This window comes from Daucus carota, chromosome 2 (assembly GCF_001625215.2).
Source record: "Daucus carota subsp. sativus chromosome 2, DH1 v3.0, whole genome shotgun sequence".
Lineage (NCBI taxonomy): Eukaryota > Viridiplantae > Streptophyta > Magnoliopsida > Apiales > Apiaceae > Daucus > Daucus carota.
In genome coordinates, this window is record NC_030382.2 from 36,769,773 (window position 1) to 36,835,703 (window position 65,931).

Below are 65,931 nucleotides of genomic sequence, written 5' to 3' on the forward strand. Positions count from 1 at the left end.
GAGATCATTGATCTTAGTACACAAATATCAAATTTTATTAGGCACCACAATGATTTTTACAATCAGTTACTGACTCAAAACACTTGTCATCATGATAACAACACCAACAAGCATAAAATCTTATTTTATTACCAATACAATCAGATCTAAAACAAAAGTTATACCAAGCGTCTGGACGAGGAAACATCGCCTTATCAATAATGTTTGAACTTGATATACCTTTATACTCCTCGGGTTTCACAATTTTTTCATTGACCACACCTATAAAATTAAAAAAACAATTATGCAAAATTCAACGATAAAACAATAAACATGTGTGTAAGTAATCACCTTCATTGACATCAAAATAAAGAAGCATCAAACATAGAGTGATAAAAAGGATTGATCTTTTGAAGAAGACCATGGACATTTATATTTTCTAACTATGATTTTTTCAATAAACATCATATGTTCTAAGAGATATTTATATCCATACAAAAAAGAAAATATTTGAAACTATCCAATAAGAAAAAACTACTTGAATTTAATATTCCTAAATGTTGTAAAAATACTTATAGTCTATAATAAATGAAAATAGAAGTTGGCAGATAAAAAGTTAGGTGCAATATCTGTACATTTAATTCTATATCCCCTCAAATTAAGATAAAGTTGTTAACAGTACAAAAAATAAAAATATGCACGACACTTGATTGTTTGGGTTTGGATACGAGTGAATACTATTATAAAACTTTTTTTTCGATAACAGATTTAAAAATAATTGAGTTTATAAATATCAAATCTCATCTGAAATTTTAAAATCAGATGTTATCAAATCTTGTATAAAAACTAAAATAGAATCTTATATCATGGTGTTAACGGAGAAAACTAGTAGGTCAACAAAGATGAAGTTCGTGGCGTGGATCAAGATTTCTGTTGGCGAGAATATAGGAGATGGTTGGTTGTTTGTTATGGGGTGGCTGCAATTGTAAGCAAAGGGTTCGAGATTGCTAACTGGAATAGCTCTCAAGAATGATCGATGCCTACAATCTGCCTACGTACCCCTATTTATAGGGGATCAAGCCGTTACGTAGTTCTTTCTCCTAAGAGACCCATGTGGGCTGGGCCTCCCCTTCTAGAATCTTCCTCCTGGAAGGGGTCCAATACGATGAGGCCTAGCCCTTTAGGCTTACCCCAAATGTAAGGACACTCCCCTACTCCCCGACAGGGACAACCCGCCAGACTACAGAGATAGGACCTTCCAAGGTGTCTTCTTCTCTATCCTCTACCTCCCAAGGAGGACAACTCCTTAGACTACAAGGCAGGGTCTTCTTAATACAACAATGAGACCTACTCATGCTCAAGGGCGTCCCCCTAAACATAAAGTACCCCTCACTGCCCTTCGGAATTATGACAAATGAACTTTCCTTAACAAGTGGGCGCGCCTAAAGATAGGGCGCGCCCTATCTTTTGACAGGGTTACTCTAAGACTGGAGTGATCTTGACTTTCTTGGGCTGAACAAACCTTCTTTGATGGGCCTGGCCCGTTTAGCTAATCTTGATAAATTCGCATATAACAACTACCCCCCAGATCTTGGTAATATTGAAAATGTTGGCGAGATCTTCCTGTCTTTTGTGAACATCTTCCCTCTTTCTGTCTTCAGTTTACTTTTGTACGTCTTTTAACAAATTTGGGCGTGACAAGATTGGGCGCGCCTACCGTTGCCGACCGTTGAAGCCCTAATCGTGAACAGCTGTACTCCATTTTCCTTGTATTTTACATTTATTTAAATCCTTCCTTTTTTTTACCCGAGTATAAATACGGGTTTTTTCTCCTTTCACTCTTTCTCCATTTACTTTTATCTTCAGTAAAAAACCCTCTTCGCCGCCGTTTTACTTTGTCGAGCTTTTCCCGGGGACTCAGTGCTTCGTTCGTAATTCCAAGACCACCACCGCCTTCCTCTCTTCATAAGGTACATTTCCTTACCTTTCTTTTCTCTTTTCGCTGGTTATTCTGTTCGAATCGAGCATATGACTTTTGGTGTTCTTCGTTGTTCTTCAGCTTTTCCTTTATGTATATCTGTATGTATATTTGTTAGATCTTTTATATGAATTCTTTTGACTTGAAATATGTGTTTGCGGGTGTGAATTGTTTATCCTTAGGATTGGGCGTAACTTCTTAGTGATGGTATATGTTCTTTTATCTGTATTCTGAAAGACGTTTGTTGCGGTCATTTTATCGAACTCCTTCACGACGCGCCTTATCTTAAGGCGCGCCCTTTCTTCTTCACCGTCCTTCTTAGTTAGTTCATACTTATACGCATCCTTTTATGAATACCTCCATGGTTGTAATTTAGGACTTGTCCAAAACGAGTCCTTCCTTTTTTCAAGGTCTCTTATTTCCGTCTTCTTCTCTTCATCTATGTCATTTATATCTCGGCGCGCCCTGTCCCTCAATTTACTCTTTTCTCTTTTGCAGCTGGACAATCGGGGCGCGCCAATTCCTCCTTTACTCACTCCTCTGCGTTCTTTTCCATCTCGACTTGTTTCAATTATGGCTGAAAGCGGAATTTCCTCTTCTGAATTACCAAAGAACAATCCAGTTGACATAACTGAACTTTTAGACCAAGACGAGATGGATCTTCGAAATTCTTATAAGAGGAAACCCTTAGTCGAGAATGATGATGATCCATTAGAGAATTCTGATAAAGAAGAACTAGGAGACGACGTAGATATTGATGAGGAAGATTCTGAGGAAGAGGCGGCCGAGGAGGAAGCCAGAAACTTTTATCATGCTATGGATGTAGAACTATCAGATGAGGCGCGCCCTCCCTCTCCAGCTCCATCTCCGAACCCTTATGCTCATCCTCCGATAACCAATAGTGAGTTAGATTTCGACTGGGATGAGGAGGGAGAAGTTCGTGAGGCAGTAAAGGCGAAAAGACGTAAGAGAGCTGGGAAGTTAGCTTGTGTCGGACTGTCCTCCACTGCATCCAAGGCTGAAATTGAGTGGTGCCTTAGATATTACGACAAAGGCTGTATCTGGGCGCGCCCTCACCCGTGGATGAGGCCACACATATTTGATTACAATCCTAGGCTACGCATTCCTCGTATGGTTCTAACACCTAAGTTAGTGAGATTAGGCATTGGTCCCCCCCTTCACCCTTACTTCAGAGCGATCATCGAATGGTTTGATATCGCTCCCATCCAACTGTCTCCTAATGGATGGAAGTTGGCAATTGCTCTGTACATGCTCTATCAGGACCACAATAATCGAGCACCTACTATGGAAGACCTAAGCTATTTTTTCCGATTAGGCGCGTCCAGTCTGGGGTATTATTATTTGGTCGTCTGGAAGACTCACAATTCTACTGGTTGGTCTGAAGGGAAGACCAGTAATGAGAAAAAATGGAAAGAGCCTTTCTTCTATACTTGGCCAGAAGAAAGAATTAGAACCCAATTCAACGTATCCCCTAGTAAGTCATTTCTTTCTTGGCGCGCCCTGTATGTTAATACTTATTTCGTCTTCAGCATTCTTATTCGTACTTTTCTTGTTTTTCCTTAGTCGAGAGAAAACAATCATCTTTATCTGGGCGCGCCAAAAGGCGTGCTGAGAACATTATAAATTTACCCTATGAAGCGAAGATTATTAATCACCTCGTTACCACCGATCGTCTGAAGGAGTATGGATTCCTAAGTGATGCAGTGGGGTCGATCTGTGATTACCAGGATTTTTACGGTGGTCGCCCCATAAAGAGGAAAGCTAAGGAGGTTGAAGAAATTGAAGTCGAGGAGGAGGAAGGAGAGTCTGATGAGGCTATGGATCAAGGCGCGCCTGATTACGGTTATCTTCTCCCTTATTCATTTTGTACTGTATTTTCTCAGTATTTTTACTGCCAGTTTTTACTGTCTTTATCGTTTTTGTTAACTGTATCGAGATTTGAACCTCCGTATGCATGATCTTGTACTGCATTGCCTAATTATTTATTTTCTCTGATACCGCAGATATGTCGCTCCCAGCCGGGTTTGGTGTGAAGAGTGGGCGCGCCGTAAATGTGGGCGCGTCCAGTTCCAAACAGACACCCAAGGTGTCTGTTAGCCAGCAGGTTTCCACATTTTCTCCTTCCAAGAAGAAAGGTCATGAGAAAAGAAAAAATCAAGAGATAGGGGCTCATATTCCAAAAAGATCCAAAACACTGGAAGTACCCTCTGGATATCCTTATGAGGCGCCAGTGACTGCCGCAGGAGATTGGTTTGCCAAGGTGGCGGATGGTTATATAGAACCCTCCAAGTTTTCTGTTTGGCAACAGAGAAATGGTGAGCAGGCAGCTGACGCTTGTAGGCGCGCCGCGGCTGAACTCTTTTTTCACTTGACTTGCAACCCCTCTGATACTGAAAAGCTAAGGGCGAGCCTGGACGCAGTTAGTGAAGACAAAAAGAAATTGAAACAACAACTGGATGCTTCTGAGAAAGATAAGGCGAAGCTAGAGGAGTTCAAATCAAATGCTGATAGAGACATTTCCAGGTTAAGAACCGAGGCTGATAACCTGAGAATTGACTTAAACAAGACGGCCCAAGATCTGTCATCGTCTAATGAGAGAGTTGTTGAGTTGGAGAAACAGGTGGAGGATCTTAAAGCTCAGTTGGGCGCGCCCAACCAATCCTCTTTTGCCGAAGGGTTTAGGAGTTTTGTTACCGGATTCTTAGCTGTGGATCCCGAGTACGATTGGAGCAAGTTTATTCCAGCAACCAAGACTTGGGTTGAAGAGTTCAGAATCGAAGAAGCCAAGGCGATCGAGGAAAAGAGGATGGAAATTGAGCTAGAGGTCGCAGCCATATCTGCCAATGCATTCCTGGAACGGTCGTCCCCTGAACGGGTTACTCATGTTGAGGCGCGCCAGGTTGCTGAGGGCTCGCCTAAAGCTACTGATGCAAATCCCATTCCTCAACTTACCCAGGGCGAGATTCCTCAAGAAATTCCAACCATTCCCTCCTCCCAGCCTGGGAATTTAGACTCTTCTCAGGACCAAGACCAAGTTTAAGGTGTTTTCCTCTTTGCGGATAATTATTTGGGCGCGGGTCCCTACAACCCTGCAAGTTGTATGACTTATTTCTGGATTTTGATATTTGGGCGCGCCCCCTTTCTATTTATTGTCTGCTTTTTACTTCTAAGTTTAATTTGTATAACTTATTTGTCGTGACCGTTTGATATTGGGAAGCGCCCCTTCTCCTACTGATGCTTTTAATTATTCTTCTGGTTGGTTAAGTATTTTCTTCTATGATTTGCTCGTTTCCTTTTCTTTCATGCACTATATGGAGTATACACTTACTATGCTGTGTTCTATAAGAGACATGGCGCGCCTTTTACCGAGTTGTTTTGATAGATGTTGATCATTTTGCTGGGTTACCCTTTCTGCGAGTTGATTCCTAATTAGAATCATTAGGAGGAGTTACTATCTTTATGGCCCTTCATAATTTGCCAAGATTTTAACGAGTAGGCGCGCCCCATGTTTGGGCGCGCCCTATGTTTGCAGGCGGCAGAATGAACTAAAGATCTTTGTTATTGTCTACTCGAAAATGATTACAAAGGATGTTTTGTCATATCTGCTAATTACAGGCTGCGCCTATTGGCAGATTTGATGTTGCCTTTATTGATAGTACTTCTTCAAATGCTCTGCATTCCATGCTTTGGAAATGGGCTCACCCTGCATGTTCTCTAGGTAGTATGCTCCTCCAAAGATCTCAGCTCGGATGCGGTAGGGCCCTTCCCAATTTGCCCCAAACACTCCGTGACCTGGCACTTTCATTCCTGGCATCATCTTGCGCAGCACCAAATCTCCTACTTTGAATGGTCTGGGCTTGACTCGACTGTTGTAGAACCGGACTGTCCTTTGTTGATATGCTGCCAACCTAACTTGCGCCTCCCTTCTGACTTCCTCCAACATATCTAGATGTAACCTCTGGTTGACAGCATTGTCCTCTTCCTGGAAGTGGTCTCTCCTGAAAGAACCTGCTCCGACCTCTACTGGCACCATTGCTTCACAGCCATAGGTTAACATGAATGGCGACTCCCCAGTGGTTGTTCTTGGCGTAGTGTTGTATGACCATAGCACCATTGGAAGCTCCTCCGGCCAATCACCTTTCATCTCTTCCAACTTGGCCTTCAGCGTGTGTTTGATGATCTTGTTGATTGCTTCAGTCTGTCCATTGCTCTGTGGATGATACACAGCTGCAAAGTTCCTCCTTATATTCAAGTCATCACATAACTTCTTCAATTCTCTGCTATCAAATTGTTTCCCATTATCAGATATCAATTTGTATGGGATACCAAATCTACACACGATTGAATTGAATATAAAACTTGTTATCTTCTTAGCAGTAATGGTTGCTAGAGGCGCGGCCTCGGCCCATTTTGTAAAGTAATCTACTGCCACTACAGCATACCTGACTCCTCCTTTGGCTTTTGGAAGCTCTCCAATGAGATCTATCCCCCACAAAGCGAATGGCCATGGACTGAGTAACGGAGTCAGACTTGCTGCAGGACGAGATGAATATGTGGCAAATCGCTGGCACTTGTCACATGCTTGCACGAACTTGCTTGCTTCACTCCTCATAGTTGGCCAGTAGTATCCTTGCCTAAGGATCTTCAGTGCAAGTGAACTACCCCCCGAGTGATTGCCGCATATTCCTTCATGCACTTCCCTTAAGATGTAATTGCACTCTTCCCCTGCAATGCACTTCAGCAGCGGCTGGTTGAACCCTCTCTTATACAAGACACCATTATATATTACAAATCTCGCTGCTTTGTATCTGAGACTTCTAGCTTCCTTCACACTTTCCGGGAGCTGACCCTTCTGGATGAACTTAAGTATAGGGGTCATCCAAGTATCCACAACTTCATCCTCCACCTCCATCAGATCTTCTCTGAACCGGGTGACCTTTTGTACTTCTGACACACTTGGCTTCTCCTGAACACAGAATTGGATAGTCCCTAATAACTTGGTGTCCCTTCTGGAACTGGCCTTGGCTAATGCATCAGCACCTTCATTTTTCTCGCGAGGAACCTTTTCTAAATGTACCTCTCTGAACTTCTTCATCAGTTCTTGCGTATGGGTCATGTATAAGTTCGTCCTCCATCCTCGAGCTAAGAACCCCCCATTTACCTGGTGGACCACCAACATGGAATCACTATACACAATAAGGTTCCTAGCCCTCATTTCCACAGCTAGGGCCAGACCATTGATCAAAGCTTCATATTCTGCATCGTTATTGGTTGCGGGGAACCCTAGGTGGATGGCACTCAACAACCGACACCCCCCGGGACTAACCAAAACTATACCAACTCCAGCTCCGTCAGAGTTGACGGCTCCATCGACATGCAAGTTCCACCATGTGTCATCTTCCACCAAAAGACCGTCAATGGGCTCAACGTTGGGACTATATGGCACTATTGCCCATTCTTGGCTATCATCTTCAAATTCTAACAAGAAATCAGCCAGAGCTTGACCCTTGACAGTAGCCCTAGGCTTATACTCTAAATCAAATTGTCCTAGCTCTACTGCCCACTTCATCATTCTTCCCGTTGCTTCTGGCTTATGCATAATCTGACGGAGAGGATATGAAGTTCTCACCTCAATCTTATGAGCCTGAAAGTATGGACGAAGTTTTCTTGCTGCTAAGACCAAAGAGTATACCAACTTTTCCATGTTAGTGTATCTTGTCTCAGCATCCAATAGCCTTTTGCTAACATAATACACCGGGAATTGGACATCCTTCTCCTCCTTTACAAGAACGGCGCTAACCGAGTATCTTGAAACGGCTAGGTATAAGATCAATGTCTCCCCTTCTACAGGCTTGGCCAGGAGAGGTGGCTTTCCCAATTGTTCCTTTATCTTTTGGAAAGCCTCCTCACACTCTTCTGTCCATACGAACGTCTTTCCGGCTTCTTTGATTGCTTTAAAGAACTCCTTGCACCTGTCAGAGGACTTGGACACAAACCTATTCAATGCTGCTATCCTCCCTGTAAGGCTCTGAACCTGTCTTACATTCTGAGGCGACTTCATATCAAGTAATGCCTTTATTTTCGCAGGGTTAGCCTCGATCCCTCGATGGTTTACCATGAACCCCAAGAATTTACCAGACTCTACTCCAAATACACACTTCTGAGGATTCAGCTTCATCCGATATTTCCTGAGTATGTCAAACATTTCAGCTAAATGTTGAATATGATCTTGCGCCTCCTTGGACTTGACCAGCATGTCATCTACATAAACCTCCATAGTTTTGCCGATCTGCTCCTTAAACATCATGTTCACAAGGCGTTGGTAAGTTGCGCCTGCATTGATTAGTCCAAATGGCATCCCTATATAGCAATATAGGCCTCTGTCAGTTATAAATGAAGTGTGCTCTTGATCTGGTTCATGCATTGGTATTTGATTGTACCCTGAATAGGCATCCATGAAACTTAACAGAGCGTGTCCTGCTGTGGCATCCACCAACTGGTCTATCCTCGGTAGTGGGAAACTATCCTTTGGGCATGCTTTGTTCAGATCCGTGAAATCAACACAGGTTCTCCACTTCCCATTAGGCTTCTTGACAAGGACCGGGTTAGCCAGCCATGTAGGGTAGAATGACTCCTTGATTAACTTAGCACCCAACAACCGGTCAACCTCTTCCTTTAATGCTTGGGCCCTTTCTCCACTAACAGGCCTTCTCTTCTGTCTCATCCCTTTCTTGGTAGGGTCAATGTTTAAATGGTGACTCATTACCTCTGGGTCAATCCCTACCATATCAGCATGACACCAAGCAAAAACATCCAAGTTACTTCTTAAGAAACGGATAAGGCTTGCCTTTAACTCTCCTTTCAGCTTAGACCCTATCTTCAATGTTTTGACCTCTCCGGCCTCCCCAACCTGGATTTCAACGGTATCTTCAGCTGGTCCGGTCTTGGTTGACTCTAGGGGCAGCCTTGGGTCTAGATCAGACTCCTCTTTGGTTCCAGATGTCTCTCCTTTTTCCCATATAGAGCAAGGCTTAAGCTCGGCATCTGAATCTACCTCCATTGGTTCTTTCCCTTTTGATTGTCCGAGATTATCTCCTTCATCAGGAAATTGGACAAAGTAAGTCATATTGACCTCCCCACCAGTGTTGGCAACGAGGGGCTCTTTTAGTGGTCTATTTTTCTTGAAACCTTTAAGAGATTGCAGGTAACACTCTCTGGAGTCATATTGGCATCCCCTTACAACTCCAATCCCTCCAGGTGTTGGGAATTTCATAGACAAATGATATATCGATGTGACCACCCTCATCTCTTTTAGTAATGGTCGCCCAACAATGGCGTTGTGTGATGAGTCGTGATCCACAATCATAAAATCCATCACCTGAGTAGCTGAACATGTTCCTTCTCCTAGAGTTACCGGGAGCCGGATGGTCCCCTTTACCTTTACAGCCTCTCCACCGAATCCATAGATGTAGACATCCTCAACTTTCATGTCCTTATCAGGGAGGCCAAGCTTCTGGTAGGTGCCATAATAGAGAATGTTGACAGAGCTTCCGTTATCCACGAGCACCCGATGAACGTTCATTGGACCAATACGAAGGGCGATCACTAGGGCATCATTGTGAGGGTGGTGAACCCATCTGGCATCTTCTTCTGAAAAGGTAATGTCAATGGCTTCACCTCTAAAGACTTTAGGTGGTCTAGATGACAAATTATGTATATTGGTAAGGGGCCTACCTTTTGCTTCCTTTGCATATCTCTCCATAGCCCTGGTCCCCTCACCAGCCAAATGTGGCCCTCCGAAGATGACATGAATGCTTCCTTCCTTAACGAACTGGATGTCCTCTTGCTTTCCCCTCTCTTGATCGCCAGTATAGCCAAGCCCCCTTCTGTCCTTGGCTCGAATATCTCGTCGGGACCGGGCTTCTCGCACTATCCACTCATTAAGCTGGCCTTCTTTGATTAGCAATTCAATCTCTTCTTTCAGTTGTCTACATTCATGGGTATCATGCCCGGTTGATTCATGGTATTCACAGTACTTGTCCTTATTCTTGGCTTGCCAAGAATTTAGTGGAGCTGGCCTGCGGAAGAGTCCCTTGTCGCGATTGACTTCAAAGATGTGATCGATTGGTGCGGCAAGTGGTGTCCAGCGATCTTCCCTTTCTTCATGCTCTCGAGGAGGTGTATAGTTCCTCCTATACATGGTGTTGACCCGGTTGGGGCTTCGTCGCCTTCCCCTTTGTTCTGGACTTGGGGACCGGTCCCTTCTCTTTTGTCGGGCCTTACCAGGGCTTCTCTCATTCTTTCGGCTCTCAGCCAGTGATTGTTCGACATTTTTGTATGCCTCAGCCCTTGCATATAAATCTGCCAGAGACTTGGGATCATTGCCTTGCAAGTGCTTCCAAAAATCAGTTCCCACTCGAAGCCCAGCCACCAAGAAGCTTTTTAGTGTCTCATCAGTTGCCCCCCGAACGTTGGATGACTCTGCATTGAACCGTTTGAAGTAGGCATGAAGAGTCTCTCCTTCCTTCTGTTTGATATTTGCCAGAGTGGTGACTGGTGGAGCATACTTGACGGTTGCCTGGAACTGAGTCAAGAACATAGTCTGCATACTTGTCCAAGAAGTGATGGATGCTGGTTCCAATTTCCGGAACCATTGGTAGGCACTATCTCTGAATGTGGCCGCAAGAAGTCTACACCTGACAGGATCCGGTATCTGGTAGACACCCATCTCAACATTGAACCTTCCAAGAAACTCTACAGCATCTGAGTTGCCATGAAACTTTAAATCGGAAGTGGTGTTTCTGTAATTGGCTGGGAGCGGAGCCTCTATCACCTCAGCAGAGAATGGTGATAGGGCTTGGCTTGAAAGAGACGTTTGACTTCCGTCGAAATGTGCCAGAAGTTTCCTTAGGCTGTTGACATCAATAGCTCCGATGCCTGGAATGGTCTGAACGTTCGGCTGTGACAGAGTCATTGATGGTAGTGTTCCGGTAGCCATGAGATCACTTGCCGTGACAAGAGGATTGGATTGATTAGCGTGAGTCTGAGCAGATGGGGGCGCATTGGCCTGAGATGAGGCTTGAATATGCGGATTGGCATGAGCATTGGCCTGAGACGAGGCTTGAATGTGTGGATCGGCAATGGTCTGATCAAGATTTGCCTAACCATTCATTATCACATATTCTACTACTACCAGAACGAAATATAATATAACTTTTACGATAATTTACAAAGAGGGGACAAGAAAAGAACCTGATGATAAGTCTTTCCGTTGCCCGGAGACGCCGCATGCTCGCGTGTTCCTCCCTGATTCTGCCGTCCTTCAAGCACGATCGGGTCTCGCTCCGATCTTCCTCCCAAACCCCGGGGTTCTTGTTCTTGCGATCTGTCATAGCTTCTTGGGTCTGATCCATGCGGAATCTCCTTCCTATGTCCTTCTCGACCCGTGCCTGCCGTTCTTGACCCGGTATTCGCATATTCAGGTCTGCTTTCAAGATCTTTGATCAGGGCCAAAAGATCCGCCCTACTGACTCTTCCTCGGTATCGTTCCGCCAGAGCGTTAACATCTCGACTGGCCTCCTCCAGATGTGCGGTCGCTCGTCTATCTTGCGGGGGTCTTCCTCCGTCCCTGGTGCCCTCTCCTCCGGCGGTAATCTGGCCGCCTGACGCGAATAGGTTTCGTGGAACAATCACAGGCCTTCTATCATCGCGATGGCCTGACTGACTTTCCTCTTCAAAGGGCTGCTTCCCGGAACGATGTGTTCCGGGAACGAGGGACTCCAGTTGCGCGACTCGCTCTCTGAGCGCTTGCTGTTCTCTCGCTTCGTTTCTCAAGTAGTGCAACTCCTTGAGTAACTCCTCGTTGCTTATGAATATCGGCGGCGAGCCGGAGATGGGGCGTCTCATAACGCCAGACTCCCCGTCTGTTATGATGATTGCTCTGTCCTGAGAGGCGTTCCCGACCGGCGTGTTGTCGACGGGAGGGTTATCGCCTATCCCTGATCTAGGATCAGGGGGTTGATTCCCGCCGGGCGTTGTCTCGCCGTGATTCGACATCTTTCTCCTTGATGGAAAATCTTGAACTACCCCCTCCTTCTAGCGCCAATTTGTTAACGGAGAAAACTAGTAGGTCAACAAAGATGAAGTTCGTGGCGTGGATCAAGATTTCTGTTGGCGAGAATATAGGAGATGGTTGGTTGTTTGTTATGGGGTGGTTGCAATTGTAAGCAAAGGGTTCGAGATTGCTAACTGGAATAGCTCTCAAGAATGATCGATGCCTACAATCTGCCTACGTACCCCTATTTATAGGGGATCAAGCCGTTACGTAGTTCTTTCTCCTAAGAGACCCATGTGGGCTGGGCCTCCCCTTCTAGAATCTTCCTCCTGGAAGGGGTCCAATACGATGAGGCCTAGCCCTTTAGGCTTACCCCAAATGTAAGGACACTCCCCTACTCCCCGACAGGGACAACCCGCCAGACTACAGAGATAGGACCTTCCAAGGTGTCTTCTTCTCTATCCTCTACCTCCCAAGGAGGACAACTCCTTAGACTACAAGGCAGGGTCTTCTTAATACAACAATGAGACCTACTCATGCTCAAGGGCGTCCCCCTAAACATAAAGTACCCCTCACTGCCCTTCGGAATTATGACAAATGAACTTTCCTTAACAAGTGGGCGCGCCTAAAGATAGGGCGCGCCCTATCTTTTGACAGGGTTACTCTAAGACTGGAGTGATCTTGACTTTCTTGGGCTGAACAAACCTTCTTTGATGGGCCTGGCCCGTTTAGCTAATCTTGATAAATTCGCATATAACACATGGCAAAGAAAAATAAAAAAAATAGAATCTTATATGCATTTTTTGAATGATGGACATTTAATTCAAGTTTATAATTCAACCCGTTTTACGTTTAATCCAAATTGTAGGCATAACATTTTTGAGCATAATATTGACCTCAACACAAGTTTCAACTAATATTAAAGTGATTTATATATTTAATATTAAGCTTAAAATAATTTTGAAATTATTATTATATGTATGTCGAATTTAAAAAATTAACTTTGATACATTCTTTAAATTCAAAATTATAATAAAAACTAATTCATCTTTATGTTATAAGTCATATAATTTAGTCATATAATAGCCTCGGTATTCTTAAATTTGATTGCGTTTCGTGATATTGACCCCATATTTTTAAGAATCCCGTATCTTCCTGTGAAATGTACATTGAAAATAATAAAATTTTATAACATATATATATTTTACTAATAATTTTTATAAGCTTTATGGAAACTCTTTCCACTTGTGAACTTGCAAATAGTAGTTACAGATGTGTATTCAACATTGAACACAATTAAACTTCCAAATGAGTCGTAACTACACTTTAAAGTTTGCAGAAGTAAATGCACGCTTGTTTGTTCGTTGAACAACTATTAAAATCATGAATGCAACACCAACATGGTCCAGAGGGAAAACCGACACATATAAGAGGGATACAGAAAGTAAGTCTGTCAACTCCATATGATGTTTCGATTGCTTTCTGTAATGTAGGGGACTTTTTCTCGATCACATTTTCGCCTAATTGACAGAACAGTCAATGAAGTTGAAATTTCAGTAAATAATTGCAAATGACAAAGACCTGTACAAATATATATAACATAGGAAGAAAGTGTTTATGGAATGGACATGCTTACATTGGATGCCTCCAAATAGCCAAAGAAGAACTATGCAAACTAGACTGAGAAGTTGCAACCTAGAAATCGCCATATAAAATTAAACCGTCCAGATGAAGAAATTATTAGAATGCAAAAATAGTTCAAAGGTGACAATATTAATATTATATATTCATGAACAATCGAATGTGTCAGTTGGGGCACCATATACACATCCATATTGATTAATGGATTCAATAAAATTATAGATGTTGTTATCTACAATTTACTTTAGAAAGTAATGAGTAACTATCGCTATATATCTCGTATTAAATGACATGTTTACTTATAGATGCAAGTTTGACTGGGGGCTTAAAGCTATCCCTTCTATAGATATCACTTTGTACTTGTATCCTGTTAGTGTACTAAATTTAAATGAAAATATCTGTAGGGCAGCTGCAACTCCAAAAAAAACTGTGAAGTTGGCATATTCGTCAACATGTGCTTCTGTTGGTGGGCTAGATAGCCTTCCTCGAGAGGATATTAGTGGGAAGATCACACCAACTCTGCTTAAAGGTCTAGAGAGTTCAGATTGGAAGGTAAAAATTGTTTTCTAATGTTAGCAACAAAAGTTCAGATTAGAAAATGTCTTTTGTCAACTATCTCTGTTAGAAATGATGTCAACAACGGTCTTTGGGACACCTTCTTTATTATTTGATTTTAAAATCTAAACCGCACCATTTCAAGAAGAAATCGAATTAAGAAAACTGAACCGCACCAATATTATTTGATTTGGTTTTCGATTTTAAAAACCAAACCGAACCACACTCATCCTTATCTGAGGGTCACTCTTTCCTTTTAAAACTAGACCTAGCATACCGTTCGTGTCGTGTATTTTTGTGTTTTCGTGTCAAGTATCCCAAACCTGACACGAAGCGTTTCAGTTTCGCGTACCAGTTCCATAACACGTACACGAACCGATTTATTTCGTGTCACGAAATGTACATGTTAAGTACACGAAAAAAAAATAATTATTTAAAACAGACCAACAAAGAAGATGATACAGTAACATAGATTATAGTATTAAGTGTTGCATAGTGGTGTGCAGATAGGCCAGAGCATTCATTGTCTTTGCATATTTACAACATGGATTAAGAATATAAACAGACTTAAACCATAGGAGTATTGAATAGCAGAGAAGAACAAATGTTTAAAGCATTGACAGATAGCAACTTAAATATCTTCTTCATCTTTACTGAGGGAATACTGAATAATATAACTAGAAACAAGATAATTGAGAAGAGGTGGAATATATGGAGGAAGCAGAGAGAGTTGGATGAAGCGGGGGAGGCGGCTAACAAATAACAGAGTATAAGATAAAAACTCTAGTTCCCAATTCCCTAAACTATAGCTGGCCCCAGTAAAATTTTAAATTTAAATAATATTTACTTTTTTATTTTTTTGAATAATATTTAAATAATATTTTACTTTTTTAGTTGTATAATTGAAATTTTGTATTTTTTTTGTCTAGTTGTATTGAAAATTACGTATCTATATATTAATATTTTGTTTATATTCAAACTTCAAATATAATATATAAATTTAAAATTTGACAAAAAAATATAATGTATTTTTATATTTTATTTATTTATTTAGTTCATGTACTTTTGTGTTCAAGTACAGAATATTAAAAACCATACCCGGTACTAAATTTATCGTGTAATTTTGTGTTCATGTACTGAATGTTAAAAAAATATCCGAACTTTTTGTCTCTGTCTATTTAAAACTGAAAACTCGCTGTTGACTAGTAGTATACAAAAAATGGATTACCACCTATGCCAAAAAATTAGTTAAAATGAGACAATGAAGTAACTAGCATATAATGGGTATCAGTAACAAGAAGTCAGATTATGTAAACTTTAACAATAATAATACTCTCTCTTGTCTTTATTATAAGGCACCAAGACTTTTTCACACAATTCTAGGAATTTCTTTTTCTGAATTAAAATATATACCACATATTTTAATTCAGAAAAAGAAAAATTTTAAAAAAATAATTTAAGCAGATGGTCATGCAAAAAGTCTTGGTACCTTATAATAAAGACCAGAGGGAGTAATATTAATCTTTTCCATTTTTCTATTTGGGAAGATGCTGTTCGCTGACATTAATTTTTCTTTTTTCGTGAAGCATTTTAATATCCCAGCAATTTTGTCAAAAACAGAGTAAAAGGGACTGCAGATCTCATCAACAAAGTTCAAACCCAAGTTTCATCAAATTCAATACATGACATAATATGAAATTACAAAGCAGTAGGCAGTCCTTCCAAAATCTCAGCTGAGCAGTAGCTTTAGGCCTCGGCAAATCTGTGTACATATACACACCGGTGTCAGACTATCAGTTCAAAAGCTTATTGTAATGTTTTTTCCTGTTTTAGTTGATAATTTTCTGAGGAAAAATTAAGAGGCGAAAATCTAGTTATCCATTATACTCAACTACAGGGGATCAAAAAAATGCTCAAAATTAAAGACACCAATAACTTACCCTAATTCAGAGAGTTTCATGTGAGATTCTGCGTAATCGGCAAAGAAAGCATCCTCATCCTTTTTACAAAAAAAGGAGCATAATTAGTAAATCAGTAAAACAAAGAAAACAGTCTCCGGTTAAATGGCTAAACAGGTTAGGAATATAATAACAGTGCTAACCGCAGCATATTTTTCCACAAGAGGACGGAAGACAGGGTCCTGAAGGAGAGCTTTATCAGTAGGCAATTGCAGAAGCCCTTCTTTTTCCCCAGTCAAGAGTTCCCTAAAAAGTTTGAGGAAATAAAGTTTTAGATAAAACCTCTTTGTGATTGGTGATAAAAAATATGCAAAGACAAAAAAAAAAGAAAAAAAAAAGAAAGACATTTACTTGAAGTAGCTGTTGTCGAAGATGAGAGGATTGCTAGTCCAGGGTCCTTCAAACCCAGATCGCTCCTTGTGACACCTTCCCTGAAGGAAAGGTGCGAAATAACATCAAGCCTTCTATATTTACAAAATGCACGAGAGAACTAGTACAACAAAATAAAATAATCAGTAGCGGCACCTACCAGAGTATGCCCGCCAGAAAGAGTAACAATATCCTTGTCAGAAAGTCCCATTTGTTTCACGAACACATCTCTCAAATGGTCATTTCCTGCATAAGAAAATGAATTCAGGACGGTTTAGTTGGCCACTAAATAAAACATTCAGAGCTTTGTCTTTGCATGTACAATTAATATCCAACACTACATTGAAATTGATCAATAATCAAGCATACTAACCCAATGTAGCATTAGGAAGACGGCCTTCAACTGGTGGCTCACTTAGATCCTGAAATGCAGAAGTGACTTTGTGAAACCAGAAAGTTACTTTAAGAAAAAAATTGCTGATACTGAACATTGTTGTACAGTTGTTACATCTAAATTACAGTAGAGCCAATTACAATAAGAAGCTTATACTGCTGAACTTCTGATGTATAATTTAATACCTAAATACAAAATAGCAATGCTGCAATGAGCAAACCTGGTCCATGGGGTGTCATATGATATAGACAAAAAATGATCTATATATTTTACTTTTATGACATGGCTAGTTTGTGATTAATCACTAGACATTTATATTGACAAAAAATCATTCATATATGTTACCTTAATTACATAGCTACGTTGTCATCAATCGCAAAACATTTAATCAATCAACAAGTAATATGAATACAAATATTATTATATTAGTATTACGTAGTAATCATGTAACTTCACAAACCTTCCTTCCAGGGTGAAATGGAACATCAGGCCCTCCTGCAATCTCGACAGCAACAACTCCAGCCAACTGCAGTTTATTTTACATGATTCAGAACTTTTACATAGCACAAAAAGAACATCTGTGACAAAGGCACAGAACAAAAATGACTTTTATCATGTCTTTGGTTGGTTGGAACGAATAGTCACTGGAATGAAAAGAAGACTTTTAAAAAATTATAGGAAAAAGAAAATGATGGAAAACATTCAAGTGGAAAAAATAATACATTAAATAAGATAATAACATTTGTAACTATAATGATAATCCACCCGTTAACCGTCTTGTATACGATTTAAAATAAATAAGTCCAGGATTACGGTGATGACATATGTCTCTATGGTAAATCATTGCAAATCAAAAAATGTACACCCAATATCAAAAAAACCAAATGTCTCGCCCAAAAAAAAAATTGTTTAAAATCATCATGATATAATAAAGTGTATCACTGTATAGATTAGAAGATAAAACAAGCTGCACTCAGACTTATAGTAGTCAACTTTTGTTTTAATCTAGATTAAAAAGAATTTTAAAAAATCCGTATTGCAAAAAAATATCAGTAACATTCTGCAAAACAAAAGTTGATATAGATGATCAGTAAACAGGCCATTAAAACTGAGAACTGTAGTTATACATACATAAACAAGTACATGTTATCAGACATACCTGATAGAAGTCGCCATAAGAGAGGATGGGGAACTGCTCCTTGATAGGCTCCAAAAGACGGACAGCAATGTCAAGGCCATTGTTGGCACCATGTGCGAGCTCACCCTTGTGTCTCATTGTCCCAAAAGGACCACCAGTCTTGGTGCTATGGTCATAAGTACCAGCTGAGTGCCACCTGATAACAGAACAAGACACCCAGACAACCACAATCTATTAGACAGTAATGGACAACAAGAGATGATAAAAATAGTACATGGCTGGAATATAGGTACAAAAATGGAAGAAAAAAAAATGCTGCCCAGCACTATTAGATAGAGCAAAGTTAGGTATTAGAATATGAATCTAGAGATTTAGATTTATAATACAGAATACAAAGAGATATATACTATGTAGAAAGAAGAAGTTCAGAAAGATACGCTAGACGAAGCATCAAAGGAGCACAACTCTTCTCAGCAATGAGCCCTCTAAGCTTTCTCTTGCATTTGTCAACAGCGACATTGTACTCTTCACTCACAGCAGGGTAGCACTTTCCCATAGCTACAGTGTGAGAAAAGTTAGCATTATTAACATAGAGACACAGTGTTTACCATGTGCACATCTCTTAAATTACCAGAAAGATGACTCCTAGTAAACCATCGAGATATTGTCAAAAACAATTAAGGTTCAATATCTAAGCATCAGTAGGAACTAATTTCAGATAATAGCATTATCAGATTATGCACATAATATGAATACACAACAAGACCAAACTCAGTAAAAATAGCCGTGTAACAACTGCTTGAAAATTAAACCGTGAAGTTTAGATACCTGATCAAACAAACCATACACAAAGAAAACAACACGACAACTCTTTTTGAATGATTTAATACAGAAACAGAACAAAAAACACACACACTATTACAAAATATAAAATGTTGCGACTACAAAATGTATCACACAACATACTTGGAGAGTACACAAATCATACATAAAACAAACACTAATTCACCACAAGGAAATAGATACAAAAACCCCTTTCCGATTACGTAGTACTCAGTCTCAACCATCAACATAAGGCATTTTTTATTACCAAATTCTCAAACACTATATACTTAAGAAAAACAAATCATCGCTCTAAACACGAATTAGTGATAATCCATTTAGACAAAATATACCCTAAGTTCCAAATTGATCACACAAACAAACATCAGTTATTCATTTTTCAGTAATGATACATCGTAGACTGAAGTCAACAACAAGTCAACGCAACAGGAGTGAAGTGAGCTAAAAACACTGGAGTCCAAGACTCCAATTCTTAAGATCCATCAAATCAAACACAAAATCAAAGATATAAAACAACAAATGAACAGTGCTATGAGGAAAAGATTAAACACATACAAAAACTAAAATCACATCATCTAAACATATACATAGATTAAACATAAAATGAATCAAAGATAAAACATAAAGCAAAGATTAAACAAATGTAACAACAAATGGAGACTCAACAATTCTTGTATATGTAGAGAGCGAGAAACTCGGAGAAAACGAACCTTTGTTTTGGTGAGAAGCGAGAAAAAAGAGTGATTGTCTGAAAATCAAGAGAGAGAGAGAGAGAGAGAGATACGCGAGCAGGCCACACGACTCGGGCGGCTAATCTATAAAAACAGGAGGTAGGTTTGTGTGGGCCGTTGGATGAGATTGATCGGACGGATCATATTAGCTTAAATTTGGAAGGCTGGGATTGGTTGTGGAAGCGGGGTAGGTTGACAGACTTAAATACGACACCATTGGACAAATCAATCGCACTACTTGACCATACACTTGCAAATTTTGATAATATTAATTGTCAATAGATATAAATATTTTTCCAGTATTATGATATTTAGTACAATTTATTACTTTAGATATACAATTATTTTTGCGATATGACCTTTAATTGTTGTGTAAATTTATACCTTAGTGGTTGATTATATATTTTCATAACTTAAATATCTTCCCTCAATTAGCTCGATCATTTTCTATTTTTTTAAAATTCGAGATTACATAAATATTTATTCTAACGTTGACTTCGGGTACGCCATTTAAAGTCCACTGACCGAATAGCTACGTTAAGATCCATTGACCGGATAGCTACGTTACTAATTTTTTAAATTTTATTTTTACAAATAAAAATTAAAAAATGAAATTTTTATTTATTAAAAAAATTAAAAAAATAAATTTCGAAATTAGACGATCAACTAGATAATGTGCCAAATACTTACATCCATGACAATTGTTTCCGGTAAACAATCAAAGCAGAGCGGCAAAATACCTTAAACCAAAAGGAGTACAGCATATTCCTTATTTGTTAGAGTATCTCAACTTATGGTCGATGTTAATACAAAAATTATTGTCTGGTAGCATAGCAGTTTACGAGTCTAGTGTTTGTTTTGGTCATAGAGTATATTGTCTAATTATGCCGGACACTAACAAGGTTGAAGGTAACAATATTTATTCTTCCATTATGATTATAGAGAATACAAAAGTCTTCCGATTCATATGGAAATCTGGACAAATTTATGTCTACAGAATATGTTTGACGGAGTAATTTGGTAATCAATCGTGACGGGAGTCAACATATGTGATGATAATTTGTCATCGGAAAGTGAATATTGTGATTTTGTGTCATTTGCTACTTCAATTAAAAAGATAGTAGTAATTTTCCTCTAGAACTCTCAACTTCTATCCCTTTCAATGCGCCTATGATCACCTATTATTTGTGATTTGGGAGGTAATGTTACTTATCTCAAAAAAAATTCTCAAATTTTTTTATCAAATAAGTGAAAAATTGTGATTGTCTGATTGGGTGATTGATGTATATACAAAGAGGTCTCATTGTTATTAGAATAAATGCAGTCAATCAGAATTTAACACATCATTTGGGAAAGAAAATTGGGATAATCTTTTGGGGTACATGGCATTTTTACTTGTGTTGTGCGGTCTATTTTCGTGTATATAAAATCGTTTTTTCTATGGTGTACCCATTTGCACACACTAAGCACCAAAATTTAACTGGATGGTTTCTATTGGCTTACCTTTCTAATAATGGTGGACCTCCTTGCATTTACAACAACCACACCAATCAAAACCCTCCAATTTTATAAATTTTAGTGCTTAGCATGTGCCCATGGGCACACACTAGACAAACCCATATAAAAAAAAATTCATATTCAATACTCCCTCCTTCTCAAAATACATGTCATTTTGACTTTTTGCACGTAATATGATGTGCAAATAAAACATACCTTTATACATTATTTTTCAATTTTTTTCTTTCTGAATAAAGTATAACATCCATATTTTTTTTCAGAAAAAAAAAATTTAAAAATAATATATAGACATATATTCTATTTGCACCTCAAATTACGTGAAAAAAGTCAAAGTAACATATATTGTGGGACGGAGGGAGTACTAAATTAATCATGTACTTTCGTGTTCGAGTATTTTCATATTCATGTATCAAAAATTGAAACTCAAACATTAACTTCTCATGACATGTTCGTGTTGCCGTTACCAAATTATACGGTCAATTCAAGCTCCCGTAGTTCTTGAAAAAGGCAACAAATTAAATTCTAGTAGACTTCTAATTCTTGGCAGGCCACAAACCCAAGGTCTGCGGCATCCCTCATGAGAACAACTCATCATAGTACGAGTAGTAGAGAATACATGAGGAACCTCTTTGACTTGAAACGTTAGAGACATTATCACCTCTGTCCCCCGGTCGAAGACAACTTGCCAGAATAGAAGATCGTCGTACGACCCCCGAGTGTCTTTCATTTCATGATCACCTCTAACTCTCGAACGAGGACAACCGTCAAATTATAGCTAGGATAATGGATTACAGATCATGCTCAAGTTGATTCCCAAGTGACCTTCATTCACACATATATCCATTGGGAGGGCTTCTCCGCGGATAGCCACCAATTTGCCTTCATAAAATTAAGCACTTCTCAGTAATGTTCAAGAGGTCTAAGCATTCCTCCTCGACTTCATGAAAGAACTAAAACGCTCTATTTAAGAGAGATATGTATACATGAGAAGTTCTTTATTGAGCAGTGCTAGATGCCCATAATTATGTACATAAAATTTGTACATAATGACATGATAATTGATGTGGAATGTTTTAATTAGGGTGGTTGATGTGAATCGATGGATATCCGTGGAGAAGCCCTCCCAATGGATATATGCTTGGTGCACATAATTGTGTACAAAATTTTGTACATAATTATTTATACAGACATTCTATGTAGAAATTTCAATCTGTTGAAACCGTGTACACAAACATCATCATGTGTAGAACCCCCTCATGTCATGTATGCTGGGTGTGATGGGAACTAGTTAAGAAAATTGTGGAACAAGAGGATTGTCATATGTCTGCATATGCAACTCACAACATGTTAAATAAATACAATCCTCTTTTTTGGTATATAATAGAGTTCTTTTAGTATCCTCACTTTAAGTACCTCCAGTCTCCAGAATTTCATAATAAAATAACTTATAAGTAAAAAAAAGCTATCCAAAAACCACAGACCCCACCCCATGAGAAACACATTTCAGGTACCTGGCTTTAAGTTTCAATCTCAAAGAGAATTTTATATAGCTTCAGCTTGATCTCTGATAAAAAAAAGTGGCATATATTCTTTTCTTTAAATATCAATCCTTCTATTATTCCTTCTCTAATTTACATAACAAATCAGGGGGATTGAACTTGATTTACAGTGCACAAGATTACACTAGTATATATATGCCGTACAGCCGGACATGAACATGCATAAACATTTCGACCAGAACAAAAACATTTATCAGCATTGCAGGATACACGAGACATATGATGCCATATTCCACCACCGCTGGAGGCTACAATTCACGACGCGCGATTGCTTACCTTTATGTAGCAAGCAATTCAGTGGCCTCAATTGAGTATCTGCGCAAATACTGGATTGAAGAGCCTGCAGCAGAAGTCGATGGCCGAGGCAATACACTGATACATTTACTAGTCATTAATAAGAATTTAGAAGCTCTGAAAGCACTGACGGGATTTGTGAGCCTACGACAACTCAAGAAACAGAATGCAAGGGGTGAGACTGCACTACACGAGGCAGCCAGGCTTGGACTTGTCGATATTGCAGCAATTTTGTTGGACTGGGAAATGAGGTTAGCTTCTAATTCAATGCAGTATTATGGTGCTTTGGTAACGCGTGATGTTAACATGGAAGCGGTTGAGGAAGAATTAGAGGACTTGGTTGCGATGCAAAACAAGATGGGAGAAATTCCACTGTATGTTGCTGCTGCATCCGGGCAAACAGAGGTTTTCCAGCTTCTGGAAGATTATAACAGTGATTGTCACACGCAGAGGGAAGATGGATGCACTGTCCTTCACGCAGCTATTTTGAGAGAAAATTATAGTATGTCCTCAATGCGCGTATTTTTAACTTTGAATTTGTTATAAAACCGACTTATCAGTTCTTGGTATGATGAATTGCAGATATGGCTATTAGCATATCTAGAAGATATCCGCAGCTTGCTCATAAGCCAGATATTCGAGGTAACACCCCTTTGAATCTTCTAGCAACATCACCATCTCATTTTAAAAGCGGCTCTTTCTTTGCACGTGGGAATCTGGGCAGGAGACCCTTTATTCCTCTTCTGAGTCTTGCAATTGTAATCTACCGCTGTAAGTCTCAGATATGCAGATATAAATTTTCCTTCTGAAATCATATTTTTCAACACAATATTTAATCAATCAAATCTATAATTGATATTAGTGCAACTAAATGTGCAGCTTCTACTCTGATCTAATCAATTTTTTGTCATGGAGCAGGTATTCCGCCCACACATTCTTTCGGCTCAGTAGGGGATCGACAGAAGATAAAGAGGAATATATTCGTCGAAATGATTTTAAGTATACACATGGCCACTTGTTTCAAATAAACAAGACATACCTCATTTTATAAATGTGTTTCAAAGTACTTCCATTTCTTATTATCTACTCTCTGTTTTTTTCTTCCAGGTTTTAGTTGCCTTAAACACGTAGATGAGACAAAGCAACAGAACCTACTTGCAGAAGAGCTTGCGCGGATACTGATAGAGCAGGAGGCAGATTGGAGTTTTTACTCCTATAATGAATGTACATCTCAAGTTTTATCCGCGCCAGAAAATACCCTCAAAGTTCCAGTAAAAAACAGGAATGGTGTGTGTGACCCCCTCATACAAGCCATTGAAAGGAGCATTCCGGAACTAGTTATGAAAATTGTGGAACATTGTCCGGATTCTGTCAACTGTGTTGACGAGAAGGGGAGGAATATACTGCATTTGGCTGCTGAGTACAAAAATCTAGACATTTATAATCAATTGAAGAAGCACGTAGGAGAAGATAACAAAGAAAGAATGATGACTGAGGTTGATTATGAAGGCAATACCATAGTGCATCAAGCCAGCATCATCAATCCAATATCCCCATATATTTCCCTTGGCATTTTCTATGCCACATGTTGGGATGTCTTTTGGTTTGTGGTACTAAACCTACACCCTCTGCATTTTTTTTATACGCGAATAAGATTACTACTAGATCAATTTTGAATACCCTACTAATTCTCATGTTCCTTTTCAATTTTGATATTCCCAGCGAGTCAGTGCCGACTGTTTACCATATATGAGATTTATCCCAAACAAGGAAGGCAAGACCGCAACAGAATTATTTATAACCAGGAGCAAACGTCAACGAGAAGATGCTTGGAAAGCAATGAAAGATATAAACGGAACCTTAATGGTTGTGGCAGCCCTGATCGGCACCATTAGTTTTGCTGCAATTTTTACAGTCCCGGGAGGCTATGACCAAAAGCACGGATACCCTCTCCTGCTTAAACCTTACAAAAGGGACGTCGACCTCTTCCTAGGCTACGACGCGTTCACTCTCTTTGCTTCCACATTTGCCTTGGGCAATCTCTTATCAATCCAGCTATCGCGGTTTAAAGTGGAAGAGTTTTGCATTGCATTACCACTCAAGTATTTTACTGCCATTAGTGCAATGTACTATGCGGCCTGTTTCACTGTTGTCACCACTCTCCAGGCATTCATTCTCGAGGAATGCTTACCGAGGCTTTATGTAATTTTTGTTTTCTTTATTATCATTGTCTTGAGCTGGGGTTACATTGACTCAGCATACAATGTGGTCTCTTACATATGGGTTGCTAAAACGAGTCGTACTGTGACTGCTCTTGCTTATCAGACGTTTTGAGGTACTCAGTCGAATATAGAACAAGGGGAAGTTGAGCTTTTCTTCATGGCAACAAGTTACAAGATGTCTGCTGCAGTTTCTACATTAGTATGTTCATAACCGGTAAGCTTAGCTATGTAATTGATGTGTGTTTATTTGAGAAAATGGTTTAAACAATTGATAATGAGAGATGAATTTATGCTTATCTGATTAGAGAGATCAGAAAAGTAACTGCAGTGTGTGTACTTATTGGATTTTTTAAGCACCTCTTTTCTAATTCTACTTTGAGTTGTCTAGTGTGTGCTCATGAGCACATGCTAAGCGCAGAAATTTTTGTATTTGGATCATTTTCATTGGTGCGGTTGATGTATTTGCAGGGATCTACCATTATTAAGAAGTAGAAGCCAATCAAAATGATCTAAAATAAAAAAAAATTCGCATTTAACATATGTTCATGACACATCTTAGAAAAACCGTTCTACTTTCGTGCAGATGGTTCCTACCGCCAACATAATTATTGCAACATTGATAACCTCTTGTACAATGCACTCAGATGGCTATCATCATCTCATCCATTAGGTGAGCATGATACAGCCACTACTATAACAATTATCTTGGTTATAGGCTTTGTTGGTCTCAAATGTCATTATTTAATATTCTTTTAGTCCCTCTCATTTTTCTACAGTTTTTTCACACGGCTCCACACGCATTTTAAAACGCATATAAAACATATTTATATAACTTATTTTTGAATTTTTTTTATAAAAACTTAAACATCAAATTTTTATTCAGAAGAAAAAAAAAAGTTCAAAATAATTTATCAAACTACGTTTTACAAGAGCATTAGAATGCGTATCGAACCCCCGTCTCTCAATTGAAACAAATGAGAGGGACGGAGGAAGTAGTAAAAGACTTCTATTACTTCTTCCGTCCCACATTTCTTTACGGTTTTTTACACGGCCCAACACGCATTAAGGCACATATAAAACATATTTGTATAACTTATTTTTAAAAAAAAAACTTTTTTGTATAAAAACATAAACATCAAACTTTTATTTAAAAGGAAAAAAAATTGAAAATAATTTATCAAACTAAATTTTATAAGAGCATTATTAGAATGTGTGGAGCCTCGTCCTCAAATGTAAACAAATGAGGAGATTGAAGGAGTATCTTATCAAAGGATATTAGAAGATTAAAATGCTAAATCTTTTAAACATCATAAATCAATAATACAAAATATTCCTAAAAAAAAATTAAAAATAATAAAAAAATATTATTATATTATTTATTTATTTTTATTTTTTTTACTACGATTCCGATCTCAAAGGAGGCTGAAAACGAATCTTGACAGGAGAGGAAGAATGCCCGGCTATAGTTCCAACTTTTTTAAAAGAAAGAATCAAAAGAGAGATATTTATTTGATATAGTAAGATCTTATAGTTACAAGATAGTTTCTTTTTTTTTTTTTTAAGGAACACGATAGTTTCTTCAAAAAACATACAAGTATGGAGGCCAACATTCCAGTGAGCGATTTCTTATATGGAGTTACATAATGCGCCACTATAAATCATCGATTTTATTAATAATTCTGTTATAGAATACATATAAAGCGTGATTCTAATATAGATAACTATTAAATAAATCTATTTTAATTAATCTAACACTTAAAATTTGATTAAGAAAAGTATATTTTGAAACTGATTCTACAACAGAATTATTCTGGATGATTATTATTCTATTATAGAATCATGTTGAGATATTGCATAATTTTAGATGATCCTTGGAATAAAAAAATTGTATAACTTCGTTTTCGGTTTAATAATGATGTGCTACGTAACTCCATATAAGAGGGTATGCTATGGAGTGCTACCGTAAGTATGTGTATATTTTATAATAAATAAAGATTGAAATTGTAATCATTGGTTGTTGTAACAAAATTATTAGGTTCGAACTAATTGTTTGGTCAGCGACCGGTCACTGTAATAAAAGCTTAAACAAATGTGTGCTTGGAATTACATTATGCTTAATTGATTTCATATGTGGGATTTAATTTTTTCTGACTAACTTCACAAGTATTTGAAATTACATATTGTAATCCTTTTTAAGAAAAACTGACTGAAAAAAATATTTAAATGAAACTACCTCCTAAATTTGTGAAAATTAAATAATAAAACATCTGAAAAAAATAAAGAAATCATAGAAAATATCATGTCATGAAGTATACCATTTTATTTGAATGACAACATTATATCAAATCGACATCGTGTAACTAATTTTAGATCAAAATATTCAAATGATATAAAAAGTTTATTAGTAATATATCTGATGCTGCGTTTCAAAAAAATAAAAGTAATATATCTGATGCATTTCAACGAAATAATATAAATTAGTCAAAATAAATCTAATAAGTTTTTAAATTAAACTAATTTTCGTATTTGCACATAAAATTAAAATATTTTGTTATCATTTACTGAACTAATTGACTTTTAATATGTATAAATTAGCGTATAAAAAAATATTAGTAAAATAATAAATAAGTTTAAATAATGGTATGTTGTATTTCATATATCGAAATAAATGTATATTAAGAAACGGTCTTTCTAATATGTGCACAAAAGCACACAATAATCACTAAATTCTATAAAAATGGTCTATTCCGATTGGTGGAGTTGATGTGAATGCAGAATACCCTTATTATTTATTATTCATCCACCAATGAAAAAGAACTATTTTTATTGGAGTTAGGGACTATTGTGTATTGAAAATCTCATTAAGAAATTTCGGTATATCAATAAACTATTGACTACACCGGTTACAAGCTACTAATTAAAATATTAGTTTAAGAAAGATGGTATGCAGCGGGACCTAAGTTTTTGAAGCTTGATTCCTCAGATGTTCAATCTTTTTTAATGCATTATATGTACTAATATATCAGTCAGCATTATAAACCTTCTGCAAATATTATGGTGCACAAGTAAAAGAAAATGCATTTCTCAAAAAAAAAAAGTAAAAGAAAATGCAGAGATGATATATATATGTCATATATATATTTATTTGTTAAATGTTAAATAATAATAATAAATTCTCTTATATTAATTATCTTAATCAAATCACTTCAAACTGTTAACTCATTAATGTCATTTTACAAATTTTATATCCAATTTATTATATAACCGTATTGGCAACGAATGATAGAGGGCCGAAAATAGAGCGTATACATCCAAATTTTTTAAATAAATAATTGTAATGTGATAATTGCGCGCGTTATTAATAAAGAGATGGAACTCTCAAGTCTCACCCACTCTTGACTCCAAAAATATCCCATATATATTAAAATAATATTTTATTTGAATATTTAATTTTATTTGAAGTTGACCTGCTTTACAAGTGGATCCAACAATTCATGTTGGTCCGTCCACACTTTTGCTTCCCTGTTTCTGTGTTTGAATGGCAAGTTTATTAAATTACTCGTACTATTTTCAACTAATTGAAGATAATTTAGGCTAACAAAATGCAATTAGGTTCAAAATCAATAACGTTTAATTGAGACATTGGACGGACCCATTTTTAGGACACTAAAATATATTATTTTTCAAATTTTCATTTTCTTGAAGAAAGTTTAACATCGACATTTTTCCTAAAAAAAATAACTATCGTTTCGAGAAAGAGTATAAAATTTGACTAGTGTCTCAAAGTTTTTCAAACTTATTACATGAAAATCTTTAAATATCTCCCAGAATATGACGCCTTTATTTATTTATCCTATAACACACTCTATATATACGCAAGGGAGGAAGAGAGAAGAATGGGTGCAGAAATAATAGAAGTAGAGCATGGAGGCTTCAGTTGTTAGTGGAGATGGTGAAGCTCAAGTCATCCAGTCTTCCACAGCCAAACGAGGAGGCTGGATCACCTTCCCCTTCATCATAGGTCGCTCGCTCCATCTCTCTTTTCTTTTAGCTCTTGAACAAACCAATGCTATATCCTCACTTGCATATGCTATTTGTTCACACATCACGCATGCATATACTTATCAAATTTATTATATTTCTTAAACCTCGATACATGAATAGTCGGGCGTTTGGAAACATGCATTTCAATGGATTTCGAATGACAAGATTTGAGTTCTCATTTCAAATTCTCATATTTATACTAATATTTGAATGTCTGGATTTCAAATGGAATCCAAATCCAAATTCTCAAACAGATTATTTGATCAAATCCAGAATTTGAAATGGAATACAGGTTCCCAAACAGGCTTAATCGAAAATAATCGAGATTAAAAACACACCATCTACGTTATTTTAAGACAGGAAAAGAAGTTATGAAGCTCTTTAACTGATATTGTGTGTTGAAATTCAATCAAGCAGCGACCATGGGGGGTTTGTCACTTGCTTGCGGAGGATGGACAATGAATCTGATGGTATATCTCATAGAGGAATTCAATGTAAAGAGCATAGATGCTGCTCAAATTTTTAATATTGTGAATGGCTGCACTGCTCTTTTTCCAATCCTTGGAGCTATAGTAGCAGATTCTTTTCTTGGTTGCTTCTCTGTCATCTGGATTTCTTCCCTTTTCTCTCTCTTGGTAAGCAACTTTGACATATATATTCAAGATACATCACATATTAATATAGCACTATAATCTACTGCCTTACCGAGCGTATCGATCCGATCGATTTTATATTTGATTTTTTATTGTCGGTCAGTTTTGTCCCGTTTTCTTGTAATGATGATAGGATATTTAGATTTTTCGCCGAGAAAATATCTTATCTCCCATGTCAAGTTCCTAGCTTCCCTCGGCATCATGCCAAGTTGAACTTAATGAGAGCTTGGGTCATAAATTCTAAATGCATTACATAATAGGTACGTGTTAGGTATGAATTGGAATAGGCTCCTGTATATGCATTAATAGCACCAATTAAAACTTCTCGCAAATTTTGTATCCAATTTTGTGGATGTTGCACTACTCTTCTAAAATTTACCCTGATATTACAGGGTGTTGTCCTTATAACAGTGACATCCACACATGATTCCTTAAGGCCACCACATTGCGAAACTGGATCAAGCTTATGTAAATCTCCATCACCCTTCCAGCTTTCAATCCTCTACTCCGGCTTAGCTCTGGGGTGCTTGGGTGTAGGAGGCACAAGATACACCTTAGGAACAATGGGAGCCAATCAGTTCGATACCTCGAAAAATCAAGGCAGTTTCTTCAACTGGTACTTTTTCACTCTCTATGTGTCCACAATGGTAAGTGTAACAGCTCTTGTGTATATAGAAGATAGTGTGAGTTGGGTCTTGGGGTTTGGCCTTTCTGTCCTGGCAAACCTCTTAGGGCTGATCATTTTCGTGCTGGGAAATCGGTTTTATCGCCATGTGGAGGCCAATGGGAGTCCGTTTACTGGTTTAGCCAGGGTTATTGTTGCTGCTATCAGGAAAAGAAAAGCATTCTTATCAACCAAACCTGAAGATTATTATTATCAAGATGAGCAACTTGGTGGAGTTGAAAAGGCGGCAGCAGCCCTTGTACCTACTAAATCCCTGAAGTAAGTTTTCTTTTTAACCAAATTTTGTCGAACAACAATAATTGTTAGGTAGAACATGGAAAAGATACATAAAATATGAATTCTATGAGTACAAGTTTTGGCAATATATATCATTATTGCTCGTATTATATTAAACTGTCATGCGGTTGGTGAAATTGTCTACTTGATCCCATCCTTAATGAATCTTCATATTTCAACGACCTTTTCTTTGTTTAGACTTTAGAGGCTCGTGTCCTGCGTAAATATTTTTTTATCATTCTACCATGGTCCATGGGCTACCATCACACATGTCAAATTCCACTAAATATACAATTTTGGACCCAGATTTTTATACCATTTTTGGTGAACAAGGGTAAAACTGTGATCGAAATTTTACTGTTTTTCTTTCATAATACTTGTCCACTTTTGACGGGTCAAATCTTCTCAATTTTAAATTCAAATTCATATATAATATGTAATTATAAAAAATTCATAAAGCAGAATGTATATATAATCAATTTTAAAATGTAAGTGTCAGGTTCAGTTAAAATTTGATCAATTTGACTCATCGAAATTGATAAATAGATAAATAATATGAAATGGAGGTAGTAATATAATTTCTTTTTTAAAACTGTGATTTTAGTTAAAGCCAGATATAGATCTAGGTCCTGGTTTTTAATTGTATTGATCGAAGGAGGCTCTATCGTTTATCATGCAGGTTCCTAAACACCGCAGCACTGAAAAGTGAAGGGGATATCAAGTCAGATGGTTCCCTTGCAAAACCATGGAGGTTATGTACAGTAGAACAAGTAGAAGATCTTAAAGCCCTGATCAAAATTATGCCACTATGGTCGACTGGTATATTTGTAGCCACTCCTATAGCAATCCAGGGAAGCTTAGTAGTCCTGCAAGCTCTCACTATGGATCGTCACATTGGACCTCATTTCCAAATCCCAGCTGGCTCTATGGTCGTTTTCATATTTATCTTCACAGCTGCTTCCTTAACCCTGATCGATAGGTTCCTATACCCGACCTGGAAAAAGTTATCTGGTCATCCGCCAACTCCTCTCCAGAGAATAGCAGTTGGCCATGTTTTAAACGTGCTGAGCATGGCAGTGTCAGCAATGGTTGAATCGAAGCGGCTAAACACTGCCAAGTCACACCAGAAAGACTCCATTGTGCCGATATCAGTGATTTGGCTTATGCCGCCTCTGGCTATTGTCGGCGTTGGAGAAGCCTTTCACTTTCCAGGACAAGTTTCATTATACTACCAAGAATTTCCTGCTTCATTAAAGACTACAGCAACTGCAATGGTTTCTCTCTTTATCGGTATTGCATATTATCTGAGTACAGCAATAGTTGATTCTGCTAGAAGGATGACAAGCTGGTTGCCTGATGATATAAATCATGGGAGGTTGGATAATGTGTACTGGGTGATAGTGGTTTTGGGGATTTTGAACTTCACTTATTTTCTAGTTTGCTGTTATTTCTACGAGTATCAAAATCCACATATTGAGGTGGAGGATAGTTCTAAGTCAGAGAAATGAATGTAGATATTAAAAATGCACTGTATGAAACCCCGAGTGAATAAATAAATTACTAATCTCTTACATGAAAAAAAGGGCTGCACAAGAGCAACTCCATTATATAAGCTATTAATGCTCCCAATTTCAATTTCAGTGAATGAGTGTAACAGTAGTTCTCCAACCATGGTTATCGTGAAAAACTAGTTCCTAAATCTATAAAAGATCAAACAAATGATATTCTGGCAAGGGTCTGGTACAAAACTTATCATGTATGTCACATTCAAAACCATCAAGACAAACACACGCACACATGTCACGAGAATAATCATGAGATGAAAATATAAGCTATAAAATTGAATAGCAATGCATTGCCCACAGATCATTTCATGGTTTCATGTAGTCACTCAGGTTAGTACGTTACTAACGTGAGTGAGGCTTGTTATGGACTATAATTCAGGATCATCAATAAGGCTTGTCAAAGAACTTCTAACTTTTTGATGTGAACAAGATAAAACTAACTGAACATAAGCGTGTTCATATACATACATACATTTCCAAAGAAGACACGGCTAGACTAACCGGGTTCTCATTTTATATCAGTGCTAATTGCCAAGTGAAGAACAAAACCTGACTCATACAGAGTTAGCTTGCTACAAATCCGCAGGCTGGGTGTTGATGCATTTTGTACAATCAAAAGGTCCAATCTCATTGATCTTTCGTTTCACCTGAGAACAGCAAATGTCAAGGCCCAATTATAATATACTCTATAAAATATTGCACACCAAAGTATACATTTCAGCCATATTCTAGTGTGGAGAGGTCTCAATCAAAGAGCTTTCTTGAACCTCTGAAGAAAAATTGACATGCGCCTCAGATACATAGTAGTAAAACAAGTATAATGTAAGCCATTTGAAGCAGGGTAAAATTAGTTAATAACTTCAGAATCCAGAAATGGTACTTATGACATACGGAGTAATATATAAAACTATAGCACAGCTTGTAGCCTGGTCCCAAGTTAAGTGAGCAGCAAAGGCAATGTTACATTATAAATCATTTTCCAATGAGAGGACTCCATTGAGAATTACAAATATATTTAAAAGAATTCCATGGTACAAAATGAATTATTAGGCTATAGTATGGGTCGTATGGATTCAAATTGTCAAAGAACAGAAGACTTCCAAGTGAAGTGTCAGTGTTACACTTTTCCAAGGAAAATGTCACTGTTTTAGTTCTTCAATATAATAAGTTCTTTACTATATACATATGGAATGCCCTGACAGATGGTTTAGATAGAATGTGAGGACAAAATGAGACATAAGATGGCCATGTTAAGATTCCCTTTCATTGACTATGAAGCACAGAGCTGTGAGGGGAGTTTTTTACAATAATGCGTTGAACAGTTATAAAACCAAATAAGCAGATATGAAGGGGTAAAGCTCAAGTAAAACAAGTATAGAAATCTCATAGCGACAAAAAAAATCAGAAGGCTCGCTGTAAGGGACATTAAAGACCAGCATTTTAATATAGCCTGCCAAAATAATAGAAGGCACTTCCTTGAAAAGAATTATCTTCATAATAATTTACTAATTACACATCTGATCCAAACTCAGCATTAGACTTCAAATTTGGAAAGTCACGTGTCAGACAAAGTTACCAAGATTTGAGACATTTTACTTTAATCATGACATAGGAAAAAAAAAAACAATACAAAAATCTATAAAGATTAAAAGTTGACCCTAGTGTACAAGTAGACACACTTGACCATCTCACACAGAAACCAATCTATATACCAAAAAGACTGAAGTTGATTGTTGATATATAAAAAGAATTTAACACATGGACTTGGAATTGTGAAAGAAGATACGTGTGAGTAAAAAAAGATAAAGTTCATACCGGAGACCATGGACTTGGTTCTGGAAGGGATTTGTCGGTAGGTGAATTTTGTACAGCACCGCTTTTCTTTGTCAATATATCCTGTGAAAAGCACATTTTGAGACACAAACCACGAACCTAGTAGTTAGATGAGAAGCATGCTTACTTTAATTGCCTTTTGAGAAGGATTAGACCAATAAGTGCTTTAGACTAAATGCTCATTACAATAGGCTCAACTTTATATAATCTATTAAGAGCAGTTAGTGAACGTGTGATGACTGCACGACTCCTGTCAGCATACACTATATTATTAGTTTCTAGAACTTGTTAAAATTTTAATCCGTATAGATGCACAAGTTCCTCCAGAAAACTAATATATTTATTGTAAAATTTAAAACCAATCTTGTTTCCAGATTTTGCTAACCAAATGATTTATTCTGTTAATCTCTATGTTCTTATTCCCCAACTTGCTGGAAATTTGATCCCATCTTGGGTTCAATAGAGAAGACTTAAAAAAAACGTCAAAGATTTTCCAGTAGAGCACAGGGACCTGATTCCTTAGCCCCAAAGGCCTAAGCCGTCCCCTAATCAAAGTGTCCACATTTTGTTTTACACACAGCGTTTCCAGAATATTACTCAACTTATTACTCCCTGTCAAAACACTGTTGCCTCCAAAAGTTCTAGGAATTTCTTTATTTAAAAAACCTCTGTAACAATTATGTGTACGAATCATTACTCCGACTCTTCTGTTTGACCAACTTAAAGCCACACTTGAGTCAAACTAAGGGTTCAAAATAAATATATGAGAATAAAAAAAGAAGCAAAAATGAGATACAAGTAGAGAAGACGTCTAATTTGCAAAGTCCCTTAAAATTTAATATTCTGAGTATTACTGTTTCTTTTTGTTAAGGTGTCATACCATACTTGATTATTTTGTAGACACACAAACCGCCTCAGCAGACTATGTGCCATAGATTAACATAAAAAGATGACACTGAATATTAAAGATATATGTTTGCTACCTCGCCAGCAGCTTCAATAGCAGCCAACCATTCATCAGAGAACGGAACAGCATCTGGTTGTGGTACTATCAAACTATTACATTTTCTCCCACTTTCAGAATGCTTCCTGTCGTCAAAAGAAAGCAAATTAGAGTGTTTCAAAGTTTCAAAAACTGCTATTTACCACAAACAACATGACGAAGGTCAGAAGGCATGTACAAGCTGCTAAGGAACACTTACATTGATAAAGTTGCATCACTGTCATTCACGTAGGTATTGTCACTGTTCCCAGAACACTTATCAGATACAATGCCTGAAGTAGATAGGTTTTGTTCCTCTTCAAATTGCTCACTTGTTGCAATAATGTTCATATGTTGCCCATGTGATATTTGAATACAAGACTTGCTGCTCAGATTATCTATTCCATTTGTATCTTCATGTGCCGACTCCAAGTTTGCAAATTCAGAATTATTTGAAGTTCGTAACATCAAACTTTCCTCTACAATTCTGCCAGAGTAATCGTTTTGCGAAACATCAACAGTTTTGCCCTCTCCAGTACTGTCTAACCAAGATTCATCTGCAACACACTCCATGATAGCATTATCTCTAGAGCTATGTGCAACACTTTCGTCGCTTTCATGTTTTAAAGCCTGATCGCATTGGACCAGTGAGCCACATACTTCACCTAAAAAAGGCTTGTGCGCATTTAAGGAAGTAGTGTTATCAGAGGGCAAAACTTCATGCCTGAATTGTGTATCAGTGGAGCAGTTTTGAATGTCAACTGCCGGACTAACCTCTACAAGATCAAATTGTGCCTTTAAAGAAGGTTGCTCAGTTAATAGAGTTATATCAAATTCAGCATCTTGATTTTGGGCTGGTGATAGGGCAAAAATGACCTCAGAACAATTTCTTTCACTTTTACTACCCCTGCTTCTTTCTTGAATGACAAACTCATCACTTGTATTGACCTTTTCACCTCGGAATTCTTTAGAATAAAATTGAGAGTTAAACTGGTAGCATTCCACTCTAAGGCAAGGACTTTGAAGCTCTAAATTATCCATTAAAATACTAGATTTCCTCTCTATATCGTTGTGGTCCTGTAGTTGTCCTGTCAGATCTGTACTATCAGATAGTTGATGAACAATAGTAGTAGCTTCATTCTCCTGCCCAGAGTGTTTGCTTTTACACAGAAATTCATTGCTTTTCCGCTCAGTTCCACAGGAAGATAGAGCTTTTACATCATTATCTTCCATATTGCTACTTGTATCTTTTGAGATATCACAACCAAGTGAGTGAATTTCCACATAAGAGCCTTGATTAGCATCACATGCAAAAAGTTTTACTGGTTCCGGTAGTTGCATAAAGGGTTCATCATGCTCCTGAATGTATTTGTTATCTAATTAGTAATTTAGTTTAGTATTACTCGCACAATAATGCAATGATATGATATAATCTCTCTGTGAAAGATTCTTTTTAACAATTTATATATAAACTATAAAGGCTTTGAGACACTTGTTCAAGTATATATACTGTATCAGTGTTGTACATGTAGGAGTACATGAGTTAAACCAATCATATTGTACAGATCCATATAAAGTAAAACGACATGAATACATGACTTAAAGATAACTTTTTATGACACTTTAATATGAAGACATCATTTCTTTAAAGGCGTGACCAGTGTAGCAAAAGTATTTATTTTTGTGACAGATGTGTTTCTTTTGACAATTTCTTGTTTATAGATGTTTTCAAAAATATTGCTGAAGTATGTATGTGAGCCAATCTATTTCAAACCCCCCATTCCCTAACCAATCAACCGACCAACCCACAGTCCTATATTGAGAAACAAGAAGGAGCATGCTACAATTTACATATATTAACATAATAAGAAATTCAAACAGATGATACTAACAAAACATTTAATTTTACTACCTCATTGGCACCATCAACAGAAGCCAACCAATCATTGCAGAAGGGAACAGGATTATGCTGAGTTATTTTTGTACAATTAGGTTCTGTACCCCTTTCAGCTTGTTTTCTGCTGTCAAAAACAAAAAACAAATTAGATTCTTTCCAAGTATCAGAAGCTACCCGCAAACAACAAACTGAAGTTTGGTAGGTATGTGCAATCTTGTTGAACACACTTACGTTGATGTACTTGCATCCTTGTCCTTTCTGTAGGCCTCTACACTATTCATAAAGCACGGATCAAACATAGTGTCTAAACTAGACAGGTTTGATTCTTCTCCAAATTGCTCAGAAGTCAAAGTAAAGTTACCATGTGTAGAAATTCTTCTTCCATGGTTATCTTCTCGTGACTTCTCACAGGTTCCACTTTTTAAGACCTTTAGATTATTTGTGATCTGTATATTGGTATCCAACAGATCAGTAATATCATTAATATATTTCTGTTTCCCATGTCTGCCAACAGTTTCTTCAGTAACAAAATCACCATGCATGTCAGGCTTAGACCTTTTAGATTCAGAACTTTTATCCGGCACGAGTGTTATGTTAACATTCTTCATATTACTGACCATTAAATCTGACTTGATTGCTTTGTGCATAGCAGCTTTAGAAGGACCAAGTTCCGAGCATTGCGCACTTACTGAATTTTCTGGAATGTCCATAGATTTGTTACTTGGTGCATGTGGCGCCCTAAAGTCGCGAACGAATTTTCGGGAACCAATTGCAGTACACTTCGGAATATTGCTAGGTTGAGTATTATTCTGTGAAGAATTAAAAGACAGAATTATGCACAAGTTAAAAATTTGAATCACTTAAGAATATAAATATATATTTTATTTGCATGACACGACAGTACCTGACCAAAATAGCCTAATGATGGCGACGGCATTCTCAAACCTGATGGTTTCATTTTCTGAAGCTGAGACTCGTTCCCTACGGTAATAGAAGTTCTCTGAGGAAGCAAACCTGCAACTTCCTTTGGTCTGTTCAGACCTTCACCTGAAAGTAATGTACTAGAAGGAATAACTGTATTCTGATTTGGCTCTGAAATCCTAGTAAGTTTTCTAGAATGTGAAGTTTGTGCATTGGTGAGTACATTAACTTCCGATGATGTGTTCACCTGTAAAATAATACAAATTAAAGTACACATTTTCATCAGATATATTGAATATTTGAACTGAAATCTAAGTCCGATCACATCATTCTGTAAACAGAGGAAAGACCATATGTATAGCGATAACTTCTTCAAGAAATGTATTAAAAAAAAGACTAATTTAGGTGTCAAGTTTTTACCATATTCTCTTTAGAAGGTTGAACTGAAGCTTTGGAGGGTAACTGTGTACACTTGGAAACAGATTTTTCTTTATTTTGAGTACTTTTGACTATTTTACAGGAGCCTTCAAGAGACAAATTCTTGTGAGTGATTACTGCTGCACGAACAAAAGGTAAGTGAGATACTCATGTTTATAAAACAGAAAAACCAGATGGTAGATCACTCCAAGCAAATTGCAAATCAAATATTATCTGACCATATCTGAAAATGTAATAGACAGTTCTAATATCATAAGGCAGTATAATATATTACTTGGATTATGCTTCAACTGGCTTGTCCCAAGCATGCTGATCTTAGAAGTTCTTGGAAGTGAATGAAGACCAGACTTGTAATCTGGAATTTTAGGAAGATGTGAATCCTTCTTTGCAGATTTGGTATTATGCACATGTGCAGGTCTCTTTAGAGTACAAAGGTTAAGAATCATCCATTTATTAAGTGACAGCATAAACAAAAGTTTAGTACTTATTAAATACCAACAAAACTGTAAATTGCAGTAAATGCACGAAAGGATATGTAGATGGCGGCAAAGGTCTTGGACATCTACCAGTCTTAATCCCACTTCTATTACAGCTACTACTATTTGAACAAACTTCCTCTGTTACCTATGGACAACATAATTCACGTCAACAAACACAAAATAGTTACAAAAAACACAAACTGTAAAAGAAAAGTATAGCATTCTTGAAGCTTACAACTAACCTTAGACTCAGCAGCTACTAAATTACGTCGAGGAAGCAACATAGCACCATTGTTTATATTCTTATTTGCTGAGGATGCCTGCAAATTTTCAGAAACAAATCTGTACTTGGAACTACTGTAGGGTGACTTTGTTCTTTCTTCACTAATAGCAGACAATGCCTCTCCACATGAGTTACCATATGTCCCACTAATCATTGATAGTTCATCAGGATCCAAAACACCTTGAGCATTTATAAACATGTTTCACATATTAATCTCCCATAACAGTATCAGCCTAAGCATATATAGTTGTTATATAAAAAAATTTCCACCTTCTTCAGTAAAAAAGGCTTTGTCCCAAGCTAAGCTTTTTCGTAGATTGTAACCTCTTTTTCTCCTTTTCATTTGATGAGGAGTAAGTTTTGGGCCCTCTGCCTTGTTAAAATTCATATTCTCTTTGTTGATGGCTTTTGGAGATAAACAACTTGGTCTCTTTGGAGCCACATTGTTTTCCATGCTCTCTGCACAGTTATATTTAATTACTCGACAAAATACTAAAAAAACCCAACAACTTCACATCGACCCTAATTGCACAACCACAACAAGTCCCTATCATACACTGATACACAGTTGCTCTGAATTACTAACAACTGACATGTAAACGCTACATCATTTATTCAAAAACTGTATAATTCTATCCACATAACCTAACCAAGTAAAATTCAAAGATGTGGCTGTTTTTTACACCGATTTGCAAAATTGTGGCTGAATTTTAAAATTTACAGAATTGTGGCTGAAGTTTGACTTCGCTTTTCAAAATCTTGGCTGCCGTTAAATCTACTTTAACAGAAGTAACAGAGCAAGGGTAAATACGTATTTTTATGTAATTACAACAAACATGACTTCTTTCCCACATGCGCAACCTTACACCACCAAGTGAATCCCAGAATTTTAGCAACAACACTACATCGTTTTCACACACAATCTAAAACCAATTAATAAAAAATCTCATTAGGGCATCACGTTACACATAACAGATGGAGAGAAAACAAGAGTTTTTCTCACTTCTCAGCACTACGACAAGAGCGCTATTGATTAAGGGTTTGGATGCGAATGGAGGTGAAATTAGGGATTTGAGACGGATCGGGTTGGGTCAGCTTATAGACCTCCATCAATGGCTGCCTCAAATGGGTTTATTAATACTACTAATAGCAATAAAAGGTCTGATTTGGGATTGCTTCTATATTTTATGGGCGCTCCTTTGGCACCTGTTTATGTTATCGGTTGCTGGGAGAGTTAACTTTCCAGTGGCACAATTTCTGACCATTGCGTAGAGATCTCAGTCATCATCCATATCACGATGAGAAGAGAAAACGCAGCTCAGCCGTTGGATTAAAGAGGAAAGAAAGAAAAAGAAGGGAGAAGGAGGTCTGGGTAGAGGAAGAAACTTAATTCTGCTAATTTTCTGTTTTTACAGAACTACCCTCTTCAATTTATGTTTTTAAAGTGAGTTAACGGTTGAAAATAAACGTTCTTAACGGCAGCCAAGATTTTGAAAGACGGAGTCGAACTTCAGCCACATTTTTGCAAATTTTAAAATTCAGCCAAATTTTTGCAAATCGATGTAAAAAACAGCCACATCTTTGAATTTTACTCTAACCTAATATTAAACCAACAGATATAATTATGGTGGATTAGACAGTTGCAAATTCAGTCGATAAGAAAAAAACAACTGGATGCATTTCCTTAAAATCCTGGTACTACAGGTACAGCAAAGCTTAATAAATAAGCACACACAATAAAGAGCTCAAATCAATACTGCTGCCAAGAATAACAAGAAAAACCTAAAGAAGCTAGTTTAGTACATGACTCTACCGAGCTAAAATCTCAAAGACATTTTCACGATATCTAATCAATTCAAAATCAGTCATCGTCAATTTAAACAAATCTATATCACAAAAAACCCTAGAATTCAAACTGACCCCAAAAAAGTCAGAGAAAACAGAAATTCAGCGAATTCGATACGAAAATGAGGAATTAAAGAGCAAAAAATAAGAAAACTGACGTTTAATCGGAGATATCGGGAGTTGCATCGGCGAGAGTGAGAAGAAAGAGTCGGCGACTTTAACGGCGTCGTTTAGGGAAGTAGGAGTTTGTTGAATTAGAGAATCGTCTTCGCCAGAGATCTCGAGCAGCGGCAGATCGGGTTCCATTATTACTGAGAGAAGTGTGTGTATAAATGTATGTATAGGTGTGTATGTATGCAAATGAGGTCGATTTTAAAACGATGACAAGCGGGAAGACGATAACGGAGATAACAAATGCACATGCCTCGTCACGTGACGTGCAGGATATGCGGATTATGTAATTTGCAGGGCCGGCCCTTGGGTAAGGCGACCAAGGCGGCCGCCTAGGGCACCACTGTCCCAGGGGCACCAAAAAATCTTTACATGTGTAGTATATACTAATTTATATATTTATTTGTATTTGAATTTACTGTGTTAATCTTAAAACAGTGTTTTTGATTATGTCATTGTATATTGATTTGAATGTATGTAAAATTTTCCTTTACGATCTTGAAAAATAGGGGCACCATTTTCAATTTTCGTCTAGGGCACTCGAATCTCTAGGGCCGGCCCTGGTAATTTGTTTATTAGTTTATCAAATATTTTTGAATAATAATGCTAACCAAACTCCAACTCAAATCTTGTACCAAATTATTTTTCATAAATAATATTACAAATAAATTTTTAATTTTTATTAAGTGGTTATGGGCACAATAGTCTCAATATTATTATTGTAAATGGAATATATAAAGAACTACTAACTGTAACTTAAAAAAATTTTGATATCTAATATTTTTCATATTTTTAGCAAAAATCAATCAAATAGTCTTAAATTGTTCGGGACTTTATATTTAACCACTTAAACGTATATTTAGTCAAATGCTACTTTTATTTTTTTGTACTACGGATGTAAAAAACACATCCCCAGATATCTTAAAAGTAATTTCTATCAAACTCCAGATTATTTTCTATAATTTCTAATTATTATTTTAAGAATCTTTCTCAGTTCATATCTTTTGTATAACACATTTCAAGAATTCAGTCTATATAAAAAAACATGAGTTTTAAGTTGCTCTTCTATTTGACTAATCTTTTTATTGCGAAACAGTCATTTATTTCTTGTAAAATATAAGTAAAATGGGCGTTTTTCTTCTTTTGTGAAAATAAATTTCTATTCTTGCAAATTAGAAATGTAAACCGCCCTCAAAATACCTTATTCAAGAAAATTGTAAGTAAACCTCAGAATAAGTCATTAATTTGGTCAGATGAGTTTAGCCACACAGGATTCTAGGAAAAAAAACCAACATTGCCAACACCCTACATTTCCACAACATAAAATACTATCGTCTCTTCATGTTTTTGCCATTAGGATCAACACTCTACTTGAGACTTTCACCAGAACAAATGATTTTACTTGATAAAGAACACTTCTAATTCCCAATACAAATCAATACTAGAACTACAACTTGAGAGGGGAAGTATAATTAACAATGTATTAATGTTCGCCTTCTGACAAAGAGTCAGTTGGAAACGGACAACTACTACGGTCAACTCTACTAATGAGAATCAAACATATCAAAAGATATTTTTTTTAAAAAGTCTGCACTGCGCTTGTACGAAATTTATAACTGAAAATATCTAACTACATTTATTTCAAAATATAAGAACTACAAAAGTCTATGACTACTTGAAGATAGAGGTACAAAGAAAAAATAAATCAACCAAATAAGTAATATCCGGTGTATTGGACTGGTATTGAACCGACCAAGCTCACTTCAGACCAGGATCTAAACTATTTACATTATACATGGCCACAAATCTCCCAACTTCCTTCACAGCATTTGTTATAGGCTGTGTGCTTACCACAGGAATGTCACATATCCTGGAAAACTTTAAGGTACTGCTTGCACTATTCACATGAAATTATAAGGTAAAAGAAGTTAGGAAAGCATGTGAAAACTGGGAAAAAATATAGAGAATTTACTTATCTAATATCTGCTTACAAGATACTCAAGTCTAACTTATGTTGCAGTCTGTGGAGTCCCCAGTAGCACCACCATCTTCCGGAGAAGCATCACCACCTGGAAAGCCAAACAAAGCCTCAATGTCCTCTTCATCACTCTCAACATCAGCTCTGGTATATCTTCTCTCAATATAAGCCAATGCTTGCCTCCTGTGCAGCCGCAAAACATGCATTATTACATCCGGGGAAAGTGTGACCCGTGAATTATGTTCTCGGCTTTGCCTATTAGACTCCAAAATCTGTCCATCAACAAGCATGTTGCAAAAAGAAGTGAGAATATAAGTTGATGTTTTTGAACCCAACATGTAGAACCCATCTAATGAATCAATTATAGAACTAGTATGTCACATTGTCACCTCTTCGAGATCGTGAGGCAGAGGAGGAAATTCTTTTGATGATGGAGCCCAAAGCTTTACAGTCTTTTCAATTCCACAAGTAGCAATAACAGGGATAGAGGGATGGGACTCCAGTTGATTTACAATGTGTCTATCACCTATCATTACACGGACAAGTTCAGCTCCTTTTTTCTTCCAGATATATATACGACCACAGTCAGATCCACTCATAACATACTCATCATTGGGACCAAAGAAACTCACTCCTTTTATTGTTTGTGAGTTCCTATGACCCGAATACATCTCTGGTTTTTCAAGGCTCTGCAACTGTTGACTTTCGACAGACAATGGACTAGGACCTAACCCCATATTCTTCTTAAATAAATAGATAAGCTCGTCCATGTAAGAAATTAAGAGTTCACTGCTGCTGGAGTAAGACAATGCCGTGATGTGAACTTGATGACTTTTAATTAGGTGACCTGGACAAAACGTATCAACGGGTCTGTCTACATTACTTGATGCATCCAGCTGGTATCTCCTGATGTCATAGACACGTGCATATTCATCGGACCCTCCTAGGGCAAAAAAGTTAGGATTTCTGGGATCGATGACAATGGCGTTCAACCTGATGTTTCCCAATGACTGCTGATTGTTCTCCGTCAAGGAGGAGCAACAAAAAAGCTTTGTCGCACGATTACTTCTCAAATCAAACTGCGAAAGATACAGGTACTCCATAGTTAAGATAGATGTGGCGAAAACTTTGAAAACAAAATTTATTGATTTGACCTACATGTTGAACAAAACCATCCTCCGCGCAGCTATAGAATGTATGAGGACTTCCTGGCTCCACAGCAAGATTGTGCACACGGCCTCGGTGCTTACCTATCCTTTTTGTTTCCACACAGCCATTCTCCAACACCTCACCAAGTCTGACCTGCAAGGTGGGAAAACAGGTTGAATTACATATGAGAAAGATGGAAACCAAACTAGGTTTTTAATCTTGCCTTAATAATTTGCCTCTAGTACGTTACGCAATGTCAAAATCGAAAAACAGCAAAACGACATCTTAAAATGTACAGCCTTGTCTTAATAATCAGAATCGCCCATAGCAATATGAACAAACCCCACACATTTTAATTTTTTAGTTCATTCGACCAACTTACACAACGCACTTGGCAACACAATGACGCAGCAATGAAATAGCTCCGTGAAACTTTTTCAGCAATTCTTACAAGACTAATTTCACGACTTGTTAGCAAAAGGTGAAAAGAAAACAATACACCAAATAGGTTCAGCTTTAAAAGCAACATTTATGCATCAGAATATCTATAACAAATGAAACTACTCAGACATGAAGTCAAAAGAATATCTTTGCAGATCCAGACTTCAGAGAGTATCATTAAGACAACTCTTATAAAATGGCCAAATATAGAGTACTGGCAGAAAACTACAATGTTGTGTTGGTTGGCCGTAATCGGAGAAGAGGGGGAACAGAAAGAAAGTGTGTAGAAAGTTTAAGGAGAAAGAAATGCGGACATGACAGGGGATAAGAATTAAGGAATAGGATGTAAATATAAAATGATGAATTTATGGAGTACAACAGTGTTAGAAACAAAGAGGACTTATACTGGTACCATTAAAATGAAATGAGGGAGAGAATAAAACTATGCATATATGTATATAAGATGCTCCGAATTTCATTCTGAATCCACCATGTTCCATTCAGACCAACAAAAAGCACGGAAGAGTACATACTTGCAGCAAAGTATCAAGTACCCAAGTAAGGATTCTTGAAAACATCATAAAAAACATGCATAGAATTTTTGTAAAAAGTTCACCTGGCCATCAGCAGCAGAAGTAACAATTTTCCTGTCCTCGGTAAATGGCATAATCTTGGTCTGGAAAATGTTGTCTATGTGACCAGATGAATAAGAAAGAGATAAAGTTTTAGTTGCCCAATTCCAGAACTTAACTTGTCGGTCATCAGATCCCGACACAAGGTGGTCACCACTAAAGTTGAACTCAATCGCATTTACACAGCCCTCATGACCTTCTAACTTCCCGTATAGACCAATTCGCTTCACAATAGCCTAAACCAGTAAAACAGTAACACATTAGCCCATTCTGATGCTTCCCTGTTGCAGCTGCTGATGCTAGCAGTATATACAAAATAGTAGAATCAGTACTGTCTGTAACAGAGTTCAATAATTTAGATTGGACTTTTAATCACCTGTAATAACTTATAAATCATTCATGTTACAAAATAAGTGGGTTTTAAAAATCAAAAAAGAACACAATGGCAGCAAGCGCTACAAGGCAGGTCAAGAGTCAAGTCATCATCTCACGAAATATCGTCTCCAGTTGTCAAGATGACTTGATGCAGGACGAAATTTGAACTAATAAATCTTGAGACAAAATGATGAAAAGAAAATTTTAGGTGATTAACCACAGAAAATTTATTGCCTCAGAGGTTTCCCAACAAACCCAGAGAAGGGATAATACTTATAAATCATAATTATCAATTCAATATGGATAAAATATCAATGTAATAACCAAGTCTTTGACAATGTAGGGATTACATATGGAAATCCTAACAATACAACCTATGCACCAAGGGCCATAAACCATTGAGATTATATAAATAACCAACTACAACTTTCGATAAACTATTAGCACCATATATAAAATATAAAAATACATATGATAATTTTCTGTACATTAAATATGATTAAACTATCTAATAAAAAAAATCATTTTCTTTTCACTTCCGTTCCTCGCCATTCCCTCCTTTCTGAAAAAAGCTTGGACATTTTAGATGTCAAAAACACGTAGTGGTAACATGGCACCAGATGCTCTGGTGTGTACAAGGCCAGCACATGCCTCGTGCCCTAGGAGTTGTTAGCAGATTCATGTAATCTGATTGTGGAAAAAGACATTGGGAAACAATAAGCGGTTGTTGCACTACTTGAAAGGTATATTCATGATTGCATTATCTTTCCCTAAGAAAAAAGCATTGGGAAAAATAAGCAGTTGTTGGACTATTAGAAAGGTACACTTACATCTATGATTGCATTATCTTTCCGTAAGAAAGATGCTATCTTGGAAGGATTTTCAATTTTCATATGCACATTTGGGTGGATCTCTGTATAAGAAAAAACAGTACTAAGAGATATGTTTTCACTTTGGTTTGGCTTAGGATCCAGAGGGAGATCATGCACTTCATATTTGTGCTCAAGCACCTTATCCACAATTCATGAGGACCGGGACTACGCGATTTTCAGTTTTGACCCATATTTTGCGTTAGGCCAAGTCTTCTCACTTGTAAATATTTGATGTAACTATAAAACCCTAACATAACACAACTGCGACAGATCAATACCAAATTCGTATGATTTCTGAAGTAGAAGTTTCTGAAACACAAAAATCTTTGTCTTGTGTGATTGTCATTTATGTTAAGTGACCAATTCTCCTAAAACCTCAAGATGTTAAAAAAAAAGAGCTTACCAAGATCATATTATATTCTAACATTTCCCTCACTCTTTAAATTGTTTAGCCATATTAATGACTAGATTTACAATTTGAAACATATTCATTATTTTGTAAAATCATAAATATTAAAAAAAGAATAACTCATTTTACCATTAAGAAACTCACTCCATAACTCCAATATGAATTAATAACACTGAGTCTGGGATGAAAATAGCATCTATTCTAACAAGTACATTCACACATACAATAATAAAAGTACAGTACTAGCTTAATATAAATACGCGAACATGTGACTATAAACGGTGAATTATTATTATATATACATATCGTTAAGGGAAGAAAATGATACTATATTTCATTCAATGATCATAATAATGACTACAATATATGGCACAAAAAACCTCCCTCTCTTCCTCCCTCCAATTAATATTCTCTCCTAAATGCCCTTTACTTAGTAGGCCTTGGTCCTTATTCATTCATAGAGCTTCCTTATTACGAAATATATCCCACTCGTGTGTCATGCACATGGCTTGAACTCTTTTGGGCCAATTAACCAAGGTGAACCTTTGTCAATATAGGCCTTCTATTTTTTGGGCCAACACACATAAGAGCAAGTCCAATGGTTGTGCTAAAATAGATGAAGCTATTGCTATAGTTTAACATTAAAAAGTGATTTTGACGCTAAACTAACAACATGTCTCCAATGATTGGTGATGTATCTTATTCGAAATTTAACTTATTCTCCAAGTACCCCACTCTTTTATATATAAATTCAATTTCTCAACCTAACTTTACACTAAGAACCTTACTATTTTCACTTTTTGGTGTGGTGACAATTATAGCTCCAGTTATCTTTTGTTCTATATTTAGAACAAACTATAGCGTTGTTCTATTTTAGCACAAGATATAGAACACTATTAGAGTTGGGATTTTCAGTTTTTGTTCTATAATATAAAGAAAAAACAAAATAGAGCATGCCATTGGACTTGCTCTAACAACAATTCCTCTTTCTTTAAGATGATCATTAAGTCATAAAATATTGTTGTGAAACTGACAATATTTTTGCGAAAAAATTTCTAACCCACATTGTCTGAAGGTAAGCAAGATTCCCGTTTTCTCCAAATCTATAGAGCTGGACAACCTTTTCTAACAGTTTTACCTTCACCTGCATATATTATATAGGGATCGCCTCCCCAGCTGCGATTATCTTTGCTACTCAATTAAGATACAAGATATAGGCTCTAAAGATGGGTGTTGGCCTTCACTTATCACTATATCCATGATTAATGCCCTAAATATCAGGATCCGAAAAAATGACCCAAAATACCATTTATTAATGCTACATCGTGTAGCATTTTATAAATTTTACAAACGCTACATCGTCTAGCGTTCTGTTAGGGTTAAAAGAACATAACGCTTGTTTATGTAGTGTTTTGTTAGGTTAACACTAACAGAACGCTAAATCATGTGACTTTTTGTCGGGGTTAAAACACCAAAACGCTACACTATCTAGCGTTTTCTTCCCAAATTGAATACGCTAGACTATCAAGCGTCACTAACTGGTATTGGGGGCCATTTTTTCCAACTCTGTTATTCTGGACATTACTTCCGGAACTTATGAGATCTGGGGCCATTTTTCTCTAAAGGTTTAGTTTGTATTACTCTATTCCTGCATTATCAGCGGAGAATACAAAATCTCCCTCTTAAGCGCATTCGGATAGTGAAGGCTAGGCTTCTTTCGAATTATTCAACAAATTTATAAATTTGCCAACTTATGTATAACGTTATTAGTATAGTTAATAGTTGCGGTGTGTTCGTTTACTTTTGCGCTTATAATTTGTATAATTAATTTAAGGCGTTGGAACACGCTTGTTGAGTGCATGATTTATATTCCCCCGGTCAAGATTTGCAGGATTCACTTGAAATGGTTTCGAGTAAAGAAAAGGGTGATCTCGGTTTCATCGATTGTGAGATGAACAAGTAAGAGTTCAGTTACAATTAAACTGTGCAATTGTACAAGTGTAGTGCGGACTGCCGAGGGTCCACTGTACTAATGAAAGATGGTAAGCCTTAATCACTTTTTAATATTCTCTCCTACAAAGGTATACCATCTTTTAAAGAAAATGGGACTGACACTGTATGTGGACCTCTCATTCTTTAAACAGAAGCATTGGGTTTGCAAATGAACCTCACAAATCTGAATCTCAATTGGAGAAGGGGAAGATAAATCATGCACTCAACAAGCGTATACTAGTAACTAGTGCATTAAATCAAACATAGAAATTACAAGCACAAAGTAAACAGGCATACAACCACAAATTATACTAATTTTACTAGTAACTAGTAATGAAATTCGATACAAGTAAGGCGAAAATTTTATTAAATACCAAAGAAAATTGATGTATTGTTTATAAGTGTATATGTACAGTAACTTCTTTTCATCGTTATAAATTAAACAATAAACTCATACTCATATTGAATAACGCATATCATAATATATAACTATTTGTGATGAGGCTGAACTTGTAGATTTTAATGTAATGGATTACACATGGAAAAATTTTATCGGATTATTGAAATCACCAAATGCTTGGAAATCCATTCCTTACTAACTACCATACCCTAGGAGTACGAGCCTATATGTTGTATTTTAAGAGAGGAGTAAAAACTAGCCATTTCGAAAGCCATCTTCTACCTCTATAGATTTGAAGAAAATATAGTTCTTGAGCGCGGCACGGTGCCACAGGTCCACGGTACAGGAGATTTACAAGAAAAACACTTTTTCAACAAGAATATTGTCCAAATTTAAACATCCCTAATTTTACCACTTGACGATCATCCTCAATCATGTTAAATTTGCTGTAAGACATACTATTGAGCAAAATTTGTAATCCTGGCCGTTGGATTGTTAGTAAAGTGATGAGACAGATTAGCGTTACAGTATGCACAAATAATTCGCTGATACAATACATATATATAAAGAAAGAAAGAGGACCTGAGAAGAGTAGATACGGCGAGCGAAGTTCCGGGGGTGAAGAAATCCAGTTTCACGGCTAGAATAATGTAAAAGCCCATGTTCCCTATCTCCGCGAATTGTTTCCATTGTTATGTAATACTTCAATTTGGGGGAAACTAAAGCGATCGGTTCAGAGCTGAAGCAAATGGAGTCGCGTATTGAATATACTACGGTGGGGAGCAAGACGTGGCATTATCTGGTGGAGGAACAGCACAATCAAACCATGTGAGGTGTCACTTGTATGTTTCTACCTGCTTCTACAAACATTTAGCCTTTTCATATATTTTTAACACACTTTATTGGGTTAAATGGCTAATACATAACTAAGCTGGTTAAAAACTTGCAGTTTGGTCATGTTGTTGAAAAAGCTTTCAAACACATAACTTTGCTTCATATAATTTTCAATCGAATGATCTTGCTAACAGAAACTCACACGAACGTTAAAATTCATTGACTTTTAACGTTCTTCGTTAAAATACCCGTTTACCCGACCCGACCCAATTCTAATTAAATCTAAATTCAAAATAAAATATAAAATCATGTTTCATTAGCCGCCGTGAGTCGGGAGAGGGTTGATTTTGTGTATATGTTGTTGTTGCGTGGGGTGTTGGGTTTGACAACGAAGGCACGGCTGATGGTGGTGGAGCTCGGATCAGTCGGGATGACATGGCGGATTCCACCATTATAGATGATGACGAGATGGGGTTGGAAGGAGATAGAGAGGTGGAAGAGATGAGAGACGGTTGTGTATGCATAATAGTGGCGGTGATAGTTGTTGTTTGGGCTGCTCTTAATCGAAGTTGAGGCGGGGTTGGATGTTGGCAGCCGGAGGCCGGCCGTCGACGACAGGGGAGTCCATGGCCGTGTGTAGGAGATGATGGAGGTTGGTGGTTGTTTAAAAGAGGCTGCTGTTAGGTGTTGTAACTGCAGAGGGTGGGTGATTCTTATTATGCTTGGGTGATGTTTTTGCATTATTGATCTTGTTCCAGTGACCTTTTTGAAAGATTGCTTATTTCCGTTAATGTTTTTAACGGAGTTAACTGGCATGATTGATATGCAAGTTTTTAAATACTTCATTAGTTGACTGTGAGCTTTTTTAACAACATAACCAAACTGCAAGTTTTTAACTAGCTTAGTTATGAATTAGCCATTTAACCCATCATTTATATAAGTCCCGAAAAAACACTTGTATGGTTTTTCTTTCAATAAGTATAACAAAATGATGATGTAACTTAAAAATACATTTTAATTATATAACGTTCATTATAATTTTTTCTTTATTATTATCGAGATCTTACAAGATTAATTTCATAATTACAAAGTAAAAAGCACATGCAATTCATATTAATATTATATCCAAGAGTCCACAATTATAAATTATAAAGTTACTTGTTCTGACGACCAAATTTCGAGTGTCAAGTAACGTTAACCTTTGTTTTGATAAATCTACTTGATGGAAATGAGATTTTATAATGCGTTCACCCCATTCTAGTCCTAGACCGGCCTGGCCAACTTGTAGAGCACTGATGCAAATATAGTTGGTAATTGTAGTGCTTGATCATAAAGCAGGAATAACCCAGCTCTCTAAAAGCAAATAGAGTTCCAGTTTACTTGTTACAATAAGTTGCAAGAAACTTTTCTAACAAAATCTAAAATTGTATGCGATTTATTATACATGTAAAGTTAGGAACTATTCATCTATAGGGATACCAATATATGAGCTACATGTAAAGGGTCCCCTCTTTACAACTACATCTCATTCCTGTAACAATAAATAGAACAGAGACCAGGAAACCTTTAGTTACATCCTTTTTTTAAGGATCTATCATGACTAAACATCTACTATATATCAGATTGAGCAGCACGTAAACCGAAAAAGCGCCACTGTCCCTTCCAGCCAAAATTGGTTTGTACAACAGCTGGCTCATGCTGGTATAACACATATAAAAAAAATTCTGTAGTAATTTGGTCTTTGGAGAATCTTAAGTATATATGCATCCTGTGTTTTTACTCGTCATCATCAGTTAGGAAGGCAAAGGAGAAAGGTCTGAACTTATAACCATCGCCATGATAAAACTTATTTTGAAATTCCACCCAGTGGAGACACAATGCATGAAGAAAAGCACTAAGAGTTTCCATCATCAACAGTGTGAATGCTGTTGCAAACACAAACACTGCTAACCCCACCAAATGAATTATGATGTTGTTATATCTGCATCGAACATTATTTGACAATACGAACAGGGATTAGAAGCATAAAAGGCATGTATTTAGACCAAATACAGATTGTACACCATCATTGAGTCAGAAGTGGTCAACTCTTACCAAAACACGAGAAAGCACTGCAGTAGGTAGACCGAAGGAGAGAGTGGCATCAAGTCAGTTTAGATTTGTACTATTGCCATTTAATATCTTACAGTCTAGTCCAGGTGAGCAGTCTACAAGTTGAACCTTTTCCGGTCACTCTATTAGCGGCATCCCCACAATTCAAATATATATCTAGCACAATTTGGTTTGAAAAGAACATGCCCCCCACCCCCACCCCACCCCACTCATAAAATATTTTGTTTCACATAGAAACAGACATTAATACTTAACCTTGAAACTCAGCCATCATCTTGTATACATAATTACACTAGTTCCAAATCTCAGCAAACCATAGCAAGGAAAGATGTATACTTAAATGAGCTTCATTTTATTTTGCTAAATACAAAAGAGCTTCTTCATACTTAGGACACTAGTTATTCATCTTGCAATGTAACCCAGACCAGTATCTATCTAGTATTTGACAGCAGTGATGCGCCAATAAAATAAAATTAATGACACGCGGTTGTAACATTTAAAAATCCTTGTGGAACTCCAAAAAACTGAACAAATTAATTGCAAATGCACCGAGAAAGATGCATTCACATGTGTAAAGAAACAACTTACCCCTAGGCAAGGAGGAGGACTTTCTCATAGAAAACAGTGGATAATTCCGAGTGAGGCAAGCTGTAAACACAGTAGCAAATTTCGTATATTCGTGAGGGTCACAGAAAATGATTAGGAGAGTTTGCGGCCAGGGATATACCTCAAAGCCCAGAGACGCAGGTATGATGCGGTATTAGAAACTGCACCCAGTACGAACTCAATAGAGTGTATCATTTGATGCACAAAGATCTCACTAAAATTGAATTCCTCAATGTGTTGCCGTGCAGAACCAGGTTCTGAATCAGGATCAATTTCAGAGGTTCCAAGAACACCGTAGGTCCGGCCTTGAAATCTCTAAGTAAAATATTTAAAGGTTAAATACATCTAAGTATTAAGGAAGGCGTGACTGGGGGGCCGGACTCTAACTAAAATGACTTCCATACATATTATTCTTGTTTATAGTAACAACATAAGATATCACAATTTCTAGTGGGGCTGGTGCCCCACCATGACCCCTCCTTTGCTAATGAATCATATTAAGATGTCAAACAAGGTGTCCAATAAAAGTCTATGGCTATTTAACTTTTTGATGCCTAGCTTCTTAAATAATACAGTGTCCAGGATCAGCCTGCTAAACAAACTTGAGCCAAGCAGGCAGGCATCTTCATAAACAGATCAAGTTCTTCATACCATAAACCTAAGAGAGTTAATATGCAAACATCTGAGACACATTACCTCAGAGTGCAGTCTCTTTAAAATAAAAGGTTTTGGCAAAAGCATCCAAGGAACAGCAACAAGAGCTGCAACCAACAAAATGACCTACAACAAAAAACATTCTTACCATGTCTGGAATACAAATTTAAGTTCATATCTGCGGTCTGAATTCTAACTCCCAAAAAACAAATAAATAAAGAGAGAAAACACACACCTGAACTACCCTCTGCCCCCAAAACAATTGATTTTCACCAAGCTCGTCAAATGGACTCAGGAACATGTAAATCGTCACATGATATAAGTCAGCTTGAGAACCGGTGCACCACTTTATCAAAATGAGAAGTGAGAGATAACCAAAAAGGCTATTAAGAAAGATCATCTGTGGCACAAACTGATACCTAGGAAATAAAATCAAAGTCAGTCAATCTCCTAATATTTATTGTCTATTGATCAGTATATAGATACAAGAAAAGAGAAGTACACACTTTATATCCAGCGAATCACCAAAGAAACATGCATCAAAGTAACTAAGCATGATCCCTAGGTTCAGTTCATCTGGGCAACCCCCAACAGAATGGACATTTTCATCTTAAGGGAGTTCAGGAAAGGAAGTTCCCTACGGCTTCCACGCCAGCTGGGATCAACACCAAAAGGGTATGGATCTCGATATTTGATCAAGCCCGCCAAATATGCATCTCTATTAATAACATGAGTTTTGTGCAGGTATTAGTTAGCTTAGTTCAGGTACATATATATATGATGCATGGATCTGATATTGTTTCAAAAAAAATATCTAGGTGAATCATCTTAAATTGTTATTCTGCTTGTTTCAGATAAATGTCTGATGACATTTAGAGGATAAATTTCTTGTTAGACACTTAAAAAGAGTTAAAGTTTAAACGATCAGATGTCCTGCATAGAGATAGAGCGGGAAGAAAACAGACTCTAAAGAAAACATTGCTTATGATCACTGAAGTTTATATAAAGAACTTTCTTGACATCCTTCTGGTATACATACTTCTGTGCAACATATCTTCGCCTGACTCACTGCTATCAATCTATCATACTAAATGCCGGTCAAGTGCAGCATCAGCAACATCCTCTCTATTAAGGAGATCCATAATCTTGTTTAACAATGGCAAGTTTTCTAATACAGACAATATAAGAAAGGGAATTTACAAATTTAGTGACAGATCAGGTCACCAACACAATACTACAACATATTCACCAACATATTCATCCAATTACATCTTAAGTAAAATTCCCTAGATCTGTCCTCCATCACTTTTAAACTATATATTAGAGTCGTCAATAAGCCTTTTCTTATGCTAATAAAACCACACACAAAACATTTTAGCCTCCAATAAGCTCATACCCTCAACCCCATAGTCAAAAACAGTGATCAGTGAGGACTGGGCTAATGCCAACGACTCCCCATTACAACATCCTATGTGGCATGTGCTTTACCATGTCCCTCTATACTGTTAGTTTAGCCAAATGGATAAAATCGAGTTCTTCTCAGCAGAGGGAGAATGATGCATGATGAGTCAGCAACATACGAATTAAGCAAATACATAATGCTTTGAGGACAATACCCTAATTTGGTAAATTAACCAGCATCATTTTTTTAGGATGTAATCTATATTTTAATATTATTATAAAAATATATATGGCAAGGTTCTAGGGAGCAAATAAACACGTGCTGAGGAGAGCTCAATAGCTTATATGCCACAGGCAAGTGTTAAGAGTAAGAAAAGAAAACCTTCATAGAGAAACTGCATTTTGCATATACACCTGGAACACTAAGGCTAAAGAAGTTTAAAACTTGTTAATTCAGATTAATTAACACAAGAATTTTCAACTATACTTTCCTAATAAACTTATTCACATACAACATTAGCGACAGCCATAAACCACAGATCTTTTTGATGATATCAAACTTATCAATCATAAAGTAAAAAAAGATGAAAGCCTGTAGTAGCATCTTATAAAATTTAGACCCGTTCAAGAAATCACAAAATGTCAACATGGCATGAGAAAGTATTGTTATTCCAAATTATTTTGATTTGTGCATACCTGGGTAACGAATGTCCGCTGGAAAGGGCTTTTTTTCAGCATTTAACTGTGTAGAAAAATAATTACACACTGTGTTAACAGATAAGGTGAGAAACAGAGTACCAAAATCATTAGGAACCCAAAAGCTTTCAAAAGAATAATGATATCATGCAAGTAAACACGATAGAACATTAAGGAATAAGGATTCTAGAATACATACAGAGTTACATAGTTTTACTTGGATGTTCGTGCAAGTATAACACCAGAGGTGCTTTGCATTAAACATGAAACTTAAAAGGAAAATGCTTTGTGCACATAATTGTGTACAAAAACATGTACATAATGACATGTGGTGGATTTTAATTGGATGGCCCCCCTGCATTTACACCAACCACCCCAATTAAAATTCACCACATCACTTGCCACATCATTATGTACAAAAATTCTGTACACAATTATGTGCACCTAGCACTACTCAACTTAAAAAGATCAATTACCTTAACAAATTATCAGTTACGAGTATAGAATTTGATCAGTACCACAGGTTCAACAGTTACATAGAACAAACGCCACTATGTTTAATGCTAATTGCATACAATAAGTTCTCACGCTTCTCTGTATCTCACTAATTTATAGAACTTGTTTGTGTACTTTTATGCTCACATCTGCCTGTCGTGTTTAGACCACGTGTTTTTAAGAATCAAAACTATGAATAGCTAAACAATGCACCCCTTCCAAACAAAATTTGTATTAAAATAACGATAACTAGATCAAGAATCAGCTACATACAATACTACAATAGTATAATCCTCACAAAACTATGTCATTAAATTATCAAATTGAATCAAACAAGTTTCTTAAATGAAAAAATATGGGAACCGATGAAATAAGTCAGTGTCAACTCCATGCACATGAACAAAATTGCTCACATTCTTGTATACTGCTTCACAATCTAATAGCCATAAAAAAAAAAATCTAAACACGCATAATTTTTACACCGAATTGCTACATTCAGTCATCAACTCTAACCGCAAACTGAAAAGTGATCACAAAGAATAATATCATCAACAAACTCAACTAAAATCGAGTTAAAATAACAATAAGTCAATAACTAGTTAAAATATTGGCAATACAAATGCATAGATAAAAGAGAACATACATCGCGAAACTGAAGAAGGCCGAGTTCACCGAGATAAGTAATGGCGCAGTGAGCCGACTCCACTGGAATAACTAACTGCACAAAATTCATTTTCTCCGACCGCATCAGATCCATTTCCGGGAAATTGTCGCCGTAATTCATTTTCCCTTCACCTTCTCTCGTGTTAGTTTTGATGGCAGTTTTGCAAAGGCCGTACTCGAGAATTTCGCGTCTTCTTCACCAACTGCAAATGAAGGGCATAAAAGAACTGGTATATATCTATAATTCTATAGTATATATATATAGGCCAACATTCCAGAGAGGTGCGTCACTATAAATCATCAATTTTAATATAAATTCTGTTATAGAATACATATAAAACGTAATTCTAATATAGAATACTATAAAATAAATCTATTTTAAGTAATTTAACACTTAAAATTTGATTAAAATAAGTATATTTTCGAAACTGATTCTACGACAGAATAATTCTGGATGATTATTATTCTGTTATAGAATCATGTTGAGATATTGCATAATTTTAGATGATCTTTGGAATAAAAAAATTGTATAACTTCGTTTTCGGTTTAATAATCAGAATTTGCAATTATATTTCATAAAAAATATAATAGAATATATATTATGTATATATTTATAATGGTGTGCTGCGTAACTCCATATAAGAAGGTATGCTATGGAGTGCTACCCTATATATATATATCTACTATTAAAGCCGAAACATTAAAAATTTGGTCGGTAGGTATATGGGATTTTACATGGGTTTTAAACAAAATTAATGGCTTCAAATAAAATATAAACAAATCAAAACATAGAACAAATATACGATCAAAACATAAAACAAATATAAGATCTATTTGACTATACCAAAATTAAAATCAAACCTTAAAAAAAACTATCCCATTAAAGGCGAAACATTAAAAATTTGGTAGGTCGGTACGCGGACTTTTATACGGACTTTTATAATTAATAGGCTTTATACAAAATTAGTGGGTTTCAAACAAAATATAAACAAATCAAAATACAAAATAAATATAAGATCATAACATAAAACAAATATAAGACCTACGTGACTATGCCAATAACTAAAGTCAAACCTTAGAAAATATATATGCATCAATACTATATTATACTATTAAAACCAGAACATTAAAAGTTTGGTCAGTCTATATATCAATTATTCTTTTAACTAAAATATGTTATCTTTTTTAATATAATCTAACTAAAAAAAAATTCATTATTTAAAATAACATCGAACAACATAGTAATTACCTTTTTAACTAAAACGCATTATCTTTTTTATATATTCTAACTAAGACGGATCATCTACAATTAACACGGGCTACACACACACATATATAAGATTATATATAATTATTAATAAATAACCTGTGATATTTTTCAACCAAAATACATTAACATTATTTATTTTATTTTTTTTGAAAGCACATTAACATTATTTTTAAATACTTCAATGGACTCACTTTAAAAGTAATATTATAAATCTATAATATACTATTATACTATTATACTCCGAAACATGAAAAGTTCATTTATTCGGTCGGTCAGTCGAGTTCGGTGAGACGGTTGGTATTCGACCCACGAACCTCTTTAATTTATAACATTTTATAATATATTTTTATAATCTATTAAACCAAAATATTTAGGTTAGTATGATGAGTCGGTATTTGGTTTTCCGCGTCTCTTTTAACTTAATATGTTCCTTACTATATTATTAATTATCAATAACGAAATATTAAAAAATTGATTGGTTGATTTATATCTGATTTTATAAATCTCCTTAAATTATAACATAAAAAAACATATTTGAACATTCTCAGTAAAATATATATGTTTGACTTAATTTTTAATCAGCCATTTGACGAAATTAACTATTAAGAATTTATCATCTGTTAAATAAAAAATTTATTTAATCATATTATTCTATCATAATTTTATTCACAATAATATTGGTTTAAGTTAAAATATATACGATAAAATAGCAAATATTATAACCGCCCGTGCATTGCACGGGTTATAAGCTAGTATTTTTTATATAAGGGCTTGGGTACATTTCTGCAAGATCAAATTTAAAAAATAAAAATAAGTTATTTAAAATTTTCAATTTATCATATTCTAATTATAAGTGGGAAATTGATATATAAATTTTTTACACAGACAGTGTGAATAAGCTGTTTCTGACTTATAAGCCCACAAGCTTGGAAGAGAAACTTAGACAAACATGTCTCGCGCTAGCCGACTTCTTTGATTGGTTTTCTTTTTAGTTCTCATTTTTTATTTCTCATTTACGAATAGTTTTGTGTACTAAATTTCACGAATATTCTGTTATCCAAGACATTACAATTTAAATAAGTGACTTAACTAGTCACTTCAATTTTAAAATTTCACACTTTCAACATATGTATAAAATTATTATTCTTGTTTTTTTTATGAAAACAATTTACTACTTAAAAATATTTGAACAAAACATAATTTAAATTTTAAGTAATACTTTTTATTACAGCCTTGCACTATCAACTTTTCCGGCATATATAATTATCCTCTTCGGCTTACATGTGGCGCTCTTATAATTTAACATTGGACTAGTATTTGGGTAACTAAAGTTTATTATGTGTGTGTATATATGTGTAAGTCCTAAAGTGATGTCAATGGAGGTTGGACACGTCATAATCAAATTATTAATTTTATGTTCGGCTTCGAAGTACAAATTCAATAAGTCAAGAAATATATCATTTGTATATATACCTTGAGGATATAAATTCTAAACATAAATTAGCTACAATGACAACAAACTAAAAATACTCACACACTATTCCAAACACCCTATAGAAGGCGACATGTCTTTTAACTTGAAAAGTTTCTTTCTTAACAAACTTCGTGGCACCACCTTATATATACATAAGTAAGTATTAATTATTTCTTTGTCATCAACTCTCATCTTGACTTGAATTTAAATTTGTTGACTCAGAAAAATAGAACTTAAGCTTGAACAAACGTGTCTTTTATTGACTTGATCAATTCTTCAATTAATAAATACAAAAAATAACTTCATGCGTGTTGACATTGTATTTGTCTGATTCAGAAATGACTAAAATTGAAATCGAATATCGTGTTGGTTTTTGTCGGTCCATCCTTGGTTAGAAATTCTTTAGGATTCGATTACGAATAATCAAATTGATGATACTAGAATCCACCAGCATTTCATATTGAATCGTTAGACAACTTTTGGACGGCCTGAAACAACTTGTACTTTATTCTTCATTAATACTTGAACATATTAATGTGTGATCAGTTTTTTCTGATTGATGATATTGTATGTACTTGTTCGACAATCTATCGATCACTATATCAGACTTATTTATTATTATATGTCTTGTTATTGTGTGTTTGTTATCACCATTACATTCTGTGTTACATTATGTATAATGTACAATTCAAAATATAAAAAAAAATCACTCATAAGTTGAAACTACAAGGTGATACTACTTGGAAAAGTTGAAGTAAAAAAGGATACTAATGAGATTTCTCAAATATATATTTACTAGAAATTCGAATAAACAATATTTTTCGGGTAAAAATTTACTAATCGATGTTTAAATTTTACTTTTCAAGCACATATATATATTTATGAACATTATAAGTTCTCTCAAGTAAGTAGTTATAATTAGTATAAGAAGGTTCAAATCTCTCAACTGAATTTTACAAAAATATATACGATAAAGTGTGTTATTTTTAATGAAATGAATTTTACAAAAATAATCGCTAGTTGACTTATGTTTATGGGCAGTTAATTTTTTATTTATTTTTTGACAAATGCAAGAAGATTTCATTAACTTGAATATAATACAATCGGGACAAACCCCTAACTGTCGATACAATCAGGTGGTAAAACAAATAACATGCTAAAAATAATTAGATGATTTGTTTCCTGATCGTTTAACACATAGAGTTTAAAAATTCTTGAAGCTAAAAACGAAATCAAAGACATCCCAAGCGATCCAAATTGCACCAAAATCTCTAGAAACAGTAACATCGCAATTGACCATATCACTTAAAAACTATTGTTAGCCCAATGTTCAGAAACACCAATCGCATAAATCAAGATTGAAGAAGTGGCACCACAGCTATCCACATGCCGGATACCAGCTATAGACTTGCCGAAGGCACCCCAGCTATCTACATGCCGGATACCAGCTATAGACATGTCGAAAGTGTAAACCCGTGAATGATGAACAATCTTTGATTGTGAAAGGTGAGCTCTTGCAATAATCACCACCGTCCCGGATTCGATACAGTTTTTGTAGATCACCAAAAATATCAATAAACTCGTTTTCAACAGATCCAACACGAAATAAACCCAATTATGACTAAACAAAAACATAACAAACACTCCAAAAGGAGAGACAAACCACACACTTCAAGAGGAGAGACACACAAACACTCAAAAGATTGGGTTTTATTGAAAATAAATTAACGAGAGTAAAAGATAGATAATGAAGGGGCAGTTAATTTAATTTCATGCAAAGTTCTCTAAAAATAAGAGCATAAAACAAATATGATGCATTTGGCATATTAATAATCACAATAATATAATTAATATAATAGCTTATTTAGGAACTTATAATTAATATAATTTGATTTGTAAATGACATGTTTGGATGTAAAGAGAAGTTGGATTTAAGTTTCATCCGAGATTCAAAACATTCAAATACTAGTATAAATTTGAGAATTTGAGATGGCACATCAAATCATGAGCATGTTTGGCTGAGATTATGAATTATGACTCAACGTGACCTATGATTTGATGTGACTTAACGTGTTAAGTTGGGGAGCTTAAAATGATTGTTTGATTAATTTTGACTTATTAATGACTTATGAGTTATTAAAAATATAATAACAAAAATAACATTGATTTATGTATAAATCATATTTTATATATTTAATGAAGATTTAAACTTAGATAATATATTAAAATTTCATAAAATGATAATTATTTACTAAAAAATGTAATGTATTAAAAATATAATATGTATGTGAGTTCGAATATGAACCATGAATTATATTCGATCGAGTATGCGGATAAAATTATATTATGTAAAATTATATGAAAGCTAATCTGAACAGATCTCATATTCAGGATTGTATATTATCACTGCTTAAATTATAAGACATATTTGGGTCATGAGTTAAGTTCTATGGAGTACATAAAAACATTGGAGTATTGGAGTACAGATTATAATTTTTTAGTTTAATCATAAATAATATCTATGATTATCCAAATTTATATATAATTTATCATTTATACGTAGTATTAAACATAATTATCAATTAATCATTAATATCTTTCAACTTTAACAAGCATTAAGATTGTTGTTCTGCTTATAAGTTATATTGCAGAACATAATGTCCTACAATTTATAAAAGTAATTGTTCTATCTTTTGATTACAATGTTTATGTTGTAGAACATAATCTGCAGGATGTTTACAAATATTGTAGAACAAAAAAAATTAAGATTTAAATGACTAGATTATATTGTATTAAGCTTGTACTCCAATACTCCAATATTTTTTGTACTTCATAGAACTCATCTTCAAATGAATATAAGATATACTATATATATTTTCGAGTCAAGACAACCGGATAGTTATCCATAAACAGTCCTGCGAGTCACATACTGACATATATTAACAAAATGTCATGTACGTTTATCTGACTCCAGAACTCAGCCTTCGCATTTTGAATCAAATGTTGTTGAGATTGCTTGTATAACACAAGAGACACATGCCAAAATGGTAGCAATCCAAGTACGTTATCGGTAACAAGATTTGGAGTGTTATGTTGTGCAGAGAGCAGAAAACGACAGCGTACTTGTTGCTATAACGGATTTAATACAGTTTTCTTCCTCTCAATGTTTTTGTATCTATTCGTGAAGGCCCATATCGGTCCGTTTCGTTACGCTGGTGACAACTAGCCTCCCTCAAGACATGCGTTAGTTACATGGAGAGCATAATGCTCTAATAAATTATTTTTATCTACACCTATCATATTTGATATAAAATATATAAATTTAACGAATTTTTATGTGAGCTCAAGTACATACAATAAGCTTAATTTTTATGTGCTTTATCCATTTTTATTAATCTTCTAGCTATAAATAGTTAAATAAGTATGTACCCACTGTATTATTATGTATTTATACAATAATTTTATTCATTTGTATTTATCAGATAATGTGTTTTAAAGACGCACCAAATGTTAATTGATTTTCTTCTTAATTTTTATAACAGAAATTTATTTATTCTTCATACCAAAAACATGGATATAACTAATTTAAATCATAAAACAAATTATAGGTAAAAATTGATGATGACGCTGTATATTTGGTTTCCTCGATAATAAGTATCGGTGGAATATATACTTTGCTTGACGATGGAGAAAACAAGTAGGACCCGCTTTCCACTAAAGACCAACCCAACCAACTTCTGATGATTATGATTTTGATTTGACTGTCCGGGCAATTTTAAACAGATTATTTTATCTAGTTTTAAAATAAAGATAGTAAAGAATACGAATAGGCCTCGTAAACTGAAATATTCGCAGTGTGGGTCCCAAACTAAAGCTAAGCCGGAATCCGAATGCCACGTGTGTGGCTCCATTGGGTAATGGATTGTATAACATGGTGCCATGTAAGATTGTGCAATAATTATTTATTTTCAAAGCAATAGGTAAAGATAAAAATTGAAAGTTGTTTAGTTACAAATTAAAAAAAAACTGGTCTCTGTTAAAAAAGTATGAAAATATTTTCTGAAATTATATGTTTTATTTGACCAATTTGAAATAGTTTTTGAAAAATTAAATAATTCCAAAATAGCCTGACAAAACATAAAATATCAATATAGTATTATTTTTTTTGAAAATAAGAATGGAATGCATTAGAACTCTCTCCATTTTTAATATATGATTCTTGATTTATCGCACACATTTTAAATTATAACATATATATATATAATGTATTTTCTTTTGCAAAAACTAAAAGTAATTATTTAACATATATGATCATCATTCTTCAAAATATATACAAAAAGTATAGAGTGATATAAAAAACCGAAGGAGCATGTATCATCAAAAAATTCAGTAGGATGACCATGTTAGATTTGAGTGAAAGTATATATTATGAAATGTGTTTATAAAGTAGTAATGTAATTTAATAGATTATCCTTAAGAACTTACACCTTATAGAGAGTTCCTTGTCCCATAAATTCAGTAACTTGGGACTTTGCGATTGCTTTCAGTACTTTCCATTTCATAAAACCAGAATAATGACCAGGTTCTTTACTTACAAAAGAGATCAAAATTTTAGAGAGATTTATCCCCTTTTACAAAATCATTCTTCGTAAAAAAAAAAATGGTTCAACTTAAAATCTGCATGGTGCCTAGGCTTGTCCAAACCATCATCTTCTGCCGCACTCTCTTTGATTCTCTTCACTCTGGCAATTCCCACCTTTGATTTTATTTTTGTTAATATATGTGCACTTGCTTGGTAAACCAAAGTCTTCATGCAAGTATGTAAGTGGTTTGAACTAGTTGCATCAGCTAGGTTTGCTTTAAGATGATGCCATTCTGTCTTCAATAGTGATGTTCTTTGCTTTACATATTTTATTTTGCAACATTCAATAAAAGATCTTAAATCAAGTTGTGCATGAGGAAATTACACACATCTATCATTAAAATACACTCTTCGATACTCCATAGAGATTGTTTCTTTAATTCTTTGCCTTTGTTTAGAGTATATCAAACATTCAGACATTCTGTTGTTTAATCAGAGTATTCTTTTTATCCGAACCTTATTTCTGCAATCTCGAGATGTGGAGAGACACAAAATAACATGAGATATTTGAACCATGCTTACATTGTTACACTTACACATATATACTTAAAGAACATGAGATATTTGAACCACGTTTATAGATACACTTATGCGTATATATTACGTTATTTTTTGACACACATTTTGACACTCGTATAAAGCACAGATTCATAATAAATTTTTAATTTTTTTCTCTAAATAAAAGTTTGATATTTAAATTTTTATATAAAGATTAAAAATTAAAAAAATTATGAAACCATACAACCAGACTTCATAGAAGTCTCAAACTATGTACAAACAGTGAACAAGAACAACCTGTTAGGACGGAGGGATTATTAATTTATTACACAATACTATATTACATTTTCAGATCTTCAAACTATAATATATACAGTAGATCTCTGATGTATCGGAGTGGGAATGCTGAGGCAGAATGACAGATCCTTCACTTGGAAATCTTTTGATGGCACATATTTTAACACAGCCATTCCCACAGGCCACACCCCACTTTCACTTTTTTCATTCAACAAATGCCTTCTTTTACTGAAACATCATATGTTGACCAGTCAACGTACTAATCCCTATAATATCTCTGGACCCCATTGGTCCCCATTGACATGGCCCACTAATAATATTTGTCCCCCGCCTAGAAAAACGCAAACAGCACAGTGTTTTCCCAGAGCAGGTTTGAAACATGAACAAGGCAAATTAGGCTAGTTAAGGATTTTCATAGGATCCAAATGCAGATACAGAGTGGAAACAATGATTGTGGGTTGATGATATGTTTGCTGCCTCTGACATGGTAATAACCGTTTGGAATATGTGTGTTGGCCCAGAGATTTCTGCAACTTAAAATAAAGAATTAAGTACTTATATATGTGTATAAGTGAATAGGAAAAGGAATTAAATAATGGAGTGATGGGGAGTGGTGTCATTGAGATATTCTTTACTTCGGGGGGAATTAAACTTGGGTAGGTGGAAACGATTCATAGAGAGTGAAGAGGTGTCGAACATCTGGAGGAACCTTTGG

At 35.8% G+C, this 65,931-nt stretch overlaps 6 protein-coding genes across 8 annotated transcripts; 2 read left to right on the top strand and 4 right to left on the bottom strand.

The window, feature by feature from the left end:
• Nucleotides 1-15,850: 15,850 nt before the first annotated feature.
• On the bottom strand, nt 15,851-19,774 carry LOC108205636 (L-ascorbate peroxidase, cytosolic). Its single transcript, XM_017375628.2, has 10 exons — nt 19,641-19,774; nt 18,525-18,645; nt 18,109-18,283; nt 17,410-17,475; nt 16,929-16,977; nt 16,716-16,801; nt 16,538-16,617; nt 16,330-16,432; nt 16,169-16,227; nt 15,851-15,990 (listed from the first exon to the last, which is right to left on the bottom strand). Exons 2-10 carry the CDS (start codon nt 18,641-18,643, stop codon nt 15,975-15,977), a joined length of 753 nt encoding a protein of 250 aa, XP_017231117.1. The 5' UTR covers nt 18,644-18,645; nt 19,641-19,774; the 3' UTR covers nt 15,851-15,974.
• Nucleotides 19,775-22,838: 3,064 nt separating this feature from the next.
• Nucleotides 22,839-25,630, top strand: LOC108208729 (uncharacterized). Its single transcript, XM_017379253.2, has 5 exons — nt 22,839-23,534; nt 23,615-23,803; nt 23,951-24,031; nt 24,140-24,642; nt 24,755-25,630. The coding sequence occupies exons 1-5, from the start codon at nt 22,958-22,960 to the stop codon at nt 25,364-25,366; spliced, it is 1,962 nt and encodes a 653-aa protein (XP_017234742.1). The 5' UTR covers nt 22,839-22,957; the 3' UTR covers nt 25,367-25,630.
• Nucleotides 25,631-29,114: 3,484 nt separating this feature from the next.
• LOC108206291 (protein NRT1/ PTR FAMILY 2.6) lies at nt 29,115-32,494 on the top strand. Its single transcript, XM_017376537.2, has 4 exons — nt 29,115-29,275; nt 29,716-29,933; nt 30,344-30,894; nt 31,592-32,494. Exons 1-4 carry the CDS (start codon nt 29,179-29,181, stop codon nt 32,418-32,420), a joined length of 1,695 nt encoding a protein of 564 aa, XP_017232026.1. The 5' UTR covers nt 29,115-29,178; the 3' UTR covers nt 32,421-32,494.
• Nucleotides 32,495-32,729: 235 nt separating this feature from the next.
• LOC108206408 (uncharacterized) lies at nt 32,730-41,860 on the bottom strand. 3 transcript variants are annotated; one of them, XM_017376699.2, is made up of 13 exons: nt 41,314-41,860; nt 39,581-39,769; nt 39,270-39,490; nt 39,084-39,172; nt 38,823-38,974; nt 38,531-38,664; nt 38,094-38,357; nt 37,421-37,998; nt 37,205-37,313; nt 35,513-36,651; nt 35,294-35,399; nt 34,293-34,373; nt 32,730-33,124 (listed from the first exon to the last, which is right to left on the bottom strand). In XM_017376699.2, the coding sequence occupies exons 1-13, from the start codon at nt 41,459-41,461 to the stop codon at nt 33,050-33,052; spliced, it is 3,285 nt and encodes a 1,094-aa protein (XP_017232188.1). In that variant the 5' UTR covers nt 41,462-41,860; the 3' UTR covers nt 32,730-33,049. The 3 variants fall into 3 exon arrangements, with proteins under 3 accessions (XP_017232188.1, XP_017232187.1, XP_017232186.1); XM_017376698.2 differs by having other exon boundaries at nt 37,205-37,310; nt 38,531-38,667; XM_017376697.2 differs by having other exon boundaries at nt 38,531-38,667.
• A 1,072-nt stretch (nt 41,861-42,932) lies between these two features.
• Nucleotides 42,933-50,478, bottom strand: LOC108205739 (uncharacterized). The gene is made up of 6 exons (XM_017375784.2): nt 50,157-50,478; nt 45,511-45,762; nt 44,463-44,606; nt 43,694-44,383; nt 43,318-43,576; nt 42,933-43,223 (listed from the first exon to the last, which is right to left on the bottom strand). The coding sequence occupies exons 1-5, from the start codon at nt 50,262-50,264 to the stop codon at nt 43,331-43,333; spliced, it is 1,440 nt and encodes a 479-aa protein (XP_017231273.1). The 5' UTR covers nt 50,265-50,478; the 3' UTR covers nt 42,933-43,223; nt 43,318-43,330.
• A 1,284-nt stretch (nt 50,479-51,762) lies between these two features.
• Nucleotides 51,763-57,244, bottom strand: LOC108208142 (V-type proton ATPase subunit a1). The gene is given in 8 exon segments (XM_017378634.2): nt 51,763-52,389; nt 53,109-53,168; nt 53,248-53,441; nt 53,823-53,906; nt 54,016-54,199; nt 54,287-54,498; nt 55,878-55,923; nt 57,016-57,244. Coding segments are annotated over 6 exon segments (777 nt in total). The 5' UTR covers nt 54,337-54,498; nt 55,878-55,923; nt 57,016-57,244; the 3' UTR covers nt 51,763-52,184.
• Between the last annotated feature and the right edge of the window lie 8,687 nt (nt 57,245-65,931).

What these genes read in the sequence shown, in the direction of transcription:
- LOC108205636 (XM_017375628.2), bottom strand. Translation starts at nt 18,643, where the DNA reads ATGGGAAAGTGCTACCCTGCTGTGAGTGAAGAGTACAATGTCGCTGTT. An exon ending in CCTTTGATGCTTCGTCTAGC is followed by an intron (nt 18,284 to 18,524) that starts GTATCTTTCTGA and finishes TTCTGTTATCAG; the next exon opens with GTGGCACTCAGCTGGTACTT. An exon ending in CATTTCACCCTGGAAGGAAG is followed by an intron (nt 16,978 to 17,409) that starts GTTTGTGAAGTT and finishes TCTGCATTTCAG; the next exon opens with GATCTAAGTGAGCCACCAGT.
- LOC108208729 (XM_017379253.2), top strand. Translation starts at nt 22,958, where the DNA reads ATGATGCCATATTCCACCACCGCTGGAGGCTACAATTCACGACGCGCG. An exon ending in TATTTTGAGAGAAAATTATA is followed by an intron (nt 23,535 to 23,614) that starts GTATGTCCTCAA and finishes GATGAATTGCAG; the next exon opens with ATATGGCTATTAGCATATCT. An exon ending in ATTCGTCGAAATGATTTTAA is followed by an intron (nt 24,032 to 24,139) that starts GTATACACATGG and finishes TTTTTCTTCCAG; the next exon opens with GTTTTAGTTGCCTTAAACAC.
- LOC108206291 (XM_017376537.2), top strand. Translation starts at nt 29,179, where the DNA reads ATGGAGGCTTCAGTTGTTAGTGGAGATGGTGAAGCTCAAGTCATCCAG. An exon ending in CTTCCCTTTTCTCTCTCTTG is followed by an intron (nt 29,934 to 30,343) that starts GTAAGCAACTTT and finishes CTGATATTACAG; the next exon opens with GGTGTTGTCCTTATAACAGT. An exon ending in GTACCTACTAAATCCCTGAA is followed by an intron (nt 30,895 to 31,591) that starts GTAAGTTTTCTT and finishes TTTATCATGCAG; the next exon opens with GTTCCTAAACACCGCAGCAC.
- LOC108206408 (XM_017376697.2), bottom strand. Translation starts at nt 41,461, where the DNA reads ATGGAACCCGATCTGCCGCTGCTCGAGATCTCTGGCGAAGACGATTCT. An exon ending in CTGTTGATGGTGCCAATGAG is followed by an intron (nt 36,652 to 37,204) that starts GTAGTAAAATTA and finishes AAATACATTCAG; the next exon opens with GAGCATGATGAACCCTTTAT. An exon ending in AGTGATGCAACTTTATCAAT is followed by an intron (nt 35,400 to 35,512) that starts GTAAGTGTTCCT and finishes TTTTGACGACAG; the next exon opens with GAAGCATTCTGAAAGTGGGA.
- LOC108205739 (XM_017375784.2), bottom strand. Translation starts at nt 50,264, where the DNA reads ATGGAAACAATTCGCGGAGATAGGGAACATGGGCTTTTACATTATTCT. An exon ending in GCCGTATCTACTCTTCTCAG is followed by an intron (nt 45,763 to 50,156) that starts GTCCTCTTTCTT and finishes TTACTGGTTTAG; the next exon opens with GCTATTGTGAAGCGAATTGG. An exon ending in AGGATGGTTTTGTTCAACAT is followed by an intron (nt 44,384 to 44,462) that starts GTAGGTCAAATC and finishes TATCTTTCGCAG; the next exon opens with TTTGATTTGAGAAGTAATCG.